This window comes from Marmota monax, unplaced genomic scaffold (assembly GCF_021218885.2).
Source record: "Marmota monax isolate L192 unplaced genomic scaffold, Marmota_monax_Labrador192_F-V1.1 WCK01_AAM20220418_F8-fsc00205, whole genome shotgun sequence".
In the NCBI taxonomy this organism is placed as follows: domain Eukaryota; kingdom Metazoa; phylum Chordata; class Mammalia; order Rodentia; family Sciuridae; genus Marmota; species Marmota monax.
This window is the reverse complement of record NW_026692417.1, coordinates 1,624,452-1,681,303: the sequence shown is the minus strand read 5'-3', so window position 1 is coordinate 1,681,303 and position 56,852 is coordinate 1,624,452. Positions and strand designations below refer to the sequence as shown.

The 56,852-nt window shown below is 48.2% G+C and overlaps 2 protein-coding genes across 6 annotated transcripts; both read right to left on the bottom strand.

Annotated features, from left to right (window-relative positions):
- Positions 1-2,331: 2,331 nt before the first annotated feature.
- Spata32 (spermatogenesis associated 32) lies at positions 2,332-4,912 on the bottom strand. Its single transcript, XM_046442910.2, has 2 exons — positions 3,214-4,912; positions 2,332-2,645 (listed from the first exon to the last, which is right to left on the bottom strand). The coding sequence occupies exons 1-2, from the start codon at positions 4,131-4,133 to the stop codon at positions 2,561-2,563; spliced, it is 1,005 nt and encodes a 334-aa protein (XP_046298866.1). The 5' UTR covers positions 4,134-4,912; the 3' UTR covers positions 2,332-2,560.
- An 8,557-nt stretch (positions 4,913-13,469) lies between these two features.
- Map3k14 (mitogen-activated protein kinase kinase kinase 14) lies at positions 13,470-56,343 on the bottom strand. 5 transcript variants are annotated; one of them, XM_046442721.2, is made up of 16 exons: positions 56,231-56,343; positions 32,960-33,235; positions 31,804-31,873; positions 30,080-30,278; positions 29,363-29,977; positions 28,024-28,161; positions 21,822-21,951; positions 21,250-21,381; positions 20,628-20,732; positions 19,562-19,725; positions 18,763-18,913; positions 16,878-17,204; positions 16,632-16,738; positions 16,188-16,332; positions 15,235-15,335; positions 13,470-14,943 (listed from the first exon to the last, which is right to left on the bottom strand). In XM_046442721.2, the coding sequence occupies exons 2-16, from the start codon at positions 33,213-33,215 to the stop codon at positions 14,779-14,781; spliced, it is 2,805 nt and encodes a 934-aa protein (XP_046298677.1). In that variant the 5' UTR covers positions 33,216-33,235; positions 56,231-56,343; the 3' UTR covers positions 13,470-14,778. The 5 variants fall into 5 exon arrangements, with proteins under 5 accessions (XP_046298677.1, XP_046298678.1, XP_058434734.1 ...); XM_046442722.2 differs by lacking the exon at positions 56,231-56,343 and adding an exon at positions 50,699-53,053; XM_058578751.1 differs by lacking the exon at positions 56,231-56,343 and adding an exon at positions 43,048-43,821.
- Positions 56,344-56,852: the final 509 nt, after the last annotated feature.

Genomic DNA, 56,852 nt, shown 5'->3' with positions numbered 1-56,852 from the left:
TGTACTGGAAGTCCTAGATAATGCAGTATGATAAGAAAAGGAAATAAAAGGTATACAGATTGGGAAAAAATAAAGCTATCTTTGTTTGCCAATGACATGACTGTCATTCACCTACAATAAAATGAATCTAGACACAGAGTTTACATCCTTCTCAAAAAGCAACTCAAAATAGATCATAGAAGTAAGTGTAAAACACAAAACTCTAAAACTCCTAGAAGGTAACCCAGGAGAACACCTATCTGAGTGTGGGTATGGCAATGACTCTTTTTTGATGCAATAACAAAAATATGATCTGTAAAAGAAATAATTGATAAGCTGGACTTCATTAAAATTAAAAATTTCTGCTCTACAAAAGACAACATCAAGAGAATGAGAAGACAAACGGGACTGGGAGAAATTATTTGCAAACACACTGTTGATAAAGGACTGTAACTCTCAAAACTCAATAATAATGAACTACCCAGTTAAAAAACTGGCAAAAGATTTGAGCAGACACCTCCCAAAGAAGATACACAAATGAAAAGTGAGTGTAGGAGATGTTCAAAGCCATATATTGTTAGGGAGATACCACATACTTCATACCTATTAGAATGCCTAAATTCAAAATACAGGCACCACCAAATACTGGTGAAGATGTGGAGCATCAGGAATGCTCATTTGTTGCTGGTGGGAGTGCAAAATGGTATAATCACTTTGAAAGACAGTTTGGTGGTTTCTTACAAAAAAGAACAAATCCATACCATATATACGGTAAAGCAATCATCCTCTTTGGTATTTACCCAAATGATCTGAAAACTGAAGTCCACACACAAACCTGCATGCAGATGTTTATAGTAGCTTTATTCCTAATTGCTAAGCGTTGGAAGCAACCAGGATGTAGGTGAATGGATAAGTAAACTGTGATATACCAGACAGTGGAACATTGTTCAGTGCTAAAAAAGAATCAAACCATGAAAAGACACGGAGGAAACAAATGCATATTATTAAGTGAAAGAAGCCAATTTGAAAGGCTATGTATGTTATCCAACTCATTCTGGAAGAAGCAAAATTAGACAGTGAAAGGATCAGCGGTTGCCTGGGAATGGGGGAAGGGAGGGATGAATAGGCTGAGTACATTAGAAACTATTCTGAACTCTCCCTTGATAGATACTTGTCAATATACATTGGTCAAAGACCTTAGAAGGTACAACACCAAGAGTGAACCTTCAAGTAAACTATAGACTTTGGGTGATGATGATTTGTTGATGTAGGTTCATTTTTGTGACAAATGTACCAGTGGTGCTGTGGGGTGAGTGGATAAGAAAGAATATGGGATCCCTGTACTTCAGGCTCAATTTTACAGTACCCCTAAAACTGCTCTAAAAATAAAATTTGTTTTTCAAAAAACAAAAATCAAAATACTCCAGAAAGATGAGTCCTGAGAGCCTAATGACAATTTGGGTCTAGCTTCACCTGGGACACTTTACCTTTTCATCATTGCTTGGTCCCTTCTTCCAGCCTCTGGCCCCCTTCTCCTTCTGGCCCTACCCATTCTCAACTACTCCCTTCTTCTAAATCTGTCTTCCTGGACTCCTCCCTCCTCCCTCCTCAATACCTGCCAGGCTCTTGAAGATGTGCAAAGCTGGGCTTTCCCTAGGCAGAGGGCCTGACATCCAGAGCGGGGGGGGGGGGGTGTCAGAGGCTGATCAGGGCTCAGGGTGCCCCTCCTCTCTCCCGCAGACTTCACTCTCCACACCCATGTCCACCCCTAACTCCAAATTCCCTTCCTTCCTTTGCATCCATCTTGCCTCTGCCAGAAGCTTCCATGTATTGCTCACCCCCTGGGCCTCCAAAGCCTGACCCCAGACACGGGGAACTTTGGGCATTTGTGTGCATGTTTTGTACATGTGAAAGTCACAGGATGTGTGTTGCTTGGGCATCCGTGTGGCTTCCTCTGTGTGTGCATGGATGTGCAGTGAGTGCTAGGCTATGGTGTGTGTGCATGTCTGGGTTGCATATGGGTATGCACAGTTACCGTGGGCTCTCCTTACATTTGAGGGACCTCCAGCTTAATGCTGTGGTCCCCTGGAGGACCAGTCTCTTGGCTTCCTTCAAGCCCCCAGGCACCATCCCTTTTCCGTGCAGGTCTTCCCCGAGGAGAGACAGGAAGAACTCCCTCCACACTCCCTTTCTTCCTGCCCAGTCCCACCCCCCAGGGGTTACCCCCCTCAGATGATCCCAATGTGCCCTTGGCTTCAGGCCTAAGAATTGGAAGCCTCAGAGAGGACTCTGAAGCCTCCTGAAGGCTCAGATGAGTCTTTCCAGGTGGCCTTGAAGTCTGGCTAAGGGGAGTGAAGTGGAACTATCCCTGGGGAGTGAGCAGGGTGAGATGGATGGCCAGGAACAGGGTGACAGAGCCCTCAGGGAGTTGGTGGGGCTGGGGACAACTAAAAATATGGGGGTGTCATCCCTAAAAAATTGAGACTCGGCTATGGCAGCCACGAGTTCATTGGTCCAGGAGCATTTGCACAAAAAGTCTGAGCGAGGGATCAGCACTGGAGGTTTTACTGGTTTTGTCTAGTCATTTCTCTGGGGTGGAAGGGGATGACAGCTTAAAATGGATTTTCAGGAATAACGGATTCCCTTTCTTGGTTCCCGGCACCGAGCTGCAACACAAAAGAAAGAGTGTCACTGGGGTCCCAGGGAGAGGGTGACAAAGGAGGGGCAGGCCCAGGACCTGTCCAAGGGAGGAGGTCCTGGGGTCAGGGGCCTTCTGCTGCATGTGGCTGGGCAGCTGATGTTCTGGTCTGTGTCCCTCCATTACCAGAGGCAAGGACCACTACACAGCCTTGTCCCCTCACTGTCCCTCCACACAGTGTCCTTGCCCAGGGCTACAGACAGCACTCTCTGCAGGGCAGACACCAGCAGAGTAGTTCCACTTTCTAATGCCACATTGACCCTTCCCACTTTGAACCCAGGTCCCCACTCTAGACTGGGAGAGCTCACCCTCCATGGTCCCCAAGCCTCCTTCGGCCCTGGCCTTGGCATTTCACCTCAGTCCACTGAAACTTCGTTTCCAGCAGCCTTTATGAGGTCACTGAGGTTGAGGCCTCACTGAGCTGCAAGTGGCCCTGCTCAGCCCCCCATTCCGCTGTTCTTTACCCCTGCCCAGCTGAGCAAGCAATGAGGCCCCACAGTTGTGGCCCTTAGGGGAGTTGTACCCAGTCTACTCACTCTTCCTTGCATTCCTGCAGCGTGGCGGGGGTGTCCTGTGTGGGAAGGAACTTCACTTCCCCCTCAATGGTGGCTCTCTTGATCCCAGGTTTGAAGTCTAGGTAAGAAGGGAAGCTCTGTTTTTCCTGTTCTGGAACTTTCTCTGGCTCCTTGGCTTTGGGTGGATTCTGAGGCTGCACAGGCTCTGTACAAGGTTTCACAGGCTCTTTAGAAGGTGCCGCAGACTTCCGGGATGGAGCTTTGATCATTTGTTCTAAACTGGGCAACTCCATGTCGTTGGAGGCTACGGCCAAGGAAGATGCGAAATTGATCAGCTCTTCCAGGCCGATGGGTGGCGGGAGGCTGGAGGTTGACAGACAAGGGCTTGATATTGGCTGGGAGGTTGTGACTTGGCGAAATGTCAGGGCCCTGGAGATCTGGAGCATATTCTCAGGGCACAGTGTGTTCTTGGGGTTGGACTCCTGCTTTGGGTGGCTGGGGGTCTTCTCTGTGTCTCTTTCTTTGGACTGCCTATTTATTGCCTGTTGCAGGCTGTGCTCTGATGCTTGGATGAGCTTATTTGCCCAGAAGAGGTGCTTGGAAGTCTGTACACGGATGGAGCGATGCTCAGGGCATGTCAGTTCTTTCCCTGAGACACTCTGGAGGCTGGAGTTGGAGCCTATCGACCATCCCGAGAAGGTCCTTGGTATCTCCTCTGTGTAGGGATGGAGGGTCTCTACTGTGTAATATTGCTGCTCGGTGTGTTCGCAGCCAAACTCCAGAGAGCTCATCTCCCAATAGGGGTCATTGTGTGACTTAGCTTCAGGCCCCCTCTCTGGGATGTCTACATCTGAGTTGTCTTCCAGATCTGGGACTGAGTCCAGGTGCGAATCCACATTTGCTCTGGGCCGAGGCTCTTGCTCTAGCAATTCTTCCTCCATCTGAAAGATTTCAACTAAAATCTAAGGAGGCAAAGCTGGGTGTCCCTGCCTGCAAGGTCCTTCCTGGCACCAAAGACCTGCCTGGGGCAGGAGACAGTGTGGGTGGGTGATGGGGGTGGGGGTGTGTGAGCTGCCACACCAGTCTGGTACTAAGGTCCCAGAACTGTCAAGGATAAGGGTTGGTGGGGATTTAGGAAAGGTGGGCCTCAAAGACTCTGCCCCTTGCCTACCAACTCCTCATATGGGGGGACCTTGTCACTCTCACCTCTAGGTCTTCTTCCTCTTCTGCTAATCGGGGATGGGGCCGTGGGGAGTTGAAGTCATTCCTAAGACAAAAGAAGTCAGAGTGGGTGATAGGGATCCTCGAGATTGGCTCAGGGGAAAAGGGATCTCTGAGACTCTCAAGGTCTCTTGTCTTATACAGGGGCTGGTAAGATGACCTCACTAACTGACCCACTCCTCAGTGTCCCCACTCCCACAAAGAGCATGATATTCTTAAGTTCCAGTGAGTTTAGAAAATTCCTAGGAGGTTTGCCAACTCATCTGTCATCCCCACAGTGGGACTGGGTGAGTTGGAGGAGACACAGGGAATCTTCATTTTTATGGAACATCACAGGTGAGCCCACATAGCTTGCTTTGAGAACCAAAGCTCAGAAAAAGGGCTTCCTACCGAGGGGAAAGCCCAGAGCAATGTCCACCCACCTGCCCATTCCCAGCTTTGCAGGTCTGGAGACCAGAGATGTGTGTGGATGGGAAGTTTCTCTCTGTTGCTCTTGACCCTTGCCCTCTGTGCTTGGCTATTGTTATCCCCGATTCTTCCTTAGGCACCTGCCCACCCCCTCCTGACAGCTCTGTCCTGCACAGGCAAGGCCTCTCTCAGTAGTCAGGCCCTATCCATATCCCCGCTGTGCCCCATCACCCCTCAGCCTTCCTCCAGTGTCAGGGACTGAAGGCAGAGAGAGAAGAGGAATGGCAGACACCCCCACCTCCAGACTTTTGGCCTGGATACTGATCTTGGGAAGACTTTAGAAATGGGCAAAAAGGAGGGAAATTCTAGGTGTGGTGGGGGAGCCACATGGATTCAGGGGGCAAGGGTAGGAGTGGGGAGACTGGTTCTCACGGTATCTCCACGATGTCCACTGCCCCCTTGCCACAGCAGGGAAATCCATTAGCACCTGGCAGGGAGAAGGAGATCAGGGTGGGGAGCTGCAGGGTGAGGGACAGTCCTTGAGGGATCCTGGAGTCAGGGCTAGTGGTGCTGGCCAGCCGCCTCCCCCTCCCCACTGCCTCACCTCAGCCTGCCTGTCCCCTCTTCCAGCTCATCCCTCCTCTCTGTCCCCTTGCCACATCACCAGTCCTGTCCTCCATATCAGCTTGCCTCCACTCGTCATCCTGGCCCCGCCTATCCCCCCTCCATCACCCCAGCCACAAGAGTCTTCCCTTCCGCTGATGGAGCGCTACCTCTGCCCCAGTGCTGTGACCTCACTGTGCCAAATATTAGAGGGGCTCATTTGCCTGTGGTTCCACAGCTGGACTTGAACAAAGTCTTAAGAAACTCTCCCTGCCCACATTGCTGTCCTCTACAGGAGCCTGTAACTGTAGGGGCCACCACGCCCCAGGTGGACCTTCCTCTTCTCCCTCTATTTCTGCTCCTCTGCTGCTTGTTGTCCTCCCCCAGCCCATCCATCCCCACCCAGGCCAGTACCCTAACTTCAGGAGTTGATCTGAGACAATGCCAGCACCTCCCTCACTGGTGACTTGTGAGTTAGGATCACCCTCTGCAGAGGAGGCTGAGTGACTCCCATGACTGGTCCCCATACCAGGCCCCTCCCTGGAGACTGTATCTTCTAGTGCAGAAGCTGCTCTTTATCTTCCCCTGGGGTGATGACACCCGGTTGTCCCATTCTCTGCTCCCCAGGGTAGAGGATAAGAGTTCATGGCAGAGTGATTCGGGGGTGATGGGGGCAATCGTGCATCAGGCACAGTGGGTCCCCATGAACCTGGGCTGGGGCAGGAAGTGACAGTCCTGGTTCTGGCTAAGAAGAACATGAGAATGTGCTGCGGTCTCTTCTTGGAGATGTAGACTGGAGGGCAGTGGTCCTTGCAGGTCTGATCCAGGGGTTGGTTTGGGATCTCTGTGCTTCCGCCTGGGCCTGGAGATCTTGTAGCAACTGAGTGGTAAGGCTTTGAGGGTATCTCCATGGGCAGCACCCCAATGGCCAGTTCTACCTCCTTGTCCACAGCTCCCCTGGCTTCCTCCACAAGTCTGCTGCTCCATCTCCAGCTCCCCCTAGCCCAAGCCTGGCTCCTCTGCAGCCTCTGAGTGGACAGCCTCCCTTCACTTGCTTTACAGTTTCCCTGGGCAATTTGACCAACACCCATAGCCTCAACCCTTCCATAAGTAGCAACTAAGTATGGACAAGGGGGAAATGATTATGGAGTGTGGGGGCTGGAAAAAAGTCTGAGTTTGACTCCACTTGGGACCTCTGTGCCTGACTTAGGGATGTTCTATTGAGGATTCAAGTAACAGCCTATGGTCTATAAAATAATCCCAATTTCCAATTGTTGCCAGTGTACAGAAATACATGAAAACTGGGTACAGGCAGGAGTCTCCCAAGTTCGAGGACAGCTTCAGCAACTTGGCAAGGCCCTAAGTAACTTAAAAAGACCCTGTCTCAAAATAAAAAATAAGAAGGGCTGGTAATGTGGCTTAGTGGTGAAGTGATTCTGGATTCAATCCCTAGTACAAAAAAAAAAAAAAATTTTTTTTTTTTCCCCACAAGGTATATTGGTGACCAATTTTCCTTTCTTATGATGAGTTTTGATATTAGATATTAGAATGATATTTATACAGTCAAGGGCCATCAGGTGCGTACACACTATTGTGCAACCATTGACACCATCCATCTCCAGAATATCTGTTTCTTTTTTTCTTATGATACTGAGAATTTAACCCAGGGGAGCTCTACTACTGAGCTACAATACCAGCTTTTCTTATTTTGAGACAGGGTCCTGCTAAGTTGCTGAGGCTGGCCTCAAACTTTCTATCCTCTTGCCTCAGCCTCACAAGTCCCTGGGATTATGACATGTGCCACTGTGCATGACTATTTCTTCTTGAGTGAGCTTCCAAAATTTTTGTCTTGTAAGGAATTGGCCCATTTTATCTAAGTTGTCAATTTCATTTGCATGAGTTATCCATTGCACATAGGTAGAATCTGTAATGGTATCATCGCTTTCATTTCAGATAACTTTGGTTCTCTTTCTTCTTGGCTGGGGATTTATTAATTTTGTGGATCCCAAAGGACCATCTTTTGGTTTCACTGGTTTCTTCTGTTTTCTGCTTTTCTTTCTTTCATTGATTGCCACTTAGCTCTTTATTCTTTTGCTTACTTTGGGCTTCATTTGCCCCAATCCCCTTTGTGAGACAAAAACTGACATACAGATTTGAGGACTTTCCTTTTTTTTTTTTTTTTTAAAGAGAGAGAGAGAGAGAGAGGAGAGAGAATTTTTTAATATTTATTTTTTTAGTTTTCGTCAGACCCAACATCTTTGTTTGTATGTGGTGCTGAGGATTGAACCCAGCACCTTACATGCACTAGGCGTGCACTCTACTGCTAAGTCACAACTCCAGTCCCAGATTTTATAATTTTCTATCTTTGATATAAAATGGGTAGGTCCACATGTATTTTGTTGTTGTTTTAATTTTTTTTTTTTTTTGGAACTGGGGATTTGAACTCAGGGGCACTCAACCTCTGGGCTGCATCCTCAGCCCTATTTTCTATTTTATTTGGAGACAAGGTCTCACTAAATTGCTTGGTGCCTTGCTTTTGCTGAGGTGGCCTTGAATTCCTCCTGCCTCAGTCTCCTGAGCTTTCTTTTGTAGCATATATTTTCAATTCCATTTTATCTTTCCCGTTGACTTTTTTTTCTGTAGACTTTTATGAGCTACAACTCTGTTACTTTAGGATTTATAATATACATATTTAATTTATCCTAGGTTCAAAGGGTAGTATACTGCTCTACAAATCGTATAAGAACCTTATACAACACACCTTCATTTCCTCTTAGCCTGGTATTTAATATTTTAAATATTAAAAAGTGACAGTAGTATAAATTTGTTTGCAATGAGTAAGCACACGAGGGGGACCCACAAGCACATCAGAAGGTCCATCATGTCTTTAGAATGTGGATAGCGGAGGATTGGCACCTGATGAAGAGGTGGAGTCAGAAGTAACTCCAGCTGAGGAGAAAGAGCAAGTAGGAGGAGGATGAGCCCACCTGTCCAGGTGAGTCCCAGGGGGGCCAACTCAGAGAAACTAGACAGGACAGAGCCATGGGCTGAACGTGCTCCTTCCCCACTGTAAGTGCTGTACCCGTGGCAGCCACATGACCACCACCAGGAAGGACTTCCACATTCTGGCAGGCAGTGGTCCCCACTGATGTGTTTGGTTCCTACCTGGTCATCTTAAAGTGCTATCTGCCAGGCAGTAGGTCCTAGAGTCACAAGGATCTCCATCAGCTTTTTAATTATTCTACTCTTGAACATGGACAACCAACTATTACCAAACACATGTCAGTAGCAGATCAAGAGAAAATATGATCCTAGAGTACCAGAGGTAATTTGAGAAACAGAAAGAGCTCAAAGAGCAACTAAACATTTTTTAGAGATTCAAGAATGAATGCCTATATTTAATACGTTTTACATCAAAAATAAGAACAAGATGTTACGAAAATTATAGAAGGAAATAGCTTTGGCAAATAGGTTTAGAAAATTAAAACAGAGAATATCTCCAGAGGTGGAATCAAAATGTAAGATAACATGAGAGAAAAGGATCATAGGAGATCCATTTCTGAATTCTAGAAAGGAGATCAAGAATAGAGAACACAGAGGGCTGGGGACGTAACTCAGTGGTAGAGGGCTTACTTAGTGTGCTCGAGGCCCTGGGTTCATTCCCCAATAGCCCCCAAAGCAAAACACAACAACAATAGCAAACACAAGAGAAGAAAAATCAAAATCTCCCTGAGCCCAAGAATGAAACTGAAGGATGTCCCTAGTTTAAAAGAGTTCACTGAATGCCTAACTTGACAGATGTCAAAACATCCTTGCTGTGAGAGTACATTACATGGGTAACAAACAACTCCTAAGTGCTTCTAAAGAGGAAAACCCAGTAACCTACAAACAGAGGAAACTCATACTGGTAGCAGACTTATCAACAGTGGTTTTATTTTAACTAACTTGCCTTTAAATTCGGAGGAAAATGAATTTTATATCCAGCCAAACTGTCATTTCAGATACAAAAAAAAAAAAAAAAACAGAAAATTTACTTTCTCTTTTTTAGGAAATTATTTGAATATGTATTAAAGAAAATGAATATGTACAACAAGAAAGTCTAGAAGGAAATAACATGTCTATCCCAGCAAAATAGCCAAGTCCCAGATATCTACTAGATAGAGGCCAACAATCAGTTCAGATTTGGTGCAGCAAACAGAGGGTTCTAGATAGTAGATCTGAAAAAAGAAATTCTGACCGAACAATTGACCAGACATGGCAGTTGAGGGGAAACTAACACTATGATAAAACCAAAGGGTGTAAGAAAAAGGCAACATGAATTTCTAGGAAAAACAAAAAGCTGGGTAAGAAAGAAAAGGTAGGGGCTGGGCTATAGCTTGTCTAGCACATGTGAGGCCCTGGGTTTAATCCTCAGCACCACATACAAATGAATAAATGGAATAAAGGTATTAAAAAAAAAAGAAAGAAAAGGTAACCATGATACCTTCTTCCCTTGGTTTTTGCAACGAATAGAAGTTAGTTACAATAAAACAAATCTTGTTCATTAACTTTCAATTTTTAGACTCAATATCTAGAAAATATTTGGAAAATGTGACTGTGGTTATGGGACAATGATATTGTCTCAATATTCAGACACCAAAAGTGCAGGTTAGAGTTTCGGGGAGATAGAAGGCAGAGAGAAAAGCTAAAGAGAACGAAGGAGCTCTAAAAATATCTTACTTTGTGGAGTATCAAAAGATACTGTCTTGGGCTGGGGATGTGGCTCAAGCCGTAGTGGGCTCGTCTGGCATGGGTGGGGTGCTGGGTTCGATCCTCAGCACCACATACAAATAAAATAAAGATGTTGTGTCCACCAAAAAATAAAAAATTCTCTCTCTCTCTTTCTCTCTCTCTCTCTCAAAAAAAATACTGTGTAAAGTTTATGAAAATAATAATATGAGTATATTCAGTTTATAGGAATCAGCAGATCTAAAGCAAATGATGTTGGGAGGACCGGGAGACTGCCTGGTACCTTTACATCAGCAAAGAACTGATAAGTGAAGAATGAGCTTGTGAACTTGCAGAGATAAAAAGGTAATTAGGCAGAAAAACGGTTCAAATGGAACAACTGCAGTGGCTTCCAGGAGTTGACCTGAGGATGTAGAGATCCTTGTTTTTCGTCACTGAATAAGCTCTTCAGTACCCTTGAGATATCTGCACATGTCTTTGATAAAGTTGAAAGAATATGGTGAGTGCCTGCTCTAGGCCAGGCATGTACTGGGGGCTGAGGATACAGTGATGAGCAAGTCCTTGTGCCCAGGTTGCTTTCAAGCCTGTGAAACATAGCAGACGCTCCCATCTGATTCTTATTTACATTTCACCCAAACTCCAGTCATTTGTGTCTGACCTCAAATTCATTGTTCCTGACCTCAAATTCACTGCATCCAAGACATTGCCCACAGGAGAGGGTGCTGTCTTCTCCCTCTGCCATCCTGATATCTTATTGTGATTGGAGGGCTCTCCATCATGCCAGGTTACAGGCTGCTTCTCCAGTCGCCCCAGGTCCATCCCTGCAGACCTCTATCTGAGCACATGGTCTCCTGCTCACCTTCCTTGAGTTCTTTGGCAGGATGTGCAGGTTGCTCACTTGGAGTCTCTTCTCGGCATGGAGCCTGGCACAAGGTAGATGCTCAGCAAACGTCTTTGCAAAAAAATCCGAATTCCTCATCCCTCTCCCTCTGCCAAACCCTGCAGTTGATCCTGCTTTTCTTGTCTCAAGTTCACACGCTGCAAGGCCAGACTTCGTGTGGCCAGTGCTATTCTGCATGCCTGACACACCCTCTTTCTTTTCCAGGCTTTCCTCTCTTGATAACTCCCTTCTCCTCTCCTGATTCATCCTTTGCCTGAATTTAGAAACCTCTGTCACCTGTGACTCCCCCACACTTCTGTAGCTCCTGACCTTCCTTTTCCATCTCCACTGTTTCTCTCCTTGCCTCCCAATGCCACAGCCAACACAAGCCTAGCACTGACTTCCTGCTGGTGCTTGAGCTGAGTGCTTTGCACACATTGACTTCACAGCTTCCTTATGCACGGTGGCTATGACTGTCCTCTCAGAGATGAGAAAACTCCTATGAGGTTGCACAGCGATAAAGAACAGCACATAACCTGAAAGCAAGCCTTGCTGGCTCCGAACCCTGGGATGATTCTCATTAGCTATTTGAAATCTCTTCAAGCCTCTAGTGGAAACACTGCAACCATGTTCTCCTTCAATCTGGGCTTCTCACTGATCCCTGAGAGTCAGCTACATAACACCTGCCTCCAGTCACACCAGACTCCACTGTGGCCTTCATTTTTTGGCATCCTGCTTCCTGTCCCTTGCCTCAAGGTCAAGTTAACCCAGAGTATGGCAGGCTCTTTTGTGCCCCAGTGCTTTTGCACATGTTATTATATTTGGAAAACCCTCTCCCAGAAAAATCTTAAACATGCCTGAAAGCCCAACTCTAATCTCCAGTGTCATCTTCTCTGACAAACCAAGCTGTCCCACCTACATCTCAACTTTGTTGAGTCAATCCACTTTTCAGGGCCTGGCACAAGAGTCTTGGAAGGGGTGCAATAAATGTCACAGGAGTGATTTATGGTGCCTGTGAAAATTCCTTAACCATGGATTTTGGGAACGGAGAGAGCTACTCTCTGGCGCATGTTTAATACTGGCTCAAGTCCTGGGATAGCTGGTTCCAAGAAGAAAGTCCTAATTTCAGTTGAGATCTGAGTCCTCAAGTGGAAAAGGTGACCAATAAATACTTGTTGAAAATCGACTGCTCCTTCCTGTAAAGTTCCAAGCATCAACCAAGGAGTTGGACGTGAGTTTGGGGGAGTATCTGCAGTTAGGAATAATTCGTGAGTCGTTTCCTGGACACACGGCGACTACCCTTTCCGTGGGTCCAGCGCCCTTCCAAGAACACCCTGAATTCAGCTCAAGAGGAGTAAGTGCGCGGCCGTGCACAATCATTAGGTGCTGAGGCTGCGGGTGGAGTAAGGGTTGTCATAAGGCTTTGGCGGGTCCACCTTCCTTTCCCGCGCCCCAGGCACGTTCTGTTCAGCCCCCTCCCGCTCGCTCGCTTCCCTCCCCCGCCCGCGCTTGCCCTGCCGCCCTAGGCGCCCACCCTGCCCTTCGCTCCCACCTGTCAGCCCCATGCTGACCGAGGCTCTGTCTGGGAGGCGGGGAGCGGACTGGTGGCTGCTGCCCCTCCGCCTCCAGTGCGCTCTTTGGTGCGGGGGGATGTGGGGGCGCTGGAAATACTGGGGGCGCTGGCGCCTGTGATGTCGCCGCTTCTGTGACGTTCCCGCCGCGACTCCTTAGGCTAGGGAACTGCGCTCTGGCAGATCACACAGAGGGAGGGTGTGGTAAGCGGGAGGCTGCTAGACTGGACTCAGCACCGCTCTGGGCACCTGACGCTGCCCTTTCGTGGGTCCAGATCCCTCCGGAACAGATGAATCAACCCAAGCTGCACAGATGTGCAATGCACATTCACTGTGCACAGCTATTGGGGGTGTGGAGCCAGATCATTCAAGGTATCCTCTGTCCCTGCCACATTGGTCCTCAGCCAGACCCTGCTCTGTGTCCAAGGAACTCATTCAGGCAAAGTCACCCTCCACCCCCATGCAGATGCTCATGAGCAGCTGGAAGTGGGAAGAGCCCCAGCCCACACTCAGTTCAGTTCAGTGGATGCCAGGCCTCAGGGACAGGAGGGATGAGCTGAGGCATTTTTCATGCACCTACTTCTCGGTGCCTGGTCAATGCCTAACATCCCACCTCTAGTTGCCTTCGGGAGGTACTGGGCTGACCACCTTGGCAAAGTGTGCAAGTCTGGTGTCTTCTCCCTCCCCCGCTTGGCCCTGCAATTTCCTCAGGGATTTCCTTTCTACCATGGGCAGGGCATCTTGCCTAACTGGTCTGAATGGATAGTCCAGAGATCATGGGGTCCAGAGAGCAGGCAGGAAAAAGAGACACCTGTGGCTTAAATGATGTAATCACTCCAAACTTTATTGTTCACATAGTTCTAACCCAACACTGCAGCTTGGAGGGGCTGCAGTGTTGGGTTAGAACTATGGGGCCAGCTCTCCCTGGAGCAGTCTGGCTCCATGCTAACAGCGGGACAAAGGCCACATCGGCTGGGTGGGGGACGAGCTGCTTCTGAGGAGGGATCTTGTGCCCCTCCCTGCAACAATTCACAGTTGATTTAATGCTACATGAGTCTCGAGCAGCTCCCCGCAAATAAAAGGCCGAGCAGGGGCCGTGGGTAGGGAGTGCTCACCTTAAACTGAGGAGAGGTTTGAGGGATCAAATGTACATGGACAGTCAAGACTGAGTCCCTTCACCCATACCCTGGCCTGCTTGTGTCCATGTAGAGCCACTGCCCTCCTGGAAGGCAGCCAGGAAAGTGCTTTGAGGTCATTGGAGTGCAAAGTGTATCTGGCAGTGCCCTGGGACCAGGGGCTGGGCAGGGCAAGTGTACTGGATGTTGGCAGTGTGGCAGGGGAACAGCCCCTATACGGTGCCCCATCTGCAGACTGTTCCTGTCAGGTGGGTCTCATGTCGATCTTCACTTGTCTAGACAAGGGAACTAAGTGTCAGCCAGTCTGTGGCAGCGCACGGGGCCTGCTCTTCTGGGGAGCAGCAAAGGGACACGTGCTTGTGCCTAAGGGCTGAGAACCACTTCACTGCAACACCTTCTTTGGTTCTTGGCTGAACCAGAGTTTGACTTAGGAACTGAGCTGTGACAACCTACAAAGGTGGTGTGTTCTACCAAGGAGGCTTCCTTCCCAGTGCTGGGCATTTCTTCCTCCTCTATCCCAAAGGGGGTCTGCAGCCAGGAAGGCCAGGCAAGGGGTCAGAAGCCCCCACTAATGCAAGGGCAGGAACACCTGCTGCTCTGGTCCTAGATGACCTGGGCATGGGCCCTCACTCTCACACTTGCCTGGGGCTCTCTTGCTTCTCCTGCCCCAGGCCGGAAGTTGCTTTCCTCCGATTGCCAGCAAGTGGTCACTGATCCAAATGGGTCAGGCCAACTCATGTGAAGCAATGCAGAGAAGACCCTCTTGGTTCCCATGGGAAGAGTCCTCCTGCCTTCCTTCCTCTGTCTCCTGACGTGGCTGGAACATTTTCTTGGCAGAGATGGCAGGACTCAGGTGGGAAGTCCAGGGGGGGTGGTATATCATTTGCCCCCACTTTGCTGCTGCCAGCCCCTGGACCCACTACTGAGTCAGGGGACAGCAGATCCCTAGGAACAGGCTGGATCTGTATCTCAGGGTGGCATCAAGCACCCAGAAGAAAGGTTGCTCCAGGTGGACTGGAGCTAGCTGTGGAAGGCAGGGCTAGGGCCGATTCTCCAGCCGGCCATGCTTGACCCTCCAGCTCCAGGCAAAGCTGCCATCAGGGGCCAGGGTGCACTGCAGATCGATGCCCGAGTCAGGCACCTCCATGTCATAGCGAACAGGCTGCCCGTCTTTGGTCACCAAGCTGAAGGCTGCAGCTGGGATCTAGGGGTGGAACAAACCAATGGATTGAGACAGTGGCACAGGGCTCAGAAGTCACCTAGAAGTGTGAAACTGATGAGGTCCCCAACCACCCTGGGAGACATCTTCCTCCAGCTGAACAGGCAGCCTCTCATTCTGGAGAACCAGGCGAATCCCATCTGGCTCCTCAATCACTGAGACCCCGGGGACATCTGAAGCCACGTCCAACTTTTCTTGAGAGTGCCATTTCTATTTATTTGAAAGCCTTCCTCCTGGAGGGTGGGGACTCTGACTCTAGGTGTGTAACCCCCTTACCTGGCTGCTGATGCCCGTTGCGATGTCTCCCACCTTGACCCGGTGGAACTCCCGTATGTGCAGCTGTTCACCATTGAGAGACTGTATTTGGACTTTCACACCTAGATGGCAGGCAAGGTGACAGTCAGGAGGGCAGCTGTTGGCTTCTCAGGGAGCAGGGACAGGCAGGGGACGGGGGAACCTTTTGTTAGAAGTCACTCTGCTCTCTGTAGAGGGGAGCAGGTCCAGCTGTGATCAAGCGGCAGAGATGAAATTTAGGTTGGAGTGGCCCTTCTAGTACACACCTGCTATAACTCTCGGTGGCCACCAACACCTGGAATTTAGCCTGCATATTGCTAAGAGCTGAGGTTGGCTCCCAGGGGGAAGCAGCACTCCAACTTGGATGCAAAACAGAAAGGAACTGAACACAAAGACTCTTAAATTAGATTGCGGGCAACACAGATTGCTTCCTGAGCTGAGATGGCCTTTGGCCCAGGCAGGGGGGACCTGCTGCCACGAATCACACCGGCCAGAGCTGTAGGCTGATGAAGCCCAGCCACCACTCCATGCAACCAAACTTGAAAATTATACATTGTCTTTCTTATCCTCTGACCTCAAATCCCTGGAGAAGAGTCCAGTGGACTCGTCACTGACTTGTTGGTTAAAATGCTCTCGGATCCTATTTCCTTCTTTTTCCCTCAGAACACATTAATTACTCAGCTTCTGGACTCCAAGCCAGGAGAGTCTGCTCCCCTCCCCAAGCCAGGGGACCTTCTGGGACTCCATCAGCAGCCAATAAGAGGACAATGACATTTCATTGTCCCACCAGGAAAGGCTTGTGGATGATTAGGGTCCTTGCCAAGGGCCTCATGTTCAGGGTGCCCGGGGAAGGGGACATGAAACCCTCTGTGACTCCCTAGCTCCAGGTAGCCCAGCTGATGTGGGGCTGCAGAGCAGGTGAAAAGGGGACCTACCATTGAAGTAGCTCGGGGTGTCGGTGGGCCGCCCTCGGGCCAGCACCATGTTGCAGCTGGAGCTTCCAGCCTCCGCCTGGCTGCCCCATGAGTGTACACCGGAACTCAGGGTGTCCCGAGAGCTCTGAGAGGCCTTTGATGGGTTCTGAAACACAGGAATGGGCACAGATTCAGGGCCCTGGGTTCAGGGAACTATCTCTTGTCTTTTGTCTCTTTTGGGACAAAAGTGGCCTGGACCCTCTGGGGGGATGAGGCGCTATCATGTCCTAGTCTGAAGGAGGGTAAAGTGTATGTCTACAGGGGACCAAAGCCAACTTCCCTGTTCTCCCGTCATCCTCTCTCGCCCACCACTTGCACCATAGCCCATTCCCCAGCTGGACATAAAGCCTCTACTCTGTGCCCGGGGCCAGGAGAAGCGTGACTCCCCGTCCATGGACAACTCACCTTCTCACTGTCATCTGACAGAGAGCGGCTGTCGATGCTGAGGCATGAAAGAATTTGTTCCTGCTCCTCCAGAGAAAAAGGTTGGGACAGGCTGTTCAGAAATAATTCTGTAGGGAAAAGGGAAAGTGAATGTGAAATGTTGGAAGGGCCCAAGGAAGGGGCTGGGAGAAATCAGGCTGGTATACAGAGAAGCCTTGGTGCAAGGCCCAGGGCCAGCGCTCGGGGACCCCAGCCTGGCTGCCCTACCTATTTCCAGCTGCTGCAGCTCCAGCTCGGGGAAGGTTGCTCTCCGCTCTGGTGAGCTGGGGCTTCTGGCAGGGGCTGGGTCCAGGGAGGACAAAGGCAAGGGTTCCCACATGCCAGATTCCTCCTTGCTCAGGGCTGGAGACTTGTTCCGCTCTGGGGGCTCCGGTGGTAGAGGAGGCTGAAGCTTAGGGGCCCCTCCAGTGGTGTCCACAGCTGGTGACCGCTCCCTTGGCTGGGCATGTGGGGCCTGGTGGCAGCTGGCTTGGTGTGGCGGTGGATGTCTTGGTTCTTTATATTCTCCCCTCCAAGGGCTCTTCAGACCTCCCACTATAACAGAGAGCACATGAGAGGAGATGAAAACACACAGCATAGATGCCGACCCCACAGGAGTGGCCTCTCCTGAGTGGAATGGGGCTAGAGGGGAGCAGAGTGGGGCTGCTGGGGCCCTGATGTGGAGGCAGCATGGGGGGCCCTGGAGGAGGCCTCTTCTGATGGCCCATAAAACAGGAATAGGACTGTATCTCTGTTTTTAATCTATTTTCCTTCTAGATGTTAGCAGCAAATTTGAAAACTACAGCAAAATCAGTTCCAGAGGATTTTGGTGAGCGAAGAAAAGATGAAAAAGGGCTCTGGGGGCTGGGAGTGTGGCTCTGAGGTAAAGCACTTGCCTAGCAGGAGTGAAACCCTGGGTTCCATCTCCACCACCGCAAACACAAAAAACAGCTCTGCGACAACACCGACCCAGAGTTCCCAGGTAAAGAGCCACCCACTGACTCTCTCGTCCCAGCCCTAGACTGGTGCTTCCCCAGGGCGCCATTTCTCTGGTGTGGGGGCAGTTCCCTGGGGCATCCTTATAATTGTAAATACCACTTGATTTTGGTGACAGGCTGTGAAAAGTCTTTGTTGTGTTTATTCCCCTTTCATTTCTATAGCCACTGCCTTTCCTCTCTCCACATTGTTGTGTTCCTTTTGATTTGGTTGTGTTCTTGCAAAATATGTCATTTTCACTTGCTGCTTTTTTCTTTTTCTTCCTTTTTTCTAGTACTGGGGGCTGAACCCAGGTTATCACATATGCTGGGCAATGCTCTACCATGGAGCTACCCTCCCAACCCTTTATATTTTATTTTGAGACGGGGACTTGATTGCTCAGGTTTTTCTTGAACTTGTGATCCTTCATACCTAAGTCTCCCCAGGAGCTGGGATTTTGGGAGCGCCCAGCTCATTTGTTGATTTTTCATATACAATAAAGATGTATGCCCCAGGTCTCCTGTCGGTTCCTCTTTTCACTCAGCACTCTGGCTTTCAGCTCAGTCCCCACTCTGCGATCATGGAGTGGCTTTTGGCACTGAGTGCTGCCCCATCCCCCATCCTTTGCCACTCCACTCTCCAGGTGAGAGACCCAACTCTCCTCCCAAAATGAGGCTGCAGAATGGGTGGAAATTCCTTTGACAGTGCACCCAGGAGTGGAGGGGACAGCTCCCAGATCCATTGACTTTGGACGGCTGCCAGGTGCCTTCCATTGAGCCTGCAGCCTCGCCAACACAGCCTCCAGCAGTGCCCAGGGCTCCTGCTGTACCCCAGCCCAGAGTACTTGGTACTCTCAATTTTCAGGATGGCTGTTAAGTGGTGCGTGGCTTCAGCTCACGCTCTCTGATCCCTAACCAGTTCGACCCACTTTTCTGCGTGGTAGCCCCTTTCTCCCACTTCTTGAGCACTGCCCTCACTAAGATAGCACCGCAATCTTCCCAGCACCCACAAGGCTGGTGTCATCCTCTGCTCCAGATGGCGGTGAGACTGAGGATCCCAGAGGCTGAGGACCCCAGTGCTGACCACCCCTGCCCCGTCCCTCTCATGGCCCACTGCTCTGTGCCCTGCCAGCTCTTACCTTGCTGCAGTGCCCGGCCAACCTTGCCCCGCAGCTCTGTCGCTGACGCTCGGTGGACAGGTTCCTTCCTCAGCCCTTCTTGGATGGCCTGGGCCGTGAGAGGGGAGCAGGAGGGAGGGATCTCTCTCACAGGTGGAGGCTCGTTGGCAATCTGGGGGTCAAAAGACAACATATGAGGCCTGCCTCCCCCTCGTTCCCTATCCAGCCTTCTGTGCTTGCTCTCTGCCATATCCCTCGCCCCCATGCTGCTCTGGGGTCTGCCACAAGGAATGGAGAGATCTGGGGCAGAGCCAGGGCTGGACTCTTCCTAGAAAAGGGAAACAAGAAGCCGGGTGGGATGAGCCAGAGCCAGGCAGCAAGATGCCCTGTCAGGAGGCAGGCGGAGGTGGCCCAGTGTGTGGGCAAAAGAGAGCTCTGACTTGCCATGAACTATGAGACTCCCTCAGCTGGGACTTCTTCTGGAACCCCCAGATTTGGGTGACAGGTCTTTTAATTAGAATCTCACATTTATTTTTTTATTTTTTTTTAAATATTTATTTATTTTAGTTTTCGGCAGACACAACATCTTTGTTTGTATGTGGTGCTGAGGATCGAACCCGGGCCGCACGCATGCCAGGCGAGCATGCTACCACTTGAGCCACATCCCCAGCCCCAGAATCTCACATTTATGGCAAAGCCTCTTCCTGCTCACATCTGTCACGCAGCAGCCAAAATGGGAGGCCCCCTCAAGCCTTCAGCTCAGGCCTGTGGCCCTGCTGCCTCCCCTGCTGGCTGTCCTGGAGCCACCACTACCACTGACCTTGAGGCAGAGCGGCCCTCGGAAGTACTGAGTCCAGGGGTGGCAGCCGTTGAGCATGTGCAGCATCATGCAGCAGCTGCTCCAGATGTCCACCTTGGCATCACAGGGCTTGCCCATCACCACCTCTGGGGCCATGTGGGTCTCTGTGCCAGGGATGTAGTCCCCTGAGAAGGCCAGGGAAAGACAGAAATATCACCTGAGACCTCGGGTGGGCAAGAACTTCAGCATTTCCCATTCTAGTTAATTCCAGGAGTTCCTTGAATTCGTCTCAGTTGAAGTACTTTAAATAAATAAAGCCTCAAAGGCAAACCTGCTCAGCTTGGGACTCTGCTGGGGTGCAGAGCAATCTGTCATCCACAGCACGGCTCTGCCCTCCAGACTGAACCCTTAAAATGGGGAGGGGGCTGGGCATTGAAAATTCAGTAATAGAGGATTAATTGCTGCTATGATGCTCCTCAAATGTTAGTAAAATGAAAAAGAAAAAAAAATTCACAATTATCTCTCTGATCAAGAATAGCATGAATTATTTTCCCTTCCTCTTTAATACCACTTAACTCCATTCTTGCCAAGTATTTTACAATAGGCATGGGTTATTTTAATAATCAGAGAAATGGAGGTCAAAAATAGACATTTTAGCTGAGCATGGTGGCACATATCTGTAATTCCAGAGGCTCTGGAAGAGGCTGAGGCAGAAGGATCACACATTTAAAGCCAGCCTCAGCAACTTAGTGAGGTCCTCAGCAACTTAGCAAGACCTAGTCTCAAAAAAAAAAAAAAAAAAAAAGAAAAATCACCATCTGTGAAGCCTGGGACCTGTGTCGGAGTTTTCCACCTTCCTGCTCTCTTCACTGGAGCATCAGAACTGAGTGCTTGACATCCATTACTGCATTTACACATAACAAGAGCCTTGTAATAACCCAGGGTGGCTGTGGGGCTCAAATCTTTTGGGGAACATAAAGTGCTCACATCACTCATTCCCACTGTGGAAGCAACAAGGCACCTGGCTAATGCCTAGTAAAGGGCATTGGCTATTGTCATCATGGGGAGGGGCGCTCTGGGGACTTACCTGTGAGCAAGGACTTCCCCAGGCCATCAGGTTGCAGGCACACGGCATGGCCAAAGTCACAGAGGGCCGCATGGCTCCCATCAGTGGACAGAAGCACGTTGTCAGCTGAAGGCCAGCACCAGCACAGGGAAGAAGAGAACAGTTAAGTCGTGACGGGTCCCAGCCCACCAGGGCTCAGCTGGCCTGGTCTCCAGTGAAGTAATTTTCTGGCCTACCCTACATGGCAGCTGCTGCCTCAGATTTGTTTCATTAGATATGGAGGAAGGGAGGGGGTGTAAGTGTAGGCTAGAGGCAGGCAGCAGGCAGGATCTGAGCCTGAGGAGACAGGAGCAGGGGCTACTTTTGGGGACCCTGCCACTCCACTCTGCTGCCCTACCCTCTCCCAGGGGTCACCAGTAGGTCGAAGCTTGGTTTCCAGTTCGGTAGATACCACCCACTGGTAACCAGAGTGCCAGGTGTAGGGTGTGGAAAAAACATTCTCTTCCCATAAGGCATAGTCCTGTCAGCCTGACTCAGACCCTGTCACTGGAGGTGACCAGGCAGGCCCAGAAGAACTGGGAGGAAGCCAGGCAGGCACGGGGCAAGAGCCTGTGGGACCAGGCTGTGGGGGTGGGAGCCTCACCTTTGATATCTCCATGCAGAATCCGCCGTGAATGGAGGTATTCCAGCCCCTCCAGGGCCTGGCCCAGGTAGTAAAGGGCCCGGTCCTCTGGCAGACAGCCCTTCTGCTTTATGAGCTGGCCCAGTGAGCCACCTAGAAGACCAACAGCCAGTCTTTACTTGGGGCTTTCCCAGGCCTCCACACAGCCAAGAACAAGGTTGAAGGGCAGGTAGTGGCAAAGCAGGCCTTTCCTGCAGACATTATAGGGCCAAGAGGTTATATGTGGACTGACTAGAGACCACCGTCAATCTGGGAAGCACTTGGGGAAACTTTTTATTTTTTTGGGGGGTATCAGGGATTGAACCCAGGGGCACTCGCACATCCCCAGCCCTTTTTTGTATTTTATTTAGAGACAGGGTCTCACTGAGTTGCTTAGTGCCTCACCATTGCTGAGGCTGGCTTTGAACCTGTGTCCTCCTTCCTCAGTCTCCCATGCTGCTGGGATTACAGGCGTGTGCCGCTGTGCCTGGCCGACTTGGGGAAATTCTTGCCCTTGACTTGTGAGGGAGAAGGATTGGGCCCTGGCTCCTTACCTTCCAACAGCTCCATGAAGATATTGACCCAAGGACCTTCCCTTACAGCACCATACAAAGGGACGATTCTGGGTGAGGTCAATCCTGCACATGCCATCAGTTCCTCTGCCCGAAACACCTCGACCCGCACCTGAAAGGACCCAGTGGAGGCTTGTGTCAAGGGAGAGGGGCCAGCTGGTTGCTGGCATCCCATGGGGACTCTTGGTCCTCCACATGCAGATGTTGCTGATGCTTCCAATGATGATGCCCAGGCCAGATGGGCCGGATGGGTCTGCTGGGTTCTCAGGGACTAAATTGTACTGTGTATCCTTGGCGTCAGGGACAAGTGCTCATACTTAAAGTTCGGCAGTGCTGACGGTGTGAGAAAACAGTCACACAAACCACAGTCCTTATCCAGGCTCCTGGCATGCTGCCTACCCTCAATGTGCCAAACCCAGAACATTCTTTGCCCCCAGCCCAACTGTCTGGGCAATATTCTAGGACATGGGTCCTTCTGTTTGTCAACATCTGAGTCTCCCCTTTAGACGGAAGCTTCCCACCTTTCTGTCTCCTGTCTCTGGGCCCTCAGCACCCCTCCCAGCACATTTCTTTACTCTTCTTGTAATTATTTCTTTTTCCTCAGAGAACTAAAATGTCTACATAGACAGGCCTGTGTTTATATTTACTCTATTTTCAGTTCTTCCTAGCTTGGGTTCTGATGAGGCTTCTAGGGAAGGTTTTGGCCAGGGCCACTCCTGCTGTGACTAACAGGACTGAGAATGTCCACTACTTTTTGCAGGGACCTGCAGCTTGGCAATGGCAGGAGGAAATAGGCCTTGTGAACAGACATCTTGGTCTTAGATCCTGGCTCAGCCATTTAAGAGTGCTGCACACTTCCCATCAACCATGCTACCATGGTGGGGACAGTGTTATCTACCTCAGTTAGAATGAGAATTTGGAAGGGCTAGCTCTTTACTTCCTCCCACCAACTCAAACAGCAGCTTGTTAAACGCTCAGATTTCTGCATAGAGTTCTTGCTGCTGCCACTGGTTCTCCTGTAAGCCTGGAGTGGCATCGCCAGGGGGCGCCAGTGGTCACAGAACCAGCTGGAAAAGATGTGTTAGGGTTTTGTTTGAGGATTTGCTGACTCCACCAACAGGAGCTCTGTTGACGTGGGACTGTTGGACTTTTTGCCTATCCGTGGGAAATCTTTCTCACCTGGTCAAAGAATTATCTGGTTCAGTTAACCAACTTACATGAACTTTGACTTTTGTTAGTATTTCCAGCCCTAAAAGGTCACTGAAACTGACTAGAACTAATTCAGCAGCAGGATTTGCACCAGTAAATGTCTTTAACCTTATCACTGTGCCCCCACCACCCCCAACTGTGAAGTGAAGCACCCCAGGGCACCACTGGGAATTCAAAAAGGTGCTATGGGATATTGTATTTGAAGTAAATGGGGATGCTCAACATCTTCAGGAGATGGTGTGAACTACTTTTAGAGATAGGTCAGTTCCAACATTAGATCATGCTGAATTCTTTTTTTTTTTAATGGTCCCGAAGATCAAACCCAGGGCTTCACGTGTGCCAGGCAAATGCTTTACCACGGAGCTCTCCTCAGCTGGCTGCATTCTTTTTGATGATATGTCTTTAAGAAGCTAGGATTTTGGAGGTTGCTGTGATAAAAAGTACTTTGTGGGATGTGGAACAGGAAATGAAGGTGGTGCTATCCAATCTGATTTCAATGTTCAAGAAGCCATGCAGTGGCCAACAAGGCCTAAGTCCCGTTAGTAATTTTAAGAAGGAAAGGAGATTTTTTTTTTCTTTCAACTTACATGTCTCGCTTTTCAAATGGTTGCTAAGTTTTATGATAGATTTATTATTTAACCTAACTATCTATTAAATGAATGGTTAGGTATTTGTTTTGGCTTGGGGTGCCATGAAAAATTGTCTGAGATATTAAGGGTTGTGAATCAAGATAGTGTGGGAAACTTTGGCTTCACTTCTAAGAAATACCTATGTCCTCTAAGTGTCCCAGTAATACTAAGACATTTAGACATTTCCATCACCTAGACCAAAGTGGGTCAGATGGAAGCCACAAAAACAAGGCGCTTCACAAGTCTAGGTGAACCCAAGGAAGCAAGGAGAAAGAGCTGTCCTCAGGGGATCGGTGGAGAAAGCACCCCAGCCTCTGGCTCAGGCCAGCTGCCCATCTGGCGCACCTCTCTTCTCTGGACTTCAGGGTCCTCATGCCCAAATAAAGGGGGCCGGGTGTGAGGAGGATGTGAATGAGGACTAGCGTTTAATGCCCACTGGCGTAAGCCAGGCACGGTTTAAGGTGCTGTCACCACTGCCATTTCACAGACAAGGAAGCTGAAACCTGGACAAGTGACTTGTCCAAGGTCACTGGGAAGAGAGTACCACAGCCAGAACTTTGGTCAGGGAAGTCTGACACCAGATGCCAGCTGCTCTACCTCTTGAAGAACATTCTGGGCTTAGCCTTTAATCCTGGAGGTTTCTACATTCATTCAGGAGCGAGCGTCCCCAGGGGGAAGCGTGGACTGCCATCAGCCTTCTGTCACATTCAGAAGCCACTCCCCTCACTTCAGAGACCTTACCTGACACAGACCACTTTTCCTCCTTGAAACTCTCTCCTTTTGTGTTCTTTGTATTCTTATCTGTTTTATTCTATCAGTAAAGAAAGAGGCATAAGCAACTCTACAAGTTCTTTAGAAGATTCTAGCAATATAAACATAGGAAAGTGACTAATATAGGACTGGGAACATAGATGTCCAGGAAATACTAGGTGGTCCCCATTTCCTCATCACTATCAAAACAGTCTCCCCTTCATCTTTGTTGTTTTCATTCTAAACACGTGTCTGGGGCTGGCTGCGTCACCGCCATGCCATGTAAAAGCCTATCCGAGGTTATAACTCAAGTTCCTTCAGGTCAGGCCTGTGGATTCCACAGCTCTTTCCCCAGTCCCTGTACAGTGTCTGGCACAAAGCAGGTGCTTGGTGACAGCTGGTTTGACTTGGCCAAGGCCACACTATCCCAGATCAGTGGCAGAGCCAAAGGGAGGCTCCCAGAATGCCATACTTGAGCCAGATGTCCTAAAACAAAAGGTTCTTAACCCTATTTGGCCCACAGACCTGTTTGAGAATCTGATAAAAGATATGGACCCTTCTCCATTTAAAAGTGTGTGTGTGCCCACACATCAACACACACATTTTTGAATCATATTTCAGGAATTCAGGAATCCTCTGAATCCATTCACTGACTGTGATAAGAATTTATATGTTGGCGTTAAAAAACACAAAGAATGTGGGTGCATACAATCCCAGCAGCTCAGGAGGCTGAGGCAGGAGGATGGCAAATTCAAAACCAGCCTCAGCAATTTAGAGAGGCTCTAAGCAACTTAGTGAGACCTTGTCTCAAAATAAAAAATGAAAAGGGAGGCCCGGAGTTGTGGCTCGGTGGTAGAGTGCTTACCTAGCACGTGTGAGGCACTGGGTTTGTTCCCTGGGACCACATAAAAATAAAAACAAATAAAATGAAGTTTAAAAAAAAGAAAAGGGATGGGGATGTGGTTTAGTGGTTAAGCACTCCTGAGTTCAACCCCTGGAACCAAAACAACAAAACGAAAACAAAACAACATAACAAAACACAAGAGCTGTACAGGAGCCAACAAGGAACTCTGTCCATATATGTATTACATGAAAAAAATCATGGTACAGAATAATTTAGAGAGTAGGATATCATTTTTATAAAAAAATAACTTCATACTTATATATGCATAAAAAGTCTAAAAAAATTTATGTCAAGTGGCATTTATCTCGGTGAACAGGACTGGGGAACAAGAAGACTTTTCTTTTTTTGGCATTCATTAATGATTTTATAATAAGCCTGTATCTGTTTGAAATTAAAATAAAGATCAGCTGGGCATGGTGGTGAATGCTTGTAATCTCAGTGACATGGGAGGCTGAGGCAGGAGGATCGCAAATTCAAAGGCAGCCTTAGCAATTTAGTGAGGCCCTCAGAAACTTAGCAAGACCCTGTCTCAAAATTAAAAAAAAAAAAAAAAAGGCTAGGGATGTGGCTCAGTGGTTGAGCACTCCTGGGTTTAATCCCTGGTACCAAAAATAAATAAATAAATAGCAAAGACCAAAGAAAACTTTATTAAAAAAAACAACCCAAAACCTGCATTAAACCCTAGACTTGTGGTCAATCATCATGCGACCTAAGGCCAAAGATATTCTTAAGACCAAGGGAATGCTGGTGTTACCATGTGACATCACACATCCTGAATCCTCCCTAGGAGCATCAAAGGAGCACGGACTTGCTCTTACCCCAGGCACAGTCTAACTTCTGATCATTTACCTGCTTCCCCTGTCCCGTCCCCATCATCAAGAACTTTTTTTGTGGTGTGTGGGTGGAACTAGGGATAGAACCTGGGGCCTCATGCTTGCTAGGCAAGTGCTCTACCACTGAGCTACACCCCACGGAAGGGACACCACTGCCTGCCCAAGCAACAGCGGCTGGGTAGAAGGACAACAACCATCCCTGCTGGGGCTCCTGGGTGGGGGGAGGTGGAGTCCTCAGCATGGCCACCTCTGGTGCTGGAAGTCCAGGTCTTATGCTTGGATCATTCCCCACTGCCTGGGCACAGGGGATGAGAAATGGAGTACTGTCCTCTTCCACCTCATCAGGGTTGTTTACCCTGTTGCCTGGGACTCTGAGGACCTCAGCAGAGGAACAGCTGAGAACCCAGTGACTAAGCTCCCAGCACTGGGTGCTCGTCTCTAGGACACTTCACACTTTCTCACCCTCCTCCCACGGCCTCTCAGGAGGGACAGCTGAGCCTTCTCCGGTGGCCTGGGGAAGGGAACTGCAGCTGAGGAGGTCAGGCACGTGGCCCTGGCATCCAAGTGGAAGATGATCCGTGCTGGCAAGAGCTCAGCATGTGCTTCTGCCAGTGGTGGGGGGGCAGGGAGGTGCTTGCTTATCCGACACGGTGTATGTGAAGTCTGGGGTAAAATGGACAGACTGACCCCTCTCTCATCCCACCACCCTGAGGATCACACTCAAGAACTCCAACAGCCTGGCCCACGGTCATTCACCGCCCAGCTAGAGCCTCAGCCCTTGAAGTCACAGGCAGTCAGGACAGGAGTGGTGGGGTTCACCCTGCACAGGACCTGAGTATGTGGGGCCTGTTGGGTCTGGCACCTTGGTCCATTTCCTTTTGGGGATCAGAGTCTTTGACATAAGCCACTTGAAACCAATCCATTTCTGAGCTTATTTACCTTGCCCCATGGGCCAAGAAAATGGTTCACCCTGGGGTTTGGAGTTTGGGCTGCGAACAAGATGGTTTCCGATTGAGGGGAGCTCCAAGTTGGGAGGGAGAACAGTGCTGTGGGGAGCAGGGCCAACACCCTCTATGTCTGTGGATCTGCAGCTGCTGCTGATTGTCACCTGGGCCTGGGCTTTAGGCCCAGCTGGGCAAGTCACTGGGGAGATGAGGGGTAGGAGAGGTGACTCCACCTTCTGCTGCTAATCAAGACCCCAGGACCACGAGTCTTCCCTCCTTCCTCTCTTCCTGAACAGCGGCACAGAGCCACACCATGGCTCTGGGTCTGAACCCCAATTCTGCTGCATTAAGCCATCTCCTCCATCTCTTGCTGAGTCGTGTTCCCCTGTGATGGCCATCTGTGCTGCACCTGGCCAGCAGGTGGCATGGCTTGAACCTGGAGCAGACCCGTGTGTAACTCCCTGTGTCTGCCACTTTCCAGGGGGTACCTGACAGGTGGAGGCTACTGTTCTAATTACCTTCCGGTCCAAAGTGTACAGTAGCCCCACCGGGTGGCCTGCAGGTTTTAGCTCAGCATGGATTTCATGAGGATCCGACCACCTTCCAGGTTTGGACTTGCCCCTACAGGCCCTGGTGTCACCAGTGGCCCTGGCTGTATTCAGACCTTGAAGCCATGTGCTCTCACATTGCTTCTCACAGGCATGCATACCGAGGGCAGTGACCAGCCCAGGCCATGTGACACATTGCTCCCTTCCAGTTCCAGCTGACCGAGGGCAGCTAGCGATGGCCAGGTTGTTATCAAGTCAAAGCCACGGCAACCCTGTGGCTGTCCTTGAAAGACAGAATGTGGATGGCAGCAGCCCTTGCCTGGCTCCCCTGTAGCCCCCAGAACCTTGATGTACCTTTTTGGCATACCTTTTTGACAGCACACTGGAAGCCTGTCTGCTTGTCCTTCATCCTGTGGACCTCTCCGAAGGAGCCTCTGCCTAGGCGGGGCTGGCGCGTGGCCCAGTGGGCTTCTTCTCGGTACTCATAATCCACTGGCTTGAGCTTCTAGAGTTAGCAAGAGAGAGAGGCCAGTTTCAGTGGTCAGGACAGCAGAGGGAATAAGGGGCTACAGTGGGGAAGGCTCTCCAGCTGTGGGCCATTGCCAGGGCTGCTGGTGCCTCCAAAGACACCGCTGGGTCAAGGCAGGCTCTGAGGGGGACCACAGAACAGGAAGCGATGGGGCTTAAAGAAACAAGGAGAAGGCAAAGGTAAGTGCACCAGCTGCCTGGGGCCAGGAGGTTCTTGTGAGGAAGACCTCTCGGGCTTGTGATGGAGGGACAGACACAGAATGGCAACAACCTTGACCATGAAAACAATGTAACTCAGGAGCCAGAAGGAAGAAGAAAGAGAGGAACAATGAAAAAGGGCAGGGCTAAAGGGATCATGTGAAGTAAATGTAACCCCAAAGTAACGTTAAGATCAATCATTTACAGTTCTGAAGGTATTTGGGGAAAGAACTAGAGGAAAAAGGAAGGAAAGGGTAATGGTGATGGCAAAGTCCTCATCTTTCCTATCAGGTTATGAAATAGTCTCGAGCTGCTCTGTGTGTATTCCTATTTTCCAGTATGTGTATCATTCATACAATAAGCACAATTCAGTGTTAATGAGGAAGATAATGAGAACAAAAAATAGAATCAGCTAGAAAGGCTGTGGAAAGTGAGGCTGCAGGTGGAAAGAAATATGACTGCTATGGTTTATATCTTACATGTCCCCTCAAAACCCATGTGTTGGAGGCTTGATCACCAAACTATTGGGAGATGGTGGAACCTTCAAGAGGTGGGACTTAGTGGGAGGAAGTTAGGTCATTTGGGTGAAGGTGTCCTTGAAGGGGATACTCTTTGCTTCCGAGCCACCAGGAGGTGAACAGGCCTCTCGCCAGGCACTCCTGCTGAACCACCAAAGCAACAGGATCAAGTGACCATGGACTGAAACCTCTGAGACTATGAAGCAAAATAAACCATTCTTCCTTTGAAACTGATTATTTCAGGCATTTTGTCACAGTAATGGGGAGCTGACTAATATAATCCCCAAGTACTTTGCTACTAATTGCTTTGTTACCATGAGCATGAGTGACTCTGACAGGGAGAGAACCATCTCCTAAGGTCTGCTCTGTTCCCATAGTAGGCACCACCTGACCCCAGCTGTGGCTCTTGGCCTGAGAGTTAGTGGTGAAGGTATGCGTAAAGGACTCGAAGGGAGTAGTTACCTCAGTAAGCAGTACGCCTTCATTGTCCTCGGTTTCAGGGCTGGGCCTCTGGGCCCTGGAGCCCCCGGCTGACCATGTTTTGGCCAGGCTGGCCAAGCTGTGGGCCTGGCCTGAGCTCACGCTGCCTTGGAGAGCATGCACCAGGTACTCTTCCACGAACTTCTCACGGGAGCTCTGAACCGGGAAGCTGGGCTCCAGGTGTGGGCCAGGCAGAGGTTTCTGACCGTCTATGCAGGTCAGTTTGCTTAGGTGTGGGCCGGGAAGGGGCTTCTGGTCATCTACACTGGCTAGTTTGCCCAGGAAGAAGGATTCCAGTGGGTGGGGTTTCCAGGGCTGGAGAGGGTGGAACGGGAAGGGATGGGGCAATCTGCTGTAGGGAAAGGGGTGAGTGGAATGGGGCAGAGGGACCATGTCCTGTGGGTGGTGGAGTTTCCACACGTGGTTTAGACATTGCAAGGGGCTGATGAGTTTGTGGAGTTCCGGTCGAGGCAGTACTGGCCGTAGATCCTCTCCGAGTTTCTTAAAGCTGAGGTGGTCAAGGCCTGGTTCCTTCAAAGGCTTGGTGAACTGGGGGGCATTTCTGACATACAGGGCACCTAGTGGAGACTCGTCCTCCTGTGGGGAAATAGGTGTTAGGACACAGGGCCAGGATCAGGGCACAGGCTCCATTCCGAAGGCCTCGTGAGCTGGGGCCTGGGCGGGGGCTGTGGGCCTCACCTGCACTGGAACTGTGCAGCTCTCCTGCTCAGGGGTTCTGGGCAAGGGTTTGGCCAAGGACACTCCTGCCTTGGAGCTCTTCTTCTTCCGTTTCTTCCGGGCTTTGCTGTGACGCTTTCCCTTCCAACACACACGGGCCATTTTGCCCTCGGTTGCATGGGCCACATTGTTGGGGATTTGATCAAGACTCTCAGGATGGCTGTCAAAAAAGGGACAGATCCACAGTTTGAGTACAAGAAAGCAGGAAGATGGAATGGTTCAGATAACAGGGAGAGACAGACTTGAGCACAAATCCCAGCTTTCTCATTACAGTCATGCATCACTTAACAAAAGGGGGACAGTCCAAGAAATGTTGTATTCTGTGATTTCATTGTGCAAATGTAACATTGAACTTACAGGAACTAAGACAGCTATGAAGTCACTAGGTGATATAATCTTACGGGACCATTATTGTGTATGTGGTCTACTGTCCTCACAAAGGTGGCTGGAGGCCTGTGGGCTTCTCTCAGGCAGCTGACAGAAGTGGGTTCATTAGAATCCCCCTTCTCTGGGCCAAATGTAGTCGGAGGCAATGTAAGCAATTTGACCAAGCATTGAGCATTTCTTTTTCTTTTCTTTTTTTTTAATATATATGTTTTAGTTGTAGTTGGACGTTTATTTATTTATTTTTATGTGGTGCTGAGGATTGAACCAGTGCCTCACACATATTAGATGAGTGCTCTACCACTGAGCCACGATCCCAGCCCCTATTTCTTTTTTCTTTAATTTTTGAGTTGGGACTTCTTTATGTTGCCCGGGCTGGTCTCAAACACCTGGGCTCAAGGGATCCTCCCACCTTAGCCTCCAGAGTGCTGGGACTACAGATGCGCCACCAAGCCTGACCTGGACAGGCATTTCTTGGTTCCTGAGCAACAACCAAGTCCCCCTGGCCTTTTCATCTTTAGCAGTTTCCCACTACAGATGACAAAAAGTCTGCCAGGTGGGGAGGAGGGAACTGTTTCTAGGTTGAACTCTCAGTTGCTACAATTCACCTTTGAGGGAATGGGGAATCTGGGGACAGAGAGAGCCTGGCCCTGGCTTCCTTCCATAGGGCCATCGAATGGCTCAAATCTGTGACCTGGGCTAGGGCTGTGGCTCAGTGGTAGAGCTTGCATAGCATGCGTGAGGCACTGGGTTTGATCTCAGCACCACATACAAATAAATACAATAAAGATCTACTGTCAACTAAAACAACAACAACAACAAACAAAAATTCAGAGGCTCAAATTATTACTTAAAAAAAAAAATCTGTGTCCCTTACTATTTTCATAAGCCTTATGCCTACTTGGTGTGTCACACAGGAGTAAGCCATCTCAGGTGTTTTCTCGGAGGACAGTAAGGGTGGCCTCTCTGGGCCTGTGCTCATGGCTGCACACCAGCTGGAAGTAACTGCTGTTCCCGGCATCCTCCTATTGATGGGAAACCAGGGGTGCCTCAGGACTCAGAAGAGAATAAAAATAAAATGTCAAGCTGATGGGAGCCAGGAGTCCTCCGTGAGCTGTGGGGAGCTTCTGCAAAGCTTGCTTGGCTGACAGCGTGGCTCGGCTGGGAAAGCTGGGCGGCTGCCAGGGGCTGAGCCCAGGTGCTGAGCAGGGAGCCAGGGGTGGTGGGGAGCAGCCAGGGCAGGCGTTCAGGGAGGTGGACACCTAGCAGTGTCCCCTTCCTGTGCCAGCATGCTTTCTTACCTGTACTGCTTTGACCCCGCGATGAAGATTCGTTCTGAGAAGGTGGGGCTGAACTCTTGGCTATTTTCACCTTTTAAGTCAAGGAAAAAGGGTTGGATTAGCAGAAAGAAGAGAAAGATCAGGAATTCAGCACTTAGGAGAGAGATTTTAGAGACAGTCCCACTTGGGCTCCTCCTTCCCCTCCCAGCTCAACCGGCTCATCTCCCAGACAAGCCTCCTTCTCTCCCTTTATTGGTCAAGAGCAGAGGGGACATCTACAAGATGGGGGCTGTACGGTGCCCACCTCACTACACTGACTGTGAAGCTTCAGTGAGACAGGCCACCCGAACACTCCAAACAGTGCTTGGCACACGGTGGTGGCTCAACAAATATAAGCTATTATACATTCATGTTTATGTATATATGTGTGTCTTCACTAATTTATATTCTTTCACCTCAAAAACCAACCAGAAGGCAGTGGGAGACAATGGCTATGTCTATGTGGGGAAACGCCACCAGCAGCTGTCCGGCTCCTGGGTTGAAGGTGAGGTGACACAGTAGGAGGGGGATCCTGGCTCGCCCGAGCCCTCCTGGAGTTTCTGCCTCTGTGGTAGCTGCCATTACTAGTCAGCCCAAGGCATCTGGGCTAGAAACAGAAAGGGCCACGCTGGCCTTACCCTGCAGTGGCTGACTGCCCCTAGACTGGTCCAGCAGACCCAAGAGAAGGGTGCTCATTCTCTGGGGTGGGGCCACTCTGATGGAAAGTGGTGAAGGGCTTGAAGCCCTGGTGGGGCTTTCCAGGAAACCCGGCTTTTCCTGTCTGGGCTTCTCCAAACACCTGGGCTGCTCCAGATCACAGCAGAGGTTAGTGGCCTGCTTGAGGATCCTTCAAGGAGCCCCTAGTGCTCTTTCCTCTGGGCTTTCTTCCTCTGCTCTGGTTACAACGATGGACACAGCCTATGCCCCAGCTCAGTGTTCCATCCGGGCACTTTTATCGTTCCCAGTTCATATTGATTTGGGGATTGGACTCCCAATGTGTCTTGTGAGAATTTTATGAAGTGGTCACCCTAATCTTGCTCTCTCATAGGGGGCCTTGAGGTTGGCCTTTATTCGTGGTCAGCCACCCACCTGCAAGCCCGCCCCTGTGCCCCATGCCCACTGCAATCCAGGCCCTCACATTCAGCCTGAGCGATGATGGAGATGGCGGCTGGGCCGCCCTCAGAGCCTTCCTTAGCTGTGCCTTTGGTAATCACGTCGTTCAGGATGTCCCACTTCCCGCAGAACACTGGGCTCTTCTCCACAGCCTCCAGCTTGTAGACGCAGCTCTGCTTCTTTCCCAGTGACTGCGTCTTCTCCTTGGCCTTGGCCAGCTCCTTCTGCTGCCCGATGGCTGAGCCAGGGGCGCCTGGGCAGGCCACTTCCATCACTGCCATCTCCCAGGCTCACTCTCACCCTGAGGAGAACCAACACAGAGCAGGTCACTCCTAAGCTCAGGCCCTAGTGGGGTGGGTGTAAGGCAGGCTCAGGGGTCAGGAAAGACGCAGGGGACAAATGGTCTCTGCTTCTTCATGCCATGTACACAACCTTCAAACATCGCAAATGGCCAAGGAGTCAACCTTCTCATCTACACGTTCCAAGTGTGTGATCCTGACCCCAGAGGTACCCTGACATAAATTGCTCCTGCGCCAGGCCAACAGGGAGGATTCCAGCCTGTTCCCCCTGGGACAGCAACAATATAAACATCAGGCCTGGATGCTTCTTGTCTTTCAATAACGAATGGTCTGTTGTTTGGCAAACTCTTTCCCCAGGACAGGCAGTGATTCCCAACCTCCAAACCGTCACTTCTTCGTCCCCACAGAAGCCTTGCCTTCACAGAGGACATGTCTATGCAGCCCACAGTGCCTTTCCTCCAGAAAAAAAGTGGACAGAATCAAGGTACTGTGTTGTCCCCTCGAAAGAGGTAGATATATGCATAGCCTTGCATCACTTAATGATGGGAGTATGTCCTGAAAAACACATCCTTAGGTAGCTTAACCATTGTGTGAACGGCATAGAATGTACATACACCACTATAATGGCTATGAGTCACTAGACAATATTATTTAATGGGGCTATTGTTATATTATCTGACCCAATATTGATCAAAATGTTGATACACAGCACATGAATGTATAAAAATATATTCATACATAATACATACATATATACAGTATATATGTGTATATATATCTTACAAAGTCTAATACTCAACCTGCAATGGTGCTCAGCACGTGGCTCCTTTCCCAAGATGCATATGTGTGTGTTCTCCAGAAGGGACTGACATGCTTTTTCCTCTACTGTTCAGACTCACTCGCTGAAAATTTCTAGATATCATTTTTCTTTTAGGCAGTGTTAGTAGTGGCATTTATATTGGAAACCCAACACCAACCAATACTTCTAGAAATCTGAGGTCAAAGCAAGAGGAATCTATCTGTCTCGGGATCCTCTTCACTAGCCCTGAGCCTTCCCAAGGAAGCTGCAGGGGAGAGCAGCCCCATGCTGCTGACCATCCATATAAACAGCACAGAGACCACAATTATCATGAAAGGGGACGGGGCAGTTTGAGATTGTTAGCATTTGGAAACCTCTTTAAAGACAGGGACTTTTTAAAGGCAGGGCCCTGCTGGGGTGTGTCCTTGCTTTAGACAAAGCCTAAGAAGGAACCAAATGCGGACAGGTTTTTAATAATTGCCTTCCGATCACAGATCAGTCTTAAAGCTATCACTAACAGGTGTAGTCTTCTCTGCTATAATGCCATTAAATCAGGTAAATGCCTTTGTTTGTTCTTGAGGAAGAAAGGCAAGCCACAGGTAGACAAAACTAACTCTCTAGCCTTCTGCTCCATCAGGCCCAAAGGTTGTAACAAGATTGCGGGAAGCTGAAGAACACCAGGCCAGGCTTCGAGGAATCTGCCTCACTTATCTTTTCCCACCGATTACTATGTAAGATAGCACTGGACCAGGAGGTGGGACTGGGAGGTGGGACGGGTTGGTTGAGCTGGTAATTTGTTCCTTGGATCTCAGCCTTCAAGGGCTGCCTGGCTCTCAACTCAAAGGAGCTCCAGCTTCAGCAGAGATGCCTGCTTCCTGAGGCCAGGTGCTGAGCAGGCCAGATGGGCAACCTCACCATGACTGGCCATCTTAAAAGGTCGAAGGGATGTTCTGGCTTTCAAATTGGTGAAAGGCCTCCAGGGAAGGCTAATTTTTGTAACCATTTCTTTCATTGCCCTATGCACTGCCCCAAGCCCCCCTCCTCCAGAGAAGAACTGATCTGAGGTGTGGAGTAGATCTCATCTTTCTCAGCCTCTTTACCAGGGAAAGTGTGATCATAAGAACAAACTAAAAGGGGCGGGGCTGTAGCTTGCAGAGCAGGTGTGAGGCATTGGGTTAGACCCTTAGCACCATGTAAAAATAAACAAATGAAAATAAAGACATGCTGTCCATCTACAACTACAAAAAAGTTTAAAAGGGGGGCTGGGGATGTGGCTCAAGCGGTAGTGCGCTTGCCTGGCATGCGTGCGCCCCGGGTTTGATCCTCAGCACCACATACAAAGAAAGATGTTGTGTCTGCCGAAAACTAAAAAAAAAAAAGTTTAAAAGGGGGGAAAAAAGAACAAACTAAAAAACCTCCAAACCGAACAGTAGTAGAGGTGTGCTTACAGTTACAGGAAGGTCAATGCTACTTGATCTCCTTGTTTTCAATTACAGAATCTGTGTCTTCATTACATAGAGACTTACCTGAGGTTACCCAGCTCACCAACTAGATCCCAGACCCTAGGCCCTTTAGATTTTGTGCCTATTCCCCAGGTCTCTTGGGTTATGGGCAAACACAAGGAGGGGGGCACTCATGTAATCACTTTAGTCAGGGGATTGCAGAGGGGAGAAGGGCCCCTACACACAGTGGCATCCTCAGTACGTAGCACAGTGGGGTACTAAGGAGACAACTGCTGTTGGCTGAACAAAGGAATCAAAGGACCAGGAGTGCTTCTCCTTGACCTTCAGAGACAGGATGACCCTGAGCACCAAGAATGAAGATAGCAAAGCTGATGAAAGAGGAAAATGAGGCTGAGTGGGCGCCTAGCTGTTCAGAGGCCTAGCTGTGCTCAGGTTCAGATAGCCTGTGTTCTGGAAAGTTCATCCTGAGCTGAAGCTCCTCCAGAGAGGCTATGGGGCACTCCCTTAGTCCCAGGAGCCACACATAAATCTTGACGGCCGGCTGGGCAGCAGGCCAGGAGCCTTGATCCTCCCTCCATGCGCAAGCCAGGCCCTCCTCTCTCTGGGGAGAAGTTGAGGCCGAGGTCGAGCCGCCAAGCTCAGAGCCTCCTGTGCACGTCCTGATGACTCACTCAGCCTGGCGGGCAGAGAGACAAGGGAGGCTATTGAGAAGCTGACCCAGCAGATAGCATCAGGACCTGTGAAGGGCACAGGGAGAACAGGCTGTCACTCACCTCCCAGGGGCACAAAATCATGGCCTGGGAGCGGCAAAGTTGCTCCTGTGGCTGGCTTTCCCATGCCACATGACCATGACTCAGACCCTCACAGACAGCCTCCAAGTTCAAGAGGCTGTTCTCTAGAAGCTTTGGCCTGATGGCAGCTCTCCTGCACATACACGTCGACTTGTTCCCTCCCTCCCAGCTTCTCTATGGTCTGGTCCACAAAACTCAGGGTTCTCTATTCACCCCTGGACTGCTGGCCAGGTGGCCTTCCCAGCCCTGGGTTTTGGTCACTGGCTTGTTCCCCAAGCTCACAGCCCTGCAGCTTTGCTCCTTCTTCCTCCTCCAGCATGTGGGGAGTGAGGACTAAGTGGGAGCCCCTATACCTCGCCTTGGTCTTTAGGGCAAGTCGCGATCCTGCTCCACTGCGCTCTCCCAGCTGCATCCCCATCTCCAGTTCTTCAGCCCCTGCTCTCAGTATCCCATTAAAAGCAAAGGGCAGCAGAACATGTGGCACATGATTGTAATCACAGCGGCTTAGGAGGCTGAGTCAGGAGGATCTTGAGTTCAAAGTCAGCCTCAGCAATGGGAAGGTGCTAAGCAACTTAGTGAGACCCTGTCTCTAAATAAAATATGAAACAGGGCTGGGGATGTGGCTCAGTGGTTGAGTGCCCCTGAGTTCATTCCCCAGTAGCCCCCCCCCCCCAAAAAAAAAAAGCAAAGGGCAAGCTGGGCGCAGTGGCACACACCTGTAATCCCAGCGTCCCGGGAGGCTGAGGCAGGAGCATCATGAGTTTGAAGCAAGCCTCAGCAAAATTGAGGTGCTAAGCAACTGCCTCTAAATAAAATACAAAATAGGGCTGGGGATGTGGCTCAGTGGTCGAGTGCCTCTGAATTCAATCCCCAGTACTCCCCCCAACCAAAAAAAAAAAAAAAAGGGCAGAGCAGTGGCAATAGCCACACCCACAAGCCCCCAAAACAAAGGAAGAAAGGAAAGGAGCAGTATTCATTCAGCATTCTTTCAGGCCTGATGCATGTACACGGCCTAATTTCCTTCTGCAATATTTTGATGACCCCAACAGAAGTCTGGAGGCAGGAATGTCTGGGGTGGTACCAGATTTACCCTGGGCCATATCTGTAATAGGAGCTCTTAGTTTGAGTTCAAGGATGTCTGTGAGTCCCAGAAATGAAATGCAATTTGCATTTTTTCCAGAGAATAGGCCCATAGCATTCAACACATTTGCCAAGGGTCTGCCATTCCCCGGGAGGTTGCTCCAGTCTCCCTAGAAGCTCAGGGCCAGGACTTGATGGCTGATTCTGGCTCTCCTCTTTCATTCCAAGAGCTCACATAATGCAAGTTTCCAATCTGAGTGCAAATAGAATAACCAAATGAATTCTTAAAACGCACTCATCCCAGACCTGCTGAATCAGAGTCACTGGGCATTAGGCCCAGAATCTGTACTTTCGGCAAGTTCTCTGGCTGATTCTGATATCAAGGGGCCAGGGATTGCCATTTGGCCCCTGCTATACTCTAAGGCTGCACTGTCCAAAATGGTAGTGCCTGGCAACACGTAGCTATATTTAATTAAAATCAAGAAAAATTTAAAAATCAGTCTGTTAGAGTAGCTCCCACACTGGACGGTGCAGATGGAAGACATTTCCATCACTGCAGAAAGTTCCAAGGTCGTGCTGATCTGAGGTTGTGACAGCAAAGCTTTCTCTGACAGCAAAATTTCTTTCTTAGGATTCTGGGACAGGAATGAAGTTTAGGCTAAATGAGTTTTTGATTCACTAGAAGATACAAAAATAATGTTTTAACTGTTGCTCTTTATAGAAGATAACCTTTCTAAAATGAAGCATATTTCAGTTCCCTCTTTTAGTAAGTGCACAGTACAATAAAAATGCCAAACTGGGAACCAGAAGTTATGGGGTTATCTAGCCTTGGCAACTTTTTTTTTAAAAAAGTGCAGTATGGCCATTTTTGTGGAATGAAATCCCACCTCAATCTATATATAAAGCAAGCAACTGGCATGTGACTTATGTTAGAAATAATGGCTCTGGTTCAGGGAGGTGGGCAAGACCTCTACCTGCTCCACTTCCTCCACCCACCAAGGACCCCTGAAGAATCCCAGGTCTTGAAGAAAAGAGTTTGAGAACCACTGGCCTTGGAAATCTTCTGAAGTTCCTTCTAGTTCTGAGAACATAACAGATTTGTCAGAATAATTTGTGGCCTGGATGACTCCAATCCAGAACAACAATGGTCAATATTTACTAAGCACCTACCATTACCAATCTCACTTTCAGATGTGAAGGTATGGCCTAGAGTGGTGTGGCAGGAAAGTTCTGCAGCTATGGAATAAAGAGGCGGCGCCTAGCTGCTGCCTCCTGAGCCTGCGCATTAACCTTGAGCAGCACCCCCAACTTCTCTCAGCCTCTTCAGAGTTGTTTCAAGGGTTCAGAGAGATTACAATACATGAAATGCCAACCAGTTGGCCCAGCCAATAGACAATGCTAAATAAATGTTCATTCCCTTCCCCTTTACCAGGCTGCTAAGTGCCATCACCTGGCCACTGTGACTCCTCTGTTTTGGCAGCCTGTAACCAAGGTGTCTGCAGGTGACTTATGGCTATGGCACCCATACTTGGATCCCTGGTTCTCCATATATGAAAAAGAAATGCAAATATCTGCCCTACAGGGCCATCTCAAAATGCCCACGGAGGGTCCAGAGCAAATCCTTCTCACGCCTATTTCATCTGGAAATAAAACCCTGCCCTTCTTTGAATGCCCAGAGAGGGTAATAGCAGAAGTGGAATGACTCAACTTCCTCAATAAGATATTGGTTGAAAACCAGTGTCATCCTGATGCTTCCTCTTTTCAGTCTTCAGCTTGCCTGGCCATCAGGCCACGCTGGGCAAGCTCCTGCCATCAAAAACGAGGGGCTGAGCAGGAAGGGGGAACAAGGGCCAGTGCCAGGGCCAAGTGAGCCAGCCTGGCGAAACAGCTATCTGACTAGAAGGACCCGAAGTCTCCACACAGGCCCAGCCCTGGCCCCCTTTTCTGTCCTGCCTGCCTTCCCTGAGCCCCTGCCTGGCTTCTTTCCAGCCGAACTGATTCTTTGAAAAGCTGGGCAGCCATGGCAGTTCAGGCCCTAATTCCTTTCCTTGTCCCCTGTTCCTCTCACAGGGAATGCCTTCTTGCCTCTTCCTTTATGTCTGTGCAAATCTCAGATATTTTTTCAGACCTATCTCCTTGGTGAAGCCTTTATGGTAGCCTCCTGCGTTCACTCAGCAAGTGTTCGTGAAGTATCTCCTAAATGCCAGGAAGGCAATCACCACCACAACTCTCAAACACTTGCATGTGCTGTGCGCTGTGCTGGGTGCTTTATCTGCATTACTGATGCACCTCACAGCAACTCTGCAAGGTTATTGTTATTGTTCCCATTTTACAGATGAAGAAACTAAAGCTCAGAGAGGTAAGTTACCTGCCAGAACAAAGGAGGTTCAATTTACACAATTAGAGCATCTAGCAGGGGGTTAGCATTTCAACCTCTTCGCCCATTCCCCAAAATCCAAGGATGGAGAGTTCTTCTCTAGAATAAAAGCTTGTTGACTATAGTATCTGGAACATCTAGGAACTGAGCAGTATTATTAGCTATGTGAGTATTATTACCCATTTTACCTATAGGATCTTCCCATCCACTGTTGGTAGTAATTTCTCAGCCCTTGTAGACAGAAAACACAAGAACTAAGAAAGAACGGTCTCATCAGTAAAGGCTGAATCAGCAACGAACAGGTCAGACTTCTAGTTGAATTGCATCATTATGTTCCTGAGCCGTTATGATTTTTAACTTTATTAAAAATCATAAAATCCACACACAATACACAATACACAGGTAAAAAACCCAAGAATTCCCAGTAAGATGGGGCTGCCTTTACTGAAAGAACCATTTAAGGATGTTCTTTGGAAAAAATAAAAGTAAACCAGAGAAAAGAAATTTGATGCCAGAAACAATGGTAGGCATGAGAACTGATGCAATTCATGTTGGCCAATTTAATTAACAACTGAGAATAAAAAATTAGTTTAAAACATTAAAATCTAGACAAGAATAAGGAAAAAGGGTAGAGTGGGTTGTTCAGTGGATAAAAGATAATAAGATCCTTGGCTTTTGGGAAAGTTTATATATGAAAATGTTTACATATTAGGTGAAAGTGATGGTGCATGCCTGTAATCCCAGTGTCTTGGGAGGCTGGGGCAGCAGGATTTCAAGTTCAAAGCCAGCCTCACCGCTACAAAAACAAAAAAACCAAACCCCAAACCAAAGAAACCCAAAAACCAGAATTTTAAAGGGTATAGTTAGATGCTGACTAAAAGAGACAACACAAAATTGTAGAGAAGAGTTTGAAAATAGAGGGATGGGAGGAGAGATGCTAGGCCAATACTAACCAAAAAGCATGTAATATTCACACTGGACAGAATACTTATGACACGAAGACCTAACAATCACTTGTAGATACCCAACAAAGAGCCTCAGAGTCCATGGCTGGAGGCAGGGTGGGTGAGGCTTTTGGTGGTAAGGTCTTGTCATCAATCAGGGTGTCCTGTTCAACTTCAGAGCACTCTAGGGTCACAGAGCACAACCGGCCTGGGGCAAGCCCTGGGTTTGCTGGGTGCTGGGAGGGCACTGAGGAGGTATATACGATATAGGAGCGTGGGAACAGAGACATGCAGCAGGCACAAGGGGACACCCAGCCTTGACTGGGAAAGTCAAGAATTGCCCAAGAAAAAGAGAGGGTGTTCCAGGTAGAAGGCACAGCAAGCTAAGGCCCAGAGGTGAGTGTGAGTAGGGATCACAAATGCCTTGAAGCTGCGGGTGGGTTAACTTAAGCCACACAGTCACAGGAGATGACACTGCAGGTGAAGTTCAGGTACCAGGCCATGCAAGTGCACTTGGTCCTCATATATGGTCAGCGCTTCATTCTCAGAAAAATAAGGGGGCTAAAATTCTGCACTACTCTATACTCTTGGGGGCAGAGCTGCAGATGGGGGACCCCACAGGGAGATGGGGGATGCTGGGCATCACAAGAAAATGTGGCCTGTGGTGCAGAACCCTCATGCCAAGCTGGCACAATGCCATTATAAGCTACAGCACTCTGGAAGGCCTGCTTGATTTTTTCTCTCAGGTGGAGACAGAGTGGGCAAGTGATCACTAGAAAGGAGGCAGGGGCATCCCCAGGGTTGGGCACTCTCAGTGAAACTCAGTTGGAGGAGCATCTGGAACCTGCTCCCAGGCCAGGTTGAAGTCTGCTTCCCAGGAGAGCAATTTCTGCATATGCATTTCCCATTACATCAGTCATTAAAGTCTTCCCTATCAATTATGAAAAAAATAAAAAATAAAAACAAAGCCAAAACCTGACATGCCCACAAAAAAACTGGTCTTACTGCCAATTTCACAGGCCAAACTGCAGGGTAAATACAATTTATGACTGTCCTCCAATTCTCACCACATGTCTGAGATCAGCAGGCCCAAGTGTACAGAAAAACTGCTTCTATATACAAAGCCCCCTCAGATGCCCAAAGCAATCACCTCACATCTGTTCTACCAGCACAGATCTCACCCACTTCCAGCTTCTCCCTGATCTCCGCCCATCCACACCCTCCTGTGCTCATCCCAAAACATGTCCTTCAGACAACTTCAAGCTCAAAGACATCTGTTGGCACTGATTGTGGGACCAGTCCCAAGTCTGTGGTCTACAATCTATCTGACCACTGTTTCCGAAACATGGGAAACTTTGACTCTGGTTAGTCTAACCTCTCCCCAATCCCCTAACTACTCAACTCTGTGGGTCTCATAGGGCCCCCAGGGCACTTCCTACTTGTTCTTCACAGGCAAGCTCAGGCCTTCCACCTCCAGAAAGCCCCTCCCAACAGCTTGGCCCCCTTTTTTGACTGCTAATAGCACCTCTCTCCTCACCCTCACCCTGACCCTTAATCACACACTCACCCCCTTTCAGTCTTCAAAATAATGCAGCTGAAAGATATCAGGGGTTATACTAAGAGATGACAGCTACTTTTTGTGTGTACAAGTCAGAATTGCATCTAGGTATGAAACAAATAGAAATACAGAGAAAGATGCATAATCAAAGGGTTTATAGAGTATTTTTATAATAGTAAAAAACTGGAACAAAAGGTAATTATTAAATTAAAAAAAAGGTAATTATTAACGAAATCACTGCCTATCCATTAAAATGTTTATAAATAATTATTAATAATATGAAGAAATGCCTATGGAATACAATGTTAACAGAAAAAGGACACAGAATTATATCTAAAGTATGACCCCCAAGTCTATATAGTATATTAACATTCATAAAAAATAGATACCCAGCCCAGACATAGAGCAATGGTTCTCTTTTGGTGGTAGGTTTATGGATGTTTTAATATTTTTTATAGTTTTTAAATTTTTCCAGTAAGTATATGTTAGTCTTCTCAGTTTTCATTTTTTTTAATAGATGTTTTCAAGTGGTTAAAAAAATACAGAAAAAATATAACATGAAGCATAAGTCCCTCCCTCCCTTCCCGCATTCCACTGAGGGGATCCCCCTAGTTTCTTGTATATCCCTCCACAGATGTTCTCTGTATTACTTTTATAATGAAAACAAGCTACAACTAAAAAATGGATCTCCTTGTATGGGATAAGGACTTAGGAGACGTGGTCATTTTTGTGAGGGGGCTTGATAAATTCGGGGTGAGCCGTCCTCCCCCCCATGCACGCGCAGGCGCACATGAAACCTTACCTTTGAGGTGGTCACTGAGCTCTGGCAGCTGGGTTACTAAACAACAGGCTGGAGATGGTTTTGGTTTTCATTTCACTCTCTTTCTTGTTCCCCTGGGGGCTGTGAGTTTTATCAGTTGTGACTCAAGAAGGAAGGTGCTCGGAGACAGCTCCATCAGCTGCCCTCAAATTGATGGCCACCGCCTTGCTGGTATCTGTCATCATCCAATGATGAACGTATGCAGTGGTTACAGGCCTGTGCTCATGCTGAATGTCAGGGATGCTCTTGGGATGAATGGCCTCAAAGAGTGGCAAATATAGAAGAACTGGACCACAGAGAAAACCACTGGTCCTTCCTCTGCTGCTGACATGAAGGGCTGGGATTGGAGGGCTGGTCTAGTCTTATCCCGGGGGCAAGCTTTTTTTTTTCCTTAATATTTATTTTTTAGGTGTATTGGACACAACACAATGCCTTTATTTTTAAGTGGTGCTGAGGATGGAACCTGGGTCCTGCCCGTGCTAGGCGAGCTTGCCCCCAGGGGCAAGCTTTTTGGCTAGTCTCCCCTACCTTGCTTACATATGATCTCAAACCCTCCTTTTCTTAAAAAGTAAAATAAAATAAAATCTTTCTGGACATGGTGGCTCATGACTGTAATTCCAGCAGCTTAGGAAGCTGAGGCAGGAGGATCAGGAGTTCAAAGCCAGTCTCATCAACAGCGAGGTGCTAGGCAACTCAGTGAGACCCTGTCTCTAAATGAAGTACAAAATAGGGCTGGGGATGTGGCTCAGTGGCCGAGTGCCCCTGAGTTCAATCCCCAGTACCAAAATAAATAAATAAATAAATAAATAAATATTTACTTTTTTAAAATACAAAATACTTGTTGGTTTTAAAATTTAAGCAATACATAAGTGCTCTATAAATCAAAACAACAATAAAAAACTAAACCTAACAAAAATCCCTTAAGAATTCCCTCTTCCCTGAAACATAAGAAATATTTAAGCTTTGTGTAAATCCTTCTAGTTCCATTACTCTACATATATAAACATACAGGGGCTGGGGATGTGGCTCAAGTGGTAGTGTGCTTGCGTAGCATGGGTGAGGCACTGGGTTCGATTCTCAGCACCACATAAAAATAAAATAAAGATATATATAAAAAATTAAAAGTTAAAAAAAAACATTCAGGATGGCACTATATTTTAGATAAAGGGAATGTAATCCCTGATATTATATAAATTACTACCTTCACTTAATTTGCATTTCAGTACATAAAGATCTGTCTCATTTTTTGTGGTAATGGGGATGGAACCTAAGGCTTTGTACAAACTAGACAAGTGCTCTTCCACTGAACTACATCCCCAACCCCTTTTTATTTTATTTTGAGGCCCAGGCTGGCCTTAGACTTATGATCCTCCAGTCTCAGTCTTCCAATTTATATTTCACTTAAAAAAAAAGGCTCCTGAGATTCTATGCTACAGATATATCATCATTTCTCCACCTATTCTTCTATGGATGGACTTTTTTACTAATTAAATTTTCACTTTCTTTTTCTTTCTTTCTTTCTTTTTTTGTGGTATTGGGGATCAAACACAAAACCTTGTTCATGCTAGACAAGTGCTCTGCCACTGAGCCATATTTTTCACTTATACTTCAAAAAGGCCCACCCTTATCACATTTTTGTATATTTATATGAGTAACTGTAAGTGGTAAATCCTGGGGGCTGGAATTTCTGGGTGAGTCTTTTGTTAGCAGACTGTTTTCTCCTATTTTTATGGATTGGGCAAGTAGGCAGCATCAGACAGTGGTTCCCAAACACACTGGTTATTGCTGGAAAGATGATCCTTGCCCTCAAGGTATTTGGGGTTGGGGGCAAAACTGGGTAGAGGGATAAATAAATAAGGGACTTCCAAAATGATCGTAGGATCAGAAGGGCTTTTGGAGGTAATCTGTTCCAACATATCTCTTACCAGTGCTGAGGGATGGCTATCCGGCTATATAACAGGGTGGCCTTGGAGTTGCAAAAGCCAACTTTCAATCACAGTTCCTCAACATTCTGGTGTGTACCACCAGGGCACAGTTTATTTAATCTGAGACTTTGTCTCATCTGTAAAATAGGCATCCTCAAACCTACCTAACAGGATTTTACAGAATGATTAACTATACGAAACAATGTTTAATTTATACAATACAGTGCCTGGCACCAGCATAATGTTCCTCCAGTGAGATGGAAGCTGTTAAGATGAGCAGTCCTTTCCATGTTTGAAGTGCAAGTTATTTGCAGGTCCTTGCCTATGCAGAGCTGAAATCCACCCCCACTCCCAGTTTCTAGCCAGCAGCCCTAGTAGCAGAAAGTCTATTACACACTGTTGGAGGAGGAGGAGGAGGAGAATCCTGAGAGCAGAAGGGCACAGCAGTCAGCAACCAACCCCTGAGGATGTCTCTGAAGAACATTCAGTAGACCCCATCTGGCCTGTCTCCACTACCAACATGCTGGTTGTCAATAATAATACAAATTAATAATGGCAACTATTTTTTGTGGGGGAGGGTACTGGGGATTGAACTTGGGCACTGGGCCACTGAGCCACATCCCCAGCCCTATTTTGTATTTATTTCTTTAGAGACAGGGTCTCACTGAGTTGCTTAGTGCCTTGCCTTGCTGAGGCTGGTTTTGAAATTACGATCCTCCTATCTCAGTCTCCGGAGTTGCTAGGATTACAGGTGTGCGCCACAGCTCCCGACTAGTGACAACTATTAATGCTTGCTATGTATCAATCCTCACAAATCGGAGAAAGCCCTTTATGGAGGAAGAAACAGACTCAGTCGATGAAGTAATTTGCCCAAGGCAACACTGCAGGGAAATAGCAAGGGCAAGGATTTACACAGGGGACTTTTACATCAAAGCCCGTACTCATAGCCATGACACTGAATCCCCTTTCAAATGATCTAAACTTTAAAATTGGGGCCCAAATGCAGAAGCTGTCATAAGCCAAAGATTTGTTGGTGAGAAACCCAGGGACTGACCCAGGAGGAAGCATCTTAATTAGGAAGCATGAACACAGCCAGTTTATGTTCTGGAGAAAGAAATGGGGAGCAAAGACTCTAAGGCAAGCCCGTGTTCTTTAGACCAGCGCAGGGCCCATCCCAAGGACCAACTCTATGACAAAGTTCAAATCTGCCATTCATTTTATAAGTCTGCTGCTTCCAGGCCACCCCACCCCACCCCAGTACTGGGAGGATTGAACCCAGGGCCTCATACATGCTAGGCAGACATTATTCCTTATAGAGTGATTAACTCTAGAATGATTAAACATCTCTACCAACTGAGCTACATCCCCAGTTCTTTTAAAATTTTGAGATAGAGTCTTGCCCAGGCTGGTCTCGAATTTGTGATCCTCCTGCCTCAGCCTGGGATTATAGGCGTGTATTACTGTTCCTGGCTTCCAATCTTCTTGTCTATATTATTATTCTTTTATAACATAGCCTACAGTATCAACTACCATTGTCATAAATATGGTCGATACTTTATCTCTAGGCCCCTGATAAGGACATTTGATAAACTTTAGAAAAATAGCATTACAATGGCATTTTCAATTTAATGCTAAAATCCCGTGCACAGGGACAGCCTAAACAAAAGGAAAGCATGTGCCAGAGAGCATCATTGCTTCACAGAGGTCAATTTGCAATTGGAATGTGGGAGAACATGGAGGGAAAATGGTAGTGAGTACAAAAACCAACCTCACATGTACTTCACTTTATACAATAAGCAGCAGAGCCTGGCACAGTGGTGTATACCTGTAATTCCAGAGGGTCAGGTGCTAAGGCAGGAAGATTGCAAGTTCAAAGACAGCCTCAGCAACTTAGTGAGACCCTGTCTCAAAAAAAAAAAAAAAAAAAAAAAAATCTATCTATCTATCTATCTATCTATCTATAAAGGGCTGGAGATGTGGCTCAGTGGTTAAGTGCTCCTGGGTTCCATCCCCAGTCCCTTCCAACCCCTGCCCCACTCCCCCCCCCCAAAAAAAAAAAAACAGCAAGGAATTTTTTATGTATATTGTGCCAAAACAATTCAAGTGTCATTGAAATCTGCAAGTTAGAATATTTTGTGTAACTAAATATTCTCATGCATATAGTAGGGGCTGCAGTATATACCATTCAACAATGACCAGTTTCCAAATATCTATCTGCTGTCCTTGAGTCTAGAATCATGCCAAACATAGTTTCTTTGATCATTTAAAATGCATTTGATGATCTTGCCAAGACTTGAGACCATCATTACAAGCAACTCTCTTATTTGACCTTTTAGATTAGATTCAGAACAAGGAGCAGGACCCTAGGATATAGTCAATTTTTCTGAAATATAACCCCACCCCCTGCTTTTTGGGGTTGTAAATCTGGTTTTTATAGGCCGTACTGGCTTCAGGCAGGGTCTACCTGTAATAAGAGAAGATGAAGACTGGCTCAGGCTCCTGTAAGGGAGGAAATTTCAAGTTCACAGTAGTTACTAGTGACTGGTTCTGAAATTGAGGAACTAGTTTGAGGAACTTCAGAATAAACAAGAAACCCAGATAAGTTGGCTTTCCACAGAAGACTTCCAAGGCATGGGGGGGATGGAAGGAAGCACATGGGCCACTCTGCCCTTTGGCAGTGGAACCCTGACCATGACCTAGTTTCAGACACCAGCCTAAATACTCTTTGACAAACTAGCTCAAGTGACCAGCTTGAGGACATAAGCGGCCAGGGTGCATTTGACATGTCCCTTTTATAATAACAAGACGCATTCTTGTTCTCCCCTGGGAAGGAAGGAAAGACCTTGGAAGCCGGGTGTAACTCTCAGATGATCTCAGACCAATTCCTGGGAGGAATTTAGATTTGACTCTTGTGATTCTGCTCACAAATACTTATGCAGCAGTTTCCATGTTCCAGGCACTGTGCTGGCCAGCTGGAATATGACAGTAACCAAGTCAGGTGAGAACTTTCCCTGAGGTAAGCCTAAAAGCCTTGGAATGGTGGGCCTAGTTGTCAAGAAGCGTGATCACTCTCAGGTCTTGGGCTATCAGCCTATGACTCAGTCTGAGGGGCACCAAACACATGGGATTTGCCGGTGTGGTCTCTCCTTTTCTCTGTATCTCCAAAGGTGGGAGAGGTCGGCCCTGTTTTTCCTTTTTTTGTTTGTTTGTTTTTTGGTACCAGGGATTGATCCTAGGGGTGCTTAGCCACTCAGTCATATCCCGAGCTCTTTTTATTTTGAGACAGGGTCTCACTAAGTTGCTAAGGGCCTTTCTAAATTGCTGAGGCTGGTTTTGAATTCATGATTCTCCTGCCTCAGCCTCCTGAACCACTGCCATTACATTTTTTTTTTTGGTGGTTCTGGGGATTAAACCCAGGGCCTTATACATGCTAGGCAAGCACTCTACCAATTGAGCAGGGCTCCCTGGGAGCTGCAGCTCGTTGCCACTGCCCAGCATCACCACAGTCTCCTACCATGTGTCGCTGCCCAGGGAAAAGATCAAATTCAAAATGTGAAGTATGGTTTCAACGGAATATGTATTGCTTCTGTACCATCATAAAGGTGAAAACCCTTAACTCCAGTTTCTTGCAATTTGCAGAGCTTGGCACAGCTGACACACCCTGGCAAACATTCCCTGAGTAAAACAATGACTGACACACTCCTGAAGAATAAGTGAAGGCCACAGGCTCTGAGATGTCTAATCGTATGGCCCACAGGAGGGGAAAGAACCAGATCCCTGCAGAAGGGGCCATATCATGGAGGTTATATTCTGACAGCACCCCAGCAAGAAAGTGTCCTGTAAACTGGCTGCTGTCAGTCCCTTTTCTAAATGCTGACCCAGAGACCCCCTTCCTTCCTTTCTTTCTTCCTTATACTGGGTATTGAACCCAGGGGCACTTTACCACTGAGCTACACCTCCAGTCCTTTTTATTTCTTATTTTAAGATGGACTTGCTAAATTCCTAAGGCTGGCCTCAAACTTGAATTCCTTCTGCCTCAGCCTCCAAGTTGCTGGGATTATGCAAGTGCCTCACTACACCCAGCTGAGACCCATTTATTTCTAATGTGAGAGAAGATAACCCTTGTGTCCCGGACAAAGTCCACCCAGCTCAGATGTGTGTATGCATGCCACATGGGAGGTGGTACACCAACCTCTGTCTTTTACGTTTATCTCTATAGAGCTATTCCTGCTTCTCAAAGCACAGCATCTGCCATGAGGGACTGCTGGGCATGGCTGAAGGAGCTGGGTTCACCTAAAGGACTCCAAGCATAATGTTAATTGGCAATCACATGCTCATTCCAGGCTGGCTATACCCCCTTTCCTTTCAAGTCTCTCCAGTGTACCAACTAGAACACTGATTCTGCCCTAGTTAAAGGAAAGGTCAATGTTAGTAGAGGGTGGGTGGTGGATCTCAGATACAATGGCTCTTTGCACTTATAGGTAGCCAGCATCTAGAGATGACATCATGCTTTGCCCTCAAGGAAGGGCCTCTCACTGACAGAAGCCCAGCGGATCCAGCTGGGATGATGCCCGAGCACTCTGGCTCTTCTGGCCACCTGTACACCATGGGCAACATGCCATTTCTTCACAGAAGAAAGATGTGAAAGAGCTTCTAGGTGTCCAGTGGGTTGGGAGCCTTGCAAGCAATCACCCATTGTCACCAAATGCCCACTTTGGGTCAGACATTGCTTGGCAAGGTTGGAAAATGCCCTAAAGGTGCAGGCAACCTTTGAGACTTCCGGGTAACCCTGCCCAGACCTGTATCATCAACCTTGGCCTTCTTTTGATTACATAAAGCTCGTCATACAAGAGAGTGCCAAATAAATAGCTTTTTGTTTATTTTTTCTTAGACACAGGGCAGCAGCTGCTGGGCTCCACCCTTTCTAGGCCTGGTGGAGCTTGAAGGAAGGCTGAGAGAGACAGGATTGATGTGAGGAAATAAAAGGAGGAGCTGGTTAACAAAATAAAATTCCTGATCCAGCAGTAGTTCCTTTGACCAGTGGCAGCAAAGCCCAGCTCAAAGGAGCCCAGGTTTTAGTTCAGGCTCGGCCATTAACTAGCTGGGCATCTTTTGGCAACTGGCTCAGTTTTTCTAGGCCACCATTTTGTCTTCTGCAAAACAGGGAGGGTACAAATGCTAATAGTTCTTTCTTCTTTATTTTTTTAAATTTTGATTTTTTTATTTTTGGTAGCAGGGATTAAAACCAGGGTGCTTACCACTGAGCCACATCCCCAGCACTTACTTTATTTTTTATTTTGAGAGAGAGTCTTGCTAAGTTGCTTAGAGCCTCATAAAATTGCTGAAGCTGGCTTTCAATTTGCGATCCTCCTGTCTCAGCCTCCTGAGCTGTTGGGATTACAGACATGCACCATGGTGCCTGGCCTAACCATTTTCTTACCAGAGTAGTTAGGGTCTAAGAATATTAGCCATGCCAGCCCAAAGTGACGGTTGGTTAGGCTAGACTGGTGGAGTGTGGGCACTGGAGCTGGGGAGGAGTCTGTGACTGAGACAGGAAACTGGAACACTTGCTAGGGAATAACAGTTCCTCTGTTGCAGCTCCATAAAGTCAAGGCCACCTTGTGCTTATAGATGTCCCTGACCCATCAGCAGTGCAACTCAACACCAACCGCATTAATCAAGTACAGAGAATATGAACAAACCTTTACCTTGATGGACACCTGATGGTGACTTTAGTGGGAAAAGAGTCAGCAGAAGCTGCAGCCACCAGAAACTCGGAGGGAAGGATGGCTCAGGTGTTCCACCTGCCCCTTCTTTCTGAGTCTAAACACTGGACCTGGAAACGCAGACAACCAGGTGGAGGCAGGCTTAGAATTCCAAAAGTTTCCCAAGGTCAGGGTGAAATCTAGCCTCTCCAATCACCAGAGCTCTTGCAAGCCTCCAACTCAGGTAGTTAGAAGGAAGGCAGTGGGGAGAGGGTTCCCCAAAAGGTCCTTCATATCAAAGTACAGTTTGTATCTCTTTGCTTTCTGCCAAGGGATTTCCCAGCTCCCTGGGGCCAAAGCTCCCCTCCTGCTGCTTTGCTGACTGTCCCTGGAAGTGGGCCATTTTCCACCCTCAAGGTGGCTCAACTCAGGAGCACAGGGACACTGCTGACCTGGGCTTTGTGCCTTGTTCACATGACCCCCCACCAGGGGAGCCATCTGTCAGTCAGCAAGCCCAGAGCCTCCCGCTGGCTTCCTGCTCCCTGCCTCCTAGCCCTTGGGCTGGAATGAGAGTGATCTTTGGCAGAGAGCTTCTCAACAAGGTCTGCTCAGGACTTCCTCTGCAACTGTGCTGGGGAACAAATCACCCGTCACCTACACCCCTGCACGGGTGACTCACCTTCCAGAGAAAGTGCTCTGCTCACCTAAGCAAAGCTGCTTGGAAAATGACTAAGGCACCTATCAAATGCAGTGTGGGGCCAGCCAGTGACTGAGCAGGGTCCAAACACTGCCTCTCGCCTCCAGCCTGAAGTCAAGGGAGGGCTGCTGCGAGCCTGCTGCTTTCATTTTCATCTGAACCGAGCTCCACATGAAGCCTGACATCCGGTGATCTATTTTTTCTAAAAACTAGGTTCACTTTAGAAATGACTCTTCGGCCATCAAGTCAGCTTCCCCAAGAGAAAACAAAATGTTATTTAAAGGGAACATCCATCTGGTGGGAGTTTATATTTTTGTTTTATATTCAGGGAGAAGAAAAAATTTAAAGTCTAATATATATATTTTTTTTCTTGTGAGAATTTAAGGGAAATCTATAAGTCCTGACTCTACAGATCCAGGGCTCCCAGACCTAGTAGTGGAGATAAGCTGATAAGATATTTTTCTAAGGGAGAAAGAGGGGGTGGTCTGGGGTGTCAAGTGGTGGTGGGAATATTACCCTACAGAACCAAATGTTGCCTCCCACCTCCAAAAGATCAAGTCCTTGTTGACTTATATCCACACAGCATTCTTTTTTTTTTTTTTCCACCTCAGAGTTAGTGCTGGAACCTATTTAGCTACATGCAGGACAGCAGGAAGTCCCTAGACAGGCCCAGCTCTGCCAGAGGCTGGAAGTCCTGGGAAGCCCTGATGGTGCCCACTGCTTAGGATCGCCAACTATGACAGCACAGAGCCTGGGCCTTTTAAGGCTCATTTAGAGTGTGGTAAGGGCAGAATTTAGTGTAAGACTGGGAGAACGTTGACAGCTGAAACCTCTAGGCCGGAGAAACAGCCTCCTGGAGGTCCTACTGAGAAAATGACTCCTTGTCCTGTCAGGCAATCTGACTCTTCTTGACATCATCTTACAAAAAACAGGTCTAGTCACACTGTAGTAATCAGCAACTACTACTACTGCTATTACTACAACGACTACTACCACTAACAACAACAACAACAACAACAACAATTTGGCACTGAGCAAAACACTATAGTACCACCTCTGTTTTTTTCTGTTTAAAATTGTCCATGAAGTATCCTATCCCATTTACAGACCAGGCACCCAATGCTTAGAGAAGTGAAGCAATTTGTCTGAGGACACACAGGCAGACAGCAGCAGACCCCGCCTCCCCCAGTCTGTGTGTGCTGACAGCCCAAAACTACCACACTTGACACAGGGACACCGGGAATGGCTCTACTGCTTTGAAGAGATCACTTGACCTCTCTGTCTTAATTTCTGGGAAATAAATGGGCATAGGCAGACTTGTCCAGATAATAGGCTATTTATCTTTTAGCCCTTGAATAATTAACAATATCAATCAATAGAAAATTGACTATATATATCAATTATATAATTGCTACAATAGAAAAGTTGGCTTGGTTTAGTTAGGTTCAAACATTGTCACGTTTTGGGGAAAAAACAAACAAACACAAATCCTGATCCTTTCTTGAGCAAGTTAGAAAAAGCAGTTGCGGGCTGGGGATGTGGCTCAAGCGGTAGCGCGCTCGCCTGGAATGCGTGCGCCCCGGGTTCGATCCTCAGCACCACATACAAAAAAAACAAAGATGTTGTGTCCGCCGAAAACTAAAAAATAAAATATTAAAATTCTCAAAAAAAAAAAAAAAAAAAAGCAGTTGACAGGAATTAGATGTCAGAAAAAGTGAGTTTAGACCTGGGCAAGACATTGATTCCCTGAGTAGTCTTGTCTACTCTATTTCTCTTTATTGGCTTCACTTTTCTAATCTCTGTTTCTTCATATAAGCACTGTAAGAAAATATAAAGACTGGCTACAAAATTACTCCTGATGCACATATTTCAAGGGGTTTTTAACAGGGTGCTAAGGGATTAAAGAATGTAAAACAAACAGCCATAATCCCAGCAATTTGGGAGGCTGAGATTGCAAGCTTGAGACTAGCCTGGGCAACTTAGCAAGATTCTGTTTCAAAATCAAAAACAAAAAGGGCTCAGAATATAGTTTAGTGGTAGAGCACCCCTGGGTTCAATCTGCAATATGTATGTATAAATAAATAAAATAAATAAATAAATAAAGATTTAAAGCAGCAAGAAGGAAAGAGGATCTTTTAAACCAGAATACAAAGAAGAATACACAGGCCACTGAGGAAAACTTACTTTTTCTGCATTGTCACTTGGGCAGTAAAATAAGCCCAGAGCTAAGGACCCCGCACCTTAATGTCCCCAGTGCAGCAGAAATGCTCTCCTATACAATCTCCGCAAACGCCTATCTGGCCTTCCCTTTCTAATCTATTGCTGTCAGCAGCACCAAGTCAATTCGGAGCTCTCACACTTTAAATGCTCACCCGACCCAGGGAGGACGCTCAGCCCCCATTCCTTTCCCTTATTCGGGATCTTGGTATGCCCAGCCCAGAGGGCTGACTTATCCATATGGCTCCCCAATCCACTCCCTGAATTGTCCTCCTCTCCACCAGTTTCACACTGGTGCCATCAAAAGTGCCTATAATGCTCAGATGTTTCCAGTTTAACTGAAATACTAAAATGGGGCAAACAGGAAGCATCAGACACAACTGCGGTAGTGACTTATTAATCACGAAAGCATAATTTTAGTTGCATTTTAACCTTTTGCCAGGAAAAAAAAAAAAAACAGCTATGAGATTATGGAAGCCATCAGTAGAAATATACTGGTTGTATGTGTATCAAGCTGATTGCAACCTTTTATTTAGGACAGAATTTAGTTTTAAGATTTCTGCTTTTACCCAGAAAGAAAATCTGTGAAGCTAACCAGGATGAATCTGTCAGCTCTTCACAAGCCAGGCGGGCCTCTTAGGAAAGTCCATGTGCTGTCCACTGAGACAGGAAGAAAATAGGAAACTAAAACTGACAGACCAAAGTGATACAACACTCTTAAGAGGGGTCAAAACCCAAGTAAACAACCTCTGATAAAGTTTCTATCTCTTTTTCACCTCTACAGGTCTCTCACCAAATCCTAGCCAGAGATGATTCTTTATCACTTACCAAAAAGCTCACAACAGTCACCTAGGGCTGGACAACCAATCAGGGCTGGCCCTCTTCTCAGCATTAAGTGATAGATAAACACTCCAAGCAGATCACAAAGGAGTCAGTGTTCACCAGGAGACCAAAATGAGGAACCAAACTACCATCTGTTGAGGCGAAACGGCTCAACCAGACATTTTTGTTTAATAGATGAAGGCTCATTTGGCAGGGTCTCGGTGGTGCCGCTCCCACAAACTCTAACAGACAACACCAGAGGCAAAAACCCCCTTCAGAACTGCTCCTTAAAATCAGAAAACAATCAGAAGATGACCTAAAGCTTAGCAGCTTATTGCTGTCTGATTTCACAAACTGGTACATATTATATTTCTGGGTACATATACTTGGGTACTTCTTTCTAAACTTAAAGGCAGACACCCTAACTTTTGACATCTTCTGAGAAGTTCATCACACCCTTCCAAATAAATGAGGATGTCTCAAAGGTGTTTGAGAAACTCAGAAGCCTGGCTTCACTCCAAAAACTCACTTTGACAGTACTTTAGAAACATCAAGAGAAAACTGAAATACATCTTAAGCAACAAGCATCTTGCAAGAGTCCTCTCAATTAAGAGTATAAATTCACACCAAACATTTCTCCATCCTTTCTCCATCTGAATGCTATTACATGGTCCCGATTTAGGAGTCTGAGACACCCGCTCTCAGTTAGCTAAGTGGCATCAGGCAAGATGTATGCCTATCACCTCAGGTACCTCACCAATAAAACTGGACAATCATAGAACACAAAGGGCTGAAGGGAAAAGATTACAGGTATGAAGATAATAAGCAAAAAAAATGCATTACTAATATTAAGATACTATCTTCCTTTAATCTTTTAGAAAGACTATTTTTTTAGTCACAGGGTTTTCAACATTTTTCCTGGAATAAACTTTAGTCTGCTATTTTGCTTCATGGTTCCATCTCATCATTTAATTTCATTCATTTTTAGAGTCCTTAATCGGTCATTGGTGCTCACTGTCTCTAGTTAACAAAAATAATTTTGTCATTGACACCACTGATTTCTGTATCTTTTCTCCATTCATCCTCTTCACATTAATTCATTCACACCCCAGTCCACCCTTGAGGGCTGAGAGCAACATTTTAACTTCAACTTGGAAGGAAAGACTTTTTCTGAAGTTAGCAAGCAACAATGAGGTTCCTGGGCAGGTGGGCATCTGCACTGTACAACTGGCCTCTTTCTGCCTGGTGCCCAATGGCTGCAAGTTGCCAGAGCCATGATGGGCTTCCATCTGAACCGACAGGTAAAGTCCCGATGGGTCGCGGTCAGCGAGAAGGGAGGATGCTGCGGGTGGCCGTTGATGGGGTGTGACATCAAGCACTTCCCTGGGAAGGCCAGAACAGGTGGGAGTGCGCACTTCTTCAGGGGGTCATCCAGGGCGCAAAGCATGAGGGGCGGACCTGGTGCTGGGGCAGCTGCGCACGGCAGCAAGGGTACTGGGGAAGGGGAAGCAGAGCGCCCCTATGCGTGATCGAGTCGAACGTGTGGCCTGCGGAGGTGCGCGGCCTGCAGGCTCCGGGCGACTGCGGCGCTGGCAGCGCGTGCTAAGGCGCGCGGGCGGACAGCCCGGGCGCCCAGGATCCGGCGCGAGTGGGTCCGAAAGCCAATGCCGGACTACAGATCCTCCCCGTTACCGCGCGGCGGGTCAGGCCGCAGCCCGGCCCGGGACTGGGGGACGACCCATCCCGGTCTCTCCCTCGGTGCCCAGCTTCAGGTACCGCGGCCCCGCCCAGTCACCTACCGGCTGAGCGCCGATCTCCCCAACCAAGCGAGTGTGGCGTGCCGCTGGCCAGCGATCTCCCGCCGCCGGCCGCCGAACGCAGTGCTCTGAACCCACGATCGCCCCGCCCCGGCCCCGCCCCGGGACCGCGCCCCACCCCCTCTCCACCTTCTTGGCCATCCCCGGGGCCACGCCTCCCCCCAGGGCTGCGACTTTGCCGGGCTTTGGAGCCTCCTTTCTTTGGCCACACCACGACCCTTGGCCCCGCCCAGTATCCCAAACCAGCCAATGAGACGGCCCATCACGGTCTGCTGTCATTCCTCTCCCCAGCAACGATTGGTTAACGAGGTCAAGTTTACAGAAATGGGCACTATTTCCGGTCAAGGTTTATAGAGGAGATTGCGGACCGATTTACAGAAGGCAGAGGCGGCCTTGGTGTTGTTGTAACTACACATGCGCACTCGGATTCTGGCACTCCTTTTTTTTTTTTTTTAAACCGGTTGCATTCTTCTTGAGGTTACGGGAAGGAAGGGCGACTGTGCGCATGCGTGGGCACTCCCAGCTCTAACTTCGGTTACCCTAGAGATGGAGAGGCGCTCACCTCCCGGGTCTCGTTTTCTCTCTCTGCTGAGAGGGCGGGGCT

Bases quoted from the DNA above. Each gene is read 5' to 3' on its own strand.
- Spata32 (XM_046442910.2), bottom strand. From the start codon at position 4,133: ATGGAGGAAGAATTGCTAGAGCAAGAGCCTCGGCCCAGAGCAAATGTG. The intron at 2,646-3,213 runs GTGAGTAGACTG...TTTGTGTTGCAG, and splicing joins CTGCAGGAATGCAAGGAAGA to CTCGGTGCCGGGAACCAAGA.
- Map3k14 (XM_046442721.2), bottom strand. From the start codon at position 33,215: ATGGCAGTGATGGAAGTGGCCTGCCCAGGCGCCCCTGGCTCAGCCATC. The intron at 29,978-30,079 runs GTGAGGCCCACA...ATTTCCCCACAG, and splicing joins GCTGCACAGTTCCAGTGCAG to GAGGACGAGTCTCCACTAGG. The intron at 28,162-29,362 runs GTAACTACTCCC...TGCTAACTCTAG, and splicing joins AAGGCGTACTGCTTACTGAG to AAGCTCAAGCCAGTGGATTA.